Genomic DNA, 72,089 nt, shown 5'->3' on the forward strand with positions numbered 1-72,089 from the left:
TAGAGCTGCTGCAGTTTTACAGGTGAGGCAATGTTAGCGGGAAATGACAAGCAGGCTAGAGTTATTATAATACCTAGGGCAAAGCAGCAAGCATGCACGGTGATAGACAAATCTAAATTAATGATAGCAAGGGTGGCGTGGCATTTTAATGTAAACTTACTCTACTGTAGGGAAACTTGTAACAATATTGTAAAATAGGTGAAATGCCAATCATCGTATGTGACTAACAATGTTTTGTATAGAAAATACAAATGCAAACTGGAATACTGCAGCTGCCTATTATTAAGGGAAGTAACTTTTCCTTTTTATTTTAGCAACACCTTAAAAGCCTAATGATTGCTTTTGGCAAACACAGGACTGCGATAATTTTAAATCTGTTGGACAAACACCTTGAGAAACCAAAGCCCTCATTTTATCTTGCATTTTAATGTTCTCCTGTTCAGACAGAAGGGGACTGGTTAGCTAGTCTTCATTAAGTCCTTATGAGTGAAAACTGTTTGTTTCCCTGTTGGATTCAGCATGTTTTCTCAATCTGTAACCACCACCTACAATTAAAGTGTCGTCCTAACAACATCAAGGTGCAGAGAGTAAAAGAGTCAGTTCACCTCTGGAACTGCACGCTTTATGGAGCTGCACAACCCCTCAGAAATGGAAGCTCGGAGAAACTGTCTCTGTGATCTTTAATGGATTTTTAAAGATGACAAGAAAGGAAATGGGAAACTAAAGGCATGGAAGACATAAATTCCCTAAAGGTGCATTTTGAAGTAAATCAGAGCAACTGAAAAAGTGAACTCTTTGAGCCCTGGGATATCTCCCAGGTTTTTCAGCTGGACACTTACGGCTTGTCGGGTCCCTGAACACCTCTGCTCTGGGCATGCTTTGACACAGCGAGTCACAGAAAGATGAACAACATCACCTGAAGTGCTGTTTGAGGGGCAGAAAATTGCTCCCATTGCACACTGTGCTGCCTTTACTCTAAATCACATGACTTATTACAACCTTCCCTTTATAAAAGAAGTGCCATTTAGGTATGTTAACTTCTCCCGCTGTAATAGGCGCGTTTCTCTCCTTATTTCCACAACAGCTAAATCCAGTCAAACAAAGATGTGAAGACCAGATTTTGTAAAATTAAACTCGGATTGTTCTCAGGGCTATGGCTGCGCGAAAGCTAAATAACAATAGGCAAGAACGAGAAGCTTAAAAAAGCTCTGTGCCGCCCAATATGTGTTAGTTAGATATGGATGTTTCTATAAACTGGTAGGGGGAAAAGAAAAACAGTTTCGCTTCCAAAGACTCCTGGCTACAGTTGCGCTTTGTAGTTCTCAGTAAATAATACAGGCTGAGGCTGAACACAGTCAAACTCTCTGGAAGAAAAAAAAGACTTTATTTTTAAGTGGTTTCATTTATTTATTCAGTTTATGAAATCATGTAATGTGTATTCCTCTAGTCCAATAGAATTTAGATATTGCATTTGCAGGCAAAATTATGATGTTAGTCTTGTGTCTTCAGAATGAAAATATTTTAGCATATGCACAAACACATGAACCATATGTATTTGAGTGGAAGGGGTTTTGTGCAGACTTGCTTCAATCTCTTTTTCATATGTGGTGGTCCAACAGCAGATGTGCCGCCTCCCTTCTTTCGAATGCATTGGTACCATTGCTACTGTCCCTCGCTGCTTCTCTTCGTGCGGCAGCACCTGATCATTCGTTCCTGCCGCACGGAGGACCCAGCCCTGCTCCCGAGGCTTCACTGGGCACAAAGGACCCAACACACTGGGTTATGTTGGGGGACAAACAAGACCCGAATCTGACAGAGCAGCCACTGTGTCTGCGCGGCTGAGAACAGCCTCCTCACATCCTACCAGAGCTCTAGGCTGAAACATTGGAGGAATTACCGCATTATAGTACTTAATTACCTTGGGCTCTTCTGGATGTTCATCCTCACTAAAAAAAAAAATAAAAAATCCGTTTTTAAAATTGACCTTTTAACCCATATTTGTCTGCAATCTATTGGTAATCAATCTGATTAACTGTGATTCTTGAGTTCCAAGCTAGCTTTGGAGAAAATTTAATTCCCGCCTTTTATATTTTCTATGTGCAATATATACAGCACACTTATCTATCCTCCAGGAAGAAAAAAATCCTTACATAGAGTGAAAAGAGGAACACTGCTAAGGACGGTGGCAAGAATTGCAGAGGGTCATATTCTGATTATCTCACACGTACAGCAGAGGGGTACGTTTAGACCACTCTCTTTGGGAAGTGTTATTCTGGCCTTCTTCTCTGGTGTGGATGAGTCCATGGAAAATGCTGCACTTTCCCGGTCCGTGACAATTTTACCCAACAACCATAAATAACATCAGTCAGATATGAGAAAAAGAAACATTTTCTCTATTCTCCAGCATTGTGAATCATGGATTCTGCTTTCAAGTGTGAGCTAAAGCATGCAAGGAAGATGACTTGCTCAAAACTATTAGTATTATAATCCTAATATTGTGACCTGGAAATCAGTTGCAAGGTTCATGTACCCTCATTATTCCCTCTATTTGCATTTCAGCAACATTTATTTTGGGGGGCCACAAGATAGGTTTTTTTAAAAACAGGACTTCATTGCCAGCGTGGAGCGCAGCAGTGTAAGAGGTCGGAGGAAGTCACCAGAGGAGAGGAACTCAGAGATTGCTTGGACTGAAGACAGGATACGTAACTGCAGCTAAATCCTTTGGCAACAGGCAACTGCAGCTTCCTCCCCCGACAGGTAAAACACGAATGCAAACTTTGGGCCTAGTGCAACGCAATCGATCACTTCATAGGAGCAGGAGGAGTGCTCTGCTAGAACATCTCCCAATATAAGCTTTGCTTGAGCAAGGGGCACAAGATCAGCCCCTTAATCTGAGCACTACTCTGTTACAGTAGGTTTTGGGTTTATTAGCTCTCTGGCATTACAGCCCTATCGATTAATGAGAGTATCTGGAGACCTGTATAGGAGGAAGAATTGAGAGGGATATGATCACGTACTACCTGACGCTGCACACGGGGAATGGCAATAACCATAGTGAGAATTCAGGGTAAATGTCCTAAGAACCTGTCTTAAATCACTCACAGCTCTCTTGCTCTTTTTCCGCCTTTTACCTTTGTACTTCCAGCCACTTTTCCATGCAGCTCTCTGCCCCTTTGCTTTCTGATGCCATTATCTCTAGGAAAAAAATCCCCACACCAACCTTTATTTCTGGCCATCTCTGTTGGCACCTTTGTGTTTAAAGCACCCTGTTGTAATTAATTAATTCCCCCCACCCATACACCGTGTAATCACTTTTAAACAGAATTAAAAAAAAATAAATTGTCTCGTCATGTCAGGCTGCTTTCCCATATGTTGTCATTTTCAGACTCCAGTGTACTTTTTTCCTGGTGAAGTGTTCTTCATATCTCTATCAGACTGATTTATTGGGTTGTTGCTTTTGTTTTTCTTTGGGGGGATTATGCCGGTCATTTTTAGCAATGCCTTTGCCTCCAATCAGGAATACATTTTTACAGCTTCAAAACACGGCAGGATTCACAACTTGTAAATGTCTCCAATTCTTGATTTTCTTTTAAGTGCCTGCTACGTTGGAGAAAAGGTAATAGCAATTCCAGAACTGAAGGAAAGAGAAATCTTGCCGTGTATCAGCCGGCTGCTGCCTTTTCTACTGATAGTACTTAATTGCATTTACAATTTCCTCAGATTTCCAACTATTTCTGTCAGATTTGCTTTTAACTCACTACAGATTGTGTGCATTGACTGTGCAACAACCTCACTCAGAGCTGAAATATTTAATCACTACCCATGGATAAATGTTTTCATACTTTATGCTATGTTGTTTAGAAGTGAGGCATATATAAGGAACAAAAAATCTGTCAGTATGCATTTTCTATTGGAACGTTGCATAGGTTTTTAATTGGAAAATAGGCTTTTAAAGGTAATCATCGCTGAAGACTAGAGTTAGGAAGTGAAGCATATTTTTGCGTGATTTTTCTTCTTAACATAATGAACCTTTTTGTGTCTGTCATGGAAAACATGGAAATTTCATTCTCTTCTCTGTAACTATCTTCACTTAAATGTTTTAGGTTCAGTTGCTTTGAATGGTTTGCAAGTAACCTAAAGGGCTGTGTTAATATTAGCCTGCAGTGAGTGCATACTGGCACTTTGTTGCTGTTTGGAGAAATGACCAGTTTACTTGGTTATATTGACAGCTCTACTGTAAAATTTGCTGGCATTAAAGGTCAAAAAGACCCAGTTTTTCCTCCAGTTGCTTCTATCCAAAAGAGAATAAATCTCAGAGCAGAATCACTTCTCTGACAATAATTTATGAATTATGCACTGACTGTGTTTGAATTGAGAAAGGCTTTCATATCCTTTCCATTAGCTCAGATTAAGTTTTCATATAGATGCTGGGAAGCATGCTAGCAATATCCTTAGCTCATTTTTATGAAAATTTTATCAGTGCTTTTTTCTGTACTACACTCCAATTGGGATGTCTCAGAATCTAAAGCTCAGCTTTGGACATGAACTTCTCTCAACCTGGCTGGCTGCTGCTCTAAAGGTTTCAATATTTTATGGGCTCTGGCTAACTCAGCCGTGAGATTCAAGCTGCAGAGATTTAACTCTAATGTAAAATCATGAACGGATGAAAACTGGGATGTCATAAGTAATACATCTACAAGAGCAGGATGCAGTTACCATTTTTAAAAGGTTTTTAAAAAGAAAACAGCATTCTCTACTCCCTCTTTGTATCCTAAAATGAAAAGCCTCTGAGCTATTGTACTAATACATAGCCATCTTTTCTTGCCTGCCTTTCTTCAATTGCTGCTTAATTGTTGTGGGTTTTTTCCTTCAGGTCCACCATCAACAAGAAAGCCCCTAATGTCAGCTTCCTAGAGAAATGGGCATCACATCGCTTAATGTTTATAGGCCAAATCCATTCCTTAGCATCTTCCCTTTTTGTCTCAAAACTGATTTAAAACATTTGGAAAATCTGTCTATTCAGCTGGAGTGTTCTGGTGCATTCTTTCCTAGAAACAGTGGGGTCAGATGCGATCTGTCTGATGGACTTTTTTGCTGCAATCTATAGCCGTTTCCCTTGAGTCCTGCCGAGTCTGGCAAAGCAGCGCAGCCCTATAATGGCCCCAATGACAATATGTTCTTTGTGTGAAAGAATCCAGGGGGAAGTGCTGGAAGGTGCTCTGGTCAGTAAAAAAATAGTTTTAGTGCTTGCTTATTTTTATCATTATGTACGTTGCCTCCACTGGAAATATTTTCTTGACAGTAAATAAGCGTCGCCATAAAACATTTAACAAGCATGAAGAGAACAAATACAGAGTCCTTTTCATCTTAAAAGGCTTCAGTTGTTAATGTCTGTTATTAGCACGTTTCATTTGAGAGGGCATAAAAGAGGGACTGTATCTTGCGTATTTTTGGACTCACAGTCAAGAGTTTAATCTGTTCACAAATGTAACTCCCTTATATGTGATGACAGGAAAATTCCTCTCCCGCTTTAAAATTGTGACCTAGTCCAAAACTCCGTTAGGACAATACGATGACCGAGAGCCGCAGTTGCATTTTGGCTGGGCTATTCAGGCATAAAGCGTAGGTAGAATTAGGGAAGCCCCTCTGTAGAAACGACTTCAGCTGCTCCCGTAATTGGTGCCCATCTCTGCCTTCCCTAGCGTGTTGGTCCAGTGTGCAGGTCCTGCTTTTGTTTTTCCCGGGTGCCAGCAATACCTGCTCACCCTGCTAACTGCAAGTCACGCTCTGCTCTTCCAGCTTTGCGCACTATTCCTTAACAGCTATAAATATTCAGAATTGGAAACATCTCAGCCCTGTATCGATGGTGCGTGAGGCAAAACACAGCTCTGCTGTATTGGGTCACAGTACCCCTTAGCATTAAGTCCTCCATCACCTAAACACTCACAATCAACTTCACAAATAATTTGCGATATGTAGGAGTTGGACACTTACAGGTAAATAAGGACCTCTTTCTTTTTTTTTTTTAATTTCCAGTCATTTGCCTGATCATAACCACACTGTAAAGCTGTCATGAAAATGTGGCTTCCACAGTGAGGGGGCACCAGCCTGCTGTGGCAGAAGGGAAGGATGGAGACATTTAAAAAGGTCAGTAATAGACCAGGTTTTACACTTTAACTTCAATTACCCACACAGAGGTGAGGCAGAACATTTATCTGGCTCGGCATCACCTCGCTGTGCTTCCCCTTGGCAGTGCCATCATCTGGGTGAGCCCTTACCAAGCCCACGCAAGAGTGTGGCCAAGCCTTGCCGGCAGCAGCCATGCTGAGCACACACTCGGACGGACGGACGGACACGGAGCTTTTCCCCAGCAGTCCCCAGTACTGCTCGGCACAGGGCATCCCCCCACAGACAGCGCCAGTGTTAAACCTTGCCTGCTAATTTAGAGCCAAGTCCCCCGACTGATTCGGAAGCAGTAGCCCCACAGGGGTGAGCAGATTTACCGGCTGTCCAGCTTCTCTCGCGATTGATCTCTGAATGTTTGGTGTTTGATTTGCTTTTGCTCCCTTTGAGCTGTAAGGCCATTTGCATTTGTGCTGTCCTCTGCCCTTACTCTTCTCCCTTGGCAATGGGCTGGGTCTTCTCTTTGCCGCCCACCAGCCTTTTCTGGTTTGCAGATCTGCAGTAATCCCTGCTCCCACCTTGTTACCATTTAAACTGGCAGTGGGGAGGCTCTGGGACTACACTAAGAATCAGACTGAAAATGGCCTAAAAGGAAGAGTTTTGCAGTTTGATTACTTTTAGTAGAAAGAATATTCTTTTTTCCATATTACAGTCACCTAAGGCTTTTGTTTGATGCTAGGCGTTGCGTGAAATCCTTTACTCAGGTCATCTGGTATTGCTCTTGTGGCTTTGCTGTGGCACGTTAATGCATATCTGCTGAGGGTCTGGCACGTCTGGTCCCACCGTAGACGTGTTGGGAGCAGCCCCAGTGAGGTCTGCTTAGGTCAAAATCTACCTGTGTCTTACAAGTGACTGCAATTAAAGTATCTTTATTAGCTGCTCATTGGAGATAAGATGGGTACAGCTCGATTAGATGTGGGGGGAATGGTTTCCCTATGCTACATAACTCAGTGGGATTTGCAAAATCTTGTTCTGCGCAATAGGAACATGGATCTCCTCTGGGAAAAGCGGGCAGGAGAGAGAAGGGCAGTATAGAGGAACATTTGCCAGCTGATCTGATTCCAGCACAGGAAAGGCCAGGGCCTGGTGTCCTACACCCCAGGCAGCGTGCCCTAGGTAGATGATAGCCTCACTCATAATCTCGCTCAGGTTTGCCTGGCTAGCTCTCTTTTGGAGTTCAGTGAGGTATTGCTGTTAATATTGGTGTGCCTTTTTTTAGAGAAGTAAATTTTACTCCTAGAGCTGATACCAAAGGATTTGGTACCTGGGGAGTCAACACCACTTTTCAGACCCACCACCAGCTGAATTACCTGGATAACATTTTTCTCCATCATGGTGAGGCATGACAGCAGGGTATGGCAGGATGAGCTTTGGGTGGGAGAGGATGAAGACGCTGGGTCTTTGGCCTAGTCTGGGGCTTGGTTATCCCTGGCTGTTCACCAGGATGAAGCCATTCACTAAAGACACACCGTTATCTTAAATATAGCCGCCAAAGGAACAGAAAGACATCTTTGAGAGATCATCTAAGTATACTAGATCTTGCCTTAGTGCAGAAATTTAGGTAAGATGATCTACTTTTCCTTACATTTTTATGACTCAGTGGCATTCTCTGTCAGGCTGTATCTGAGTGAGGAAGGGGGCTGCCATATTGATGATTAGCTTTTCTGCTAATCAGCTGATTACGTTTTCTGCTAGCTGCTGGGGTAGCCAGGTGTTCTCATTAGTGGCAACATCAGTATGATGGCAGTATCTTGATTGCACTAGCCCCAGGAAAACAGACCAGGGAAACGCCCTGTAGCGTAAGTGTAGAGTCCAGGAATGGAAAAATGGAATTGCTCCCTGGCAATCATCGTGGTCTCTGGTATCACTGAACACCTCCCTCAAATGGGCTATCTAGTCTTCCAAATCATGTTGACTTAAGGCCTGGAGGGGATAAAGGGAACAAATAACTGTAAGATCCATCAGAAATACTGCAAATAGTGTTATAGTCTAAGAGTTTGCATAGATCCACAAAGGCACTTTGGTTTTGGATGCTTCCACCCTTCATGGTGACAGGGCTGCTCTGCTCCAGTAATGGCTCCAGCAGACATGCAGTGGTGGGCTGGGTGGCAGCTCCAGCAGTGGCAACCATAGAAACAACAGCAAGCAGCGGGGCTGCTGCCTGGTGTGTATGCACAGCTTCTCAGAACAGGCTCCATTTGGCTGTCTGTAGACTAGGAGACACCTTCCTCTATCTCAAAGAAAGGCAGTGCCACACAGTTTTCCATGAAAAAGGGTTGCTGCACATGGGTGTTTGTGTTTCATAGCAGCAGTATGAGACACCTGGATTCCTGAAGCATGCCTGCAGACACAGAAGTAATCCAAAATACAGGGCTGTTTCTAAAACCACGTAAACCACCATGCACAGACTTGATGGCTTTCCGTCTCCAGATGGACATTGCTTACATGGCCAATCATTAAAGGTAAACCATATGGCCATATCTCTTTTTTGTTGTGTATTTCTCTCATATGTCAATGTCTGAAATATATTTGGAGTACTTCACTGGAAAAGGGGCAGGAGTTGGTCCTTTCCACCTTACAAGCATTTCACCAGCCAGCAAGCTCTAGCAGGCTGCGGGAAGGCAGATTTTGTACATTTCCTTGTGCTGGGTCTCTTTGTAATTCCGCTATATGCTCTCCAGACAGTGCCATTAGAGCATGTAAAATTTAATTTCCATCTCATCAGTGTCAGAATCTGATCAAAGATTGCCCACAAAAAAATTATTGTGCTACTGGCTGCATCCAGAACATATGGGCATAGCATTAGTCACCATGGCCTCCACAGCTCCTCCAGCGATTACCATCAAGGAGAACAGGCATGTCATATACTTTAAAGGAAGACGTGCATTTCCCAATATGTCTCCTAACAGCAAACACTTCAAATTCTAGTACAGCAGGAGAAGTCAGACATTGAGCCTTATTTAAATCCGTAATGTAAAGAGTCGACCTCGTTGTCACCTAAACCGCAGTGCCCGGGGCATGTGTGTTATAACGCTTGCGCGCACTTTGTTTGGGGGCAGCCCTCCAGTGCGAGCAGACACGGCTCCTGCCTAGGGCAGCGAGGCTGATAGGGTGGCAAGAAACAGCAGGGCTGGGATTTTTTCCTCTTCTAATACCAGCTTCTTATTTCTGCCTTAACATACTGAGGAATGACACATTCCTTACACTCCTCACACCAAGGGGTATTTTCTGTTGGCTAAACAACATAAAGTATGTCATTTTACTTAACCATCTTTGTAATCTCAGATAATGAAGCCACCAGGCACATATTAAAATTAGCGTCGCTGCCCCGAGTAGACGTTTGGGTCCTGGGTAGACTTCTCCCCTGGCTTTGTTCTGCAACGGGAAAAATGCTGATTAAAGTGCAGAAATGCAGTTTACAAAAAAAGGCTGGAGCCTTTACAACACACTCAAATCACACTGTTTTCTGGGGAAAGCGCCTGCTGCTCTTCTCCTCAGGGCCCTGGGGGGATCTTGACCACGGGTATCGGTTCTTAGCTGTTCTCTCATCTTGGCTATGACAAGGGATGAACCGCAGTGAGGGGATGTCGGTGGCCGCCCTGCGTGGGCACAGGCTGGGCAAGACCACTGGACCCCTGGAAACGTGGTGAGCCACCAGCTGGGGTGGAAGGAGGAGGCCTGAGGGCCTGTGCTCAGTGTGAAACCTGTTAGCGGCGGAGGTTTGTTTTGTGCCACTTCATCTTCTTCTGGGGCAGCCTACCTTGGCATAAGGATGTCCCAAAGCAAAGTCCAAGTCGCTCTTTGGAGCCCCCGAGGATTTATAGGGCACAGGGGCATCACCTCAAAGGAGTAACTGATCACCAAAAATAACATGCAGCGGAATTTGCTTATCTCATCGACTCTGAGGGCTGCAGAGATAAGAACAAAAAAGCTTGCTGATAGATACGCTGCTTGTTTAAAAAACATTAGTGAGTACAGCACACAGAGGCACGCAGCCTTTCATACCTCCGTGTTTGTTTTCATGTAGACATGTATCAAAAACGGTGCCTCCTCCTGCCGTATCTGGGGTACTGACTTTCCTCAAGAAATTCACCTGGACTGGATTTCTTTCTCTATGGACTCCCACAAATCCCATAGTCTATCATTTTGTTACTGTTTATTATTAATAACCATATGTATGGTAGATAAATATATGGTTGTTTCTTGCCTCCCATGAGTGCAAAAAGGAGCAAATATATCACTTCCAGTCTGACTCTGACTCTGTTTACATGATGATGAAGTTGAAAGTTTCCATCCTTATGTTTTATACCCTCTGTGATACGGACTTGCTTTGAATTATGCTCGCTCTTTCTTTCTTCCTTCAGATGATCTTTTATTAGCTACCGTGGTCCCCTATCTGCCTGTCCACACAACAGAAGAAACCGATACAGAAACCTTCTCCTTCGACATTTCCATCAGGAATAAACTTCCCTGTGTGTCTGCCCTTTGCTGACTCCCCATTTGTATTTGGGTTTGCTCCAAAGAGTAAATAAGGAGCCATTCCCAGAAGCACCATCTCTCTTTGCGAAAAGCCACTCTACAAGGTAAAGGTAGTTTTCAGTCACATCAGATCGTAGTTTTTTTCATATAAAAATGAACTTTTTAAAAATTATTGCTATATTAAGTTAAAAATGAGGTACTTGTCTGGGAAGTGCTTAGGCAAAATATGTCTTTAGGAAACATATCTGCTAATCTCCTTTATGAAGAAAGATTCTGTGTTAGAGAATTAATTGAATCATCTTTCTTTCTGTAGGTTTTTTTTTCAGTAGTGATTTTCAGGTTTCCTAGGTCCTGCGTGTCATTGTAACAGATTATATTGGTCACAAATTATATGTGCAGATCCAGTCTTCAGCCTTGTAAATATATTTTCTTCTACAGGATTATAACAGAAATAGGAGTGTTAGAATAAAAAATTTCCTTCCATGCCTTTTTCAGGAAACTGTTTGTGATTTAGCAAAGTTAGACCAAAAGCAGAGGATGTTACACACCGGGCATCTTGCGCTTGAAAACCAAATATGCCTCCTGCAAAGGAGAGGTTGCCTTATTTCTGTGCGACAGAGCATCTAAAGCCAGTAGGACAAAGTGAATCAGGTCACGAACGTACAGTTTGGAGCTTATCTTGTTTGAAGCCGTAATTGCACGGCCCAACACTTGCTAAGAAGCTGCTGTTTGCAAGGCAAATATTTTGTATGAAGTCATTACTGGGTTTGTTACAAGCTGTGGACACATAATAAAAAATGACTACAGTAATATCTTGATGATAGTGCCTACACTGATCAACTGCAAATGATCTGATTAACAGTCAGCTGCTGATTCCCAGTTTAATTAATCCTGATGGGCTATTGATGCGCTGCAACTGTTTGTCCTAATAATGAGTTTTGAAATTAGACGGCGACAAGCCACTTAGACAGCTGCCAAGGAAAATAATCATTTAGGAAGGCGAGCAATGGAGACGGCAGAGGAGGAATGGCTGCTATTTGACAGAAAATTCACATGGCTGTGTCACATGCGTTTTATTTTTACATTTGGAGCACATTAACTGTACCAGCAGTAAGTGGTGACTGCAAGACACATAACTAGCTTTACAATTAAGAATGCTACTTCTCATCAGTATGCAAAAGCTAAACATGAAACATGAAGTGTGTTAATAGCAGAATATATGTAGCTACAGACCATTGAACAATTTAGGTCAGTCCTTTGCAATGTTTAATTAGACTAATATATCTGTTTGCAATTAATAACAGATGTGACAAGCTAATGTGTCCATGTACTGACAAATTAACCTTTGCCCATCAGCTGCTCGGATCTGTGAGAAAAGGGCCATGTTTTGCCTCAGTTCAACTGAACCTAAATAAAACTGCAGGATAATTATAAACATAAATGTTAATAGAATGTGCTTTCCATGGGAAGCAGAAACCAAAGGCAAGTATTTCTCAGCCAGGTCATCATACTGTACTTTGCCACGTGACAAAACCTGCAAATTATATTTTTCCATTTGTCTCAGTGCAATTAGTGTTCGGTTTGACAGATGCTAGTTCGATAGTCCTTGTCGCCGATGGACCTGGGACATACAAGAGACCCTAAATTAATAGCCAGGGTAAGAATCCATAGCCATTCGGTCTTTGGCTTTATTTGCTGTCTGCGAGCAAATGTGCCCTCAATTTGTGACAAGCCTTGCCACTGAAGTGACGTGGCAGACATGTCTGTCAGGACTTGGGCTGAGGCCATCAGCATATTCCAGATGAGTAATGGGAGCATCTCTCACCCCCTGGGCTGGTGGTCTGTTTGCATTTCCAATGTAACCTCTCTCTCACACACTTTCTTTCAGTGTCCCCCCGCCTTTTTTATACATATATAAAATATATATATTTTTAAAAAAAATTATACACACCTTGTATACACTACATACATATTATAGTCATGTTTCCCTGCTCTGCATTAGGCTCTTTTAATAAACCACTGTTATTGATGGGATTTATTGACATTGTATATATATATACACATATAGACACATAAATGTGTGTACACATACGTATACACATGTGTATATACCTATACACACACGTACATCTATTATTTATAGTAAAGGTACTTGCACATAATATTATAATATAAAATTTCAAATTCCATGAAATGGTTATTTTCCTCTAGATTTGACCTCAACTGCATCCTTTTTATATTTAAGATTTCGAAAATGAGTGGCATGTTTGGATGCTCTGTGTCTGCATGCTTACCACTTCCGCAAAATCAGCCTTTTTGGCACATTGACGTTGGCATGTTGGCTTCCTCTAAGTGCTCCCTGTTAATGGCTGTCAAAGACCAGATACTGACCCAGGCGGGCCCAGTACCGCCAGGCTTGAAAGTCTTGCTCTGCATTTTTGCTTTTGTTTATGTCGACTAGGAATATATTAATAGGTGACGTCCCTGGAGGCTGGCTTCATGCTGAGGTGGCGTGAAACCTGTTGTGTGATTCAACATGGCACATTCTGAGGAGCAACCAAGCCTGGGACTCCTCCTGCCACCAAGAGACGAGGGTCTCCGGTGCTGGTCAGTTCGGAGAAACTTTGAGCACATACTCTTGACAGAGGTTTTTCACTAATACCTAAAGTTTTGGTCCCAGGATCACCCCATCTTTGGATTATATTTACAGCATCACATCTGAGATTGGCTAATATCAAATCATCAGTGGCCCAGAACTAGCATCGGGATTTGAGGAAAACCTCATAAAAATAGGGCAACGTTAAAAGACACAGGAACTATCAATTAAGCGTGCTACTGCTGCCTTGGACACCTGCTTTCAGCTGCTCAAATATACACATTAGGACTTGATGTATATCGACATCCCTTATCCAAATAAGTGTCAAGAGGTAAAGTATCGTTATCTTTCAGCCATAAAACCACAGTGTCCACCTGTTTTCCCTCCAAAAGGTCAGGCACTCGCAACCTGCATGTACTGCCCCCAAAATGAATGCCACATTGTCATCAGCATTCAGCACCACAGCTGCAGAATAAAGGGAGCCCAGCCAGACACATGAGAAAGAGGAGATAAAAAGAAAGCAGAAAGCAAAAATATAATGCCTTAAGCCTGTGCCGCAGACTTTTGCCCTCCCTCGCTAATCGATCGTCCTCCTGGTGTTCGTTCTCTCCGCCAAGTGGCTGGCGAGCGGCACGGGCTGCGGATAGACCAGCAACCGGCCAAATACACGGCACAACCCTGGCCCACGCCGGCGAGAGCAGCAGCGGGAGGTCACGCGGCCCTTCCACCCGAAGAGCGAGGAAGCGCTGCTCCTACAGCACCGGCGGCTCGTCCCCCTTAGCTCCGACAAACCTTAAGAGAGACCCTTGCCCCCCTTTCACTCTGGAAATTACGCTTCACAGCGAAAGGCTTCTCTGCAAAAGCTCTCCTTTCCAAGGGGAGTGGAGATGGAGAGCAGCAGGAGCCACGGGGATGCTCCACACCTGGTGGCATCTCTCCCTGCTCTGCACTAGGCTCTGTTAATAAACCCATGTTATTGATGGGATTAATTGAGAGTGGACCTTGGCCATCCATCATGCTCATGGGTGTTAACAGCAACAAGTCACAGGACGATCCTACCTCTTAAAGCCAAATATTCTGTCCCGTAGCCCACATTTTAAAGCAAATCTTTTTGAAGTGAAATTACCACCTCACTTGAAACTCTGAATGGGCATTTTTCAATTCTACCTTGGAATCATAGAATCATAGAATCTTTATGGTTGGAAAGGACCTTTGAGATCATCGAGTCCAACCATACACACACCAAAAAAAAAAAACAACCCACAAACAAACAACCTACAATCTCTGCCACTAGAGCATGCCCTGAAGTGCCACATCTAGACATTTCTTAAACACCTCTAGGGATGGTGACTCAACCACCTCCCTGGGCAGGCTGTTCCAGTGCCTGACCACTCTTTCAGTAAAGTAATTCTTCCTAATATCTAATCTAAACCTCCCCTGCCGCAGCTTCAGACCATTTCCTCTGGTCCTGTCATTATTCACTTGGGAGAAGAGGCCAACACCCACCTCTCTACAACCTCCTTTCAGGTAGTTGTAGAGGGCAATGAGGTCTCCCCTCAGCCTCCTCTTCTCCAAGCTAAACATGCCCGGCTCCCTCAGCCTCTCCTCATATGACTTGGGAATATGAATGATTAGTTTGACTTCTTTTTTCTGATCTGATAGGCATGTTCATCCTTCAAATTAAAAATAAATTAGAAAGGTATGTAATCTGAATCAACCAACAGCTGGGAAGAGTGCAGCCTATTTTGACATATAAACGGCCCTGGAAGATGTGAGCAATCCCAACCCTTCCCTCGAAGCCCTGACGTGAGGACAGTAGAAGTGAGGGTAGGAGGAAGGGACGCCCTGTACTGAGAACCCCGGCGTTGCAGCTGTTTGCCCCAGGAAGGAACAAGCCCTACAACAGAAAACGCCGCCCAAACCAGTTAAGGTGCAGCCTATACACGTGCTTACAAAAGAGGCATGCCTCTGCCTAAGCACCAGACGGAGTTTCAGGCTCTTCTCTCTCTTTTAGGCAAGAATTTTGAACTTTGCCGTGTGTGTGGTGAGGGGACGGTGCGGGGCACATCGGGCACGTCTTTCTCTTTACAGAGTGGTGGAGGGGAAGAGTTTCACCATGCTCAGGGACTGCCAGTGCCCAGGGCTTGAGCTGCAGCAGCCCTGTGCCAGCTACACTACGGACCGGTCTTTTCAGAAGGTTTGTTTTTAATAGTTGTACAACCGCTCGTGTGTTTGAAGGAGGGAATAGGTTTTGAGATGACTCCTGGCCCCTTTTTGCCCTGTGTATTCCTGGGAGCGTGGCAGAAAGGTAGCTACTGGTGCTCAGGGGAAAAAGGAAGTGTAATGGATCGGAAAAGCGTATGCTTTACTTTGAAAAGTTCATCCACACGGTTCTGAGTAGTTTTCCAAAAAAAAAAAAGAAATTTATAAACGCTGCATAATTCTTTCATGAATATGGCCTTTAGCCAGGCTGAACTCCCAAAAATGGGTTTGAACTACTACAATACTGTATCCTGACGGCTCCCGGTGTAAGAAAGCCCATGTTTGTGTGCTTCCAGGAAACCACTGTGACAGCTGTAGATGAACTTAAGTTGCAGGAGATATAGAACCAATAATTTGTAAATGGTGTGTGAGACTTTGGAGCGGATTTATCCCTCTCGTCCCAGTTGTGCGTGTGGCTGCTGAGCTGAGGGATGTACCTGCCCCTGTTTCTGCAGGAAGCCCAGGGAGAGCTTTGGAAAGTTGAACAGTTTAAAACTGAAGGCAGTTCCTGGCCTTTAGCGTGTTCCTGCCACGGCAAATCTCACGGCAGAGGTGCCGGAGGTGGATGTTGTGTGCAGGATCCCAGCGCAATGCCCAGTGCACATGCTAAATACCCAATACACTCTGCCGAATAGGCTTTTGTTGTGGTAGCAAAGAAGAAATGAATGAAAATCTGATACTCCACATACAGGCAGGAATAACTGAAAGGGTGGAATTAACTCTTTGACCGTCATTCTTGCTATTTTACTTAAACGTGTGAGGCTTTGTAGTGTTTCTTGCACACTGCAAGTTTTGCGTCTCACATTGCAAGACTTATTTCATTTCTTTATAGAGCTACAATCAAAGGATACGTGTACGAGGGGCCTAATAATTTTCAGAGATTTTTGTTTCAAGCCATTAAAGCTGAAATACATTACTCCCTTTCCAAAGCTTTCAGAAAATAAGCAGATGAAAGCTCTGGGCTTTTTGTTGTTCATGGTCTTCCACTTGTACAAATAACATATAATAACACCTGCATTCGAAAACTGGGGGGTTTTGCCCTTCGTATCCCAAAACAGTATAAATTGATGTGGTTTAGATCAGCTATTAAAAACTCCTCTCTACCTTCGCCTCAATTTACAGCAAAGCAATATGGCTCTGGCAGACTGGTATTATGGATACATGGTATTACTACACAACCTACCACCACATGAAATTAGATTCTTTATCAAAAACAAAAGTTTTAGCAGGATGAAATTATGATTCTGTGAGCAGGTCTCCTGCTCTGGCATCAACATTGATGCAAAATTGATGAAACTTCCAAGTGAAATTGCATTGTTTGATCTTCACAGTCCTGGAATAACATAGCCTAAAGCTACAGTTTCTGTAAACTTACTTTGCACAAACGACTTAGCCGGTACTGATGTATTGACATAGTGTGCCCATGAATGACATTAGGGCTACTTAGAAAAGAGACAAAATAACAGCAAAAGAATGCAGCAATTGGTTCTGAAATTACCTTTTTCCAGTGAACCTCTCTGAAAAATTACCTTTTTCTGCTGAGTCTCACTCAAAAATTACCTTTTCCAACTGAAGCTCTCTCAAAGTGCCTTGATGTTAAGCAATATAGTTTTTAGTTGAAAATGTCACAAGGCCATGAAAAGAAATTGATAGAAAATTTCAGGGTTCCTTGTTGATATTTGAAGCAGCCTGTGGATTTTTGTTCTTTAACACAGATCTTCTCTGCTGTGCTACCACTTTGATTTCTGTATTGCCAAAAACAGCATGTTTCTAGGCTTAATGGCTTCACCGAGAGGAATGTGAAGGTGATTTAGTTATTGCTGTGGAGGTGATGCTACCAGTAGGAAATTGGTAAACAGATGTCTTCTGAGCCCTTTCCAATCACATGGAAGGAGGTGGTTTGTGTTTAATCATGAAATAGAATAAATAATCTAAATGTCTTCCTTTTTAAAGGTATATATAAATACAACAGTACTCTGATTATCTGAACGACTTGGGTGAAGGCGTTCAGATATTTGTCTACATATGTGGCTGAGAGGGAATAGTGATCCAGAGCTCGTGGAAATCAATGGAAGGGCTCCCACAGCCTCAGCAGGCTTTAGCTCAGACCCGTAACTGGAAGTTAAGAGACCAGGTGACTGCCAGCAGGAATTTAGAGTGGAGGATTGCACAGACAGGGATCAGGTTTTTCTACACTTGATAAGACCGGAGCCTCAGGCTGTTCGTGCAGGTGGATCTAACACCTGTACACAGCCTCAGTGAACGGGGGCAGGCAAAAGAGGCAGCGTATTAGCAAAACTGGGAGCCGGGAGACACCGAGATTAAAGGTATGGGCACCTGAATAAGATACCATGGGACACCTAGGGGGTAATTTTGCAGTGCTTTGGCAGTAAGTGCATGTGTGCGAGTTCTTACTGCGGTAAATGCAAGGTTACCTTTCTCCAAGGAGTAAGGTACTTTGCATTTACAGGGAGCAAGAGCGTGGGTGCAGGCAGCTACTGCAGAGGAACTGACTCTCCACAAGCTCTCACCCGTGTAACAAGTTCGTGTGCTCATGACACCCGGGAGAATTCATCTTACTTGCAACCGGGTACTTGGGCTGAACTAGCAACTGAGGTTCCCTCAACAGCCAATGGAGAACAGAGAGGCCCCTCCAGGTTCCTCCCACCTGTCCTGGCGGGACATTCACCCCTTCTGATCACAGGTCTTTAGGAAGTCCTGGGCACTCCAGCTGCCCTCACGCAGTTGGGATAACACGCTACATCACACGCACAGCGCCTTCACAGGGGTGGCACTTGTGACGCACGTCCCTTGGTGCAATAAACCAGGCTTGTGGTAGGCCTGCAGCATTGAACACCCTGTGCACTGCTGTCGGTGTCCTCTTCCCAACAGACCCATGGCCAGTTCCTGGAGGAACTGCCTTGAGGCATCTGTCTCTTCCTGTTGACAATGGAGGGACACGAAAGACAACTGTGACTGACTGGGGCAGTTCCTTCTCGTAGATGCGGGAACGAGGGCTGGCGACTGATTGCAGGGATGCTTTTGGCTGATATGAATGAGCTGTTGATATGAGATTAGCTTTAGCTCTGAAATGCGGTGCAGGATCAACAGCTTACGGGGACAGTGAACACGGAGCTGCCCGGTAAGAAGGGAGAAATGCAGTCTTGGAGTTTGTAACTCCCAAAAGGACAGTGGCTCCAGCCGGGTTTCATGGGAGAGAAAGGTGTATGATTTCAATCCGGAATTGTTTGAAACAGATAAATGATAAATAGATAAACGGATGAAACACAAATTTATTAAAGATAATATTAAGAAGATGAATTACAAATCCCTTTCGGTTGTGTGTTCTGGTACGCAGGAAACAGAACAATGCATTTAATAGAGGATACTTGGGCATCAGCTGCTATCGGTCGATGAACACCGCAAGATCAGCTTTGAGGTTTATATTTAATTAATATATTGAGCAGATTTAGCCAGATAAAAGCCTACAGGAGGAACAAAACACTTCTCATAGAAACATGCGTGCTCTTATGTAAGTTTTTGAGGCACTGTAAAATATGTTTATTAGAAATCATGGCATTTTGAACTGATGCCCCTGAGTTCCTGAGTTGAGGGCAAGCACAGGATTAACCAGAACCCTTCAAATTGTGAATTTTTTGCTTCCCTGAGAAAAATCTATGCAATACCTTCATTGATGTCGTGTATATTGACTTCAATCGTTGGTCGATACTCTCTGCCTGTGGCTCTGACATTGTTACCGGGATTGTAACTACAGCTGGCTGGAAACAGACGGTTGCGCGTTGTGAGAGAGGTTTCAGAATTTGTTTTCAGTATCTATTAGTGCAAAAAAAAAGGAACCCTCCGTATTACTGCATTAACTGAAGTTGAATGAAACTGATGGAGTGCCCGTAACACATTTTGGGGTATACGTATGTGCCTTTGTAGCTGTGGAGGGGTTGGGTGCTGCAGTCCAGCCTGGGTCCGAGTGCGGAGCACGCCGGCTCCAAGTACCGCCCGGGCAGCAATGGGAAGGTCACCTGGATCCGACATGGAAATATAGGTTTTCCATAGATTTTAAACTGCTGATTGCCTTTGCCAGTTCTCCCTCTGCTCAGGGAAGGCTCAGGGGGCTTTTCCAGCAGGGGTGGGAAGAAGGATTGGAATGTGTGTGTTGCTATTTACAGTACAACAGGAACATACAGTTACGCACATGCAGCAACCGCATTTGAGGCATGGCGAATCTTTTTGGTAGTGGATGCCAATTATGGGTTTTTTTAAATCCTATTTTCTGATGCGAGTCCAAATCTTCCCGAATGCAAACAGTCCCCCCCCGTCACTGACAGGGGGAAAAGAGATGCACGTTTCCACGTGTGGCTCAGGCAAGGATCGCCATGAAGCCCTTTAGCCCGCGGCCAGCGGCAAGGGGCCTCGAGGGTGATGCGAGCACAGGAGGCGCAGGCACCCGTGCAGAGGTCGGGGCTCTGTATGGCAGGGTGCAGTGACAGCCAAGGAGATAACAGCAGAAGGTTCCTGAGCAAATCCTGCAGATGACAGCCTCCGTGCAGGATTAGTGCCTTTAATGTAGATCTGTTGCTGAGAAGCCACGTTGTGTCTTTTTCAAGCCCTCCCTCTTCCTCCTAGGACGGGGAGTTTCCCTGTCTGACACACCATCAGGTGATTTCTTCACTAGTTCCCTCCATGAGGATGTGGCACGATACCACACAGAGGTGTGACTCTTAAGAGGCCAAAATGATGATTTCTGTGATTCTATGAAAATCACAAAATAAAATCATGCCGCTACACATTTACCAGGCAAGGCAGTAAATGTCCTACAGCGTCCCTGAAGGAAAGAGTGCTCTGAATCTTTTCATTTAAAAGATATGGGATGGGTCTCTTCCCAAATCAGCATCCCTTCCAGAGGACTCAGCTCTGGGAGCCCACAGCCCAGTGGGGTCTGCCTGCGGGTCTGCCTGCGCTCAGCTCGGCCCTGGGCAGCTTTGGGGGCCAGCACGCAGCCGTGCGCCCCGACACCTCCCAGAGGAAGGCTGCTCTGTTGAAGGAATCGTCTGTTTGTTAATGAGGAGACACAGGCCAGCTGTTTTAGCAATAATTAACATGGTGCACTCAGGTATCCTTGCATGGAGAGATCACATTTTAACACTCAGCTTCATCCCATGCTGAAACAAATCTATTATAACCTTTGGCATTTTACTCATTACTACCTCATTAACCTGCTAACGGACACGTCGCAGAACTCATGTCTGTAATTATACAAAAATTTGATTTGAGAAGTACGATTCTGTAGATTTCTGAAATCCATTCCAATAAGCAGGAGCTTTTAGGGAACTACATTTGGAGGAAAGCTGAATGCTGCTGGGTGAGTTTGCTGTTATTTTATAAGGACAGGCTGGGACTGCATGCCGTGCACATCTGGACCTCAGAGGACTAGGAATTTGGGGTACACAAGAAGTGTAGGGGAGAGCAGTGGCGGTCCCCCCGCGGAATACACGAGGTAAATACACTGCTGTTTGAGATTTCTACGAGGTTACATGAGTAGGAAAGCTATGGTATCTCCTGCCCACATTAGAATTTTACAGTCCTTAAAAATAAATATATGATGTACAGAATACAAGCAGGGGACCGGGGTCATTAATAGGCCAGATAGGATACCATCAAAGTGTCTGTGGCTTCCCACATACATTAGTGGTGGAACATGCTTTCCATAAAGAGCCTGGTAAAATAACTGCACTCCAAACAAATCCTCCTAAAGAAAATGCTCAGGTTAAAGTCCAAATCCCCTCATTACCTTGTGTTTTTTTACATCACGTATATATATTTAATGTTCTTCCAAATGTTCCTGACATTATTTTCCACCTAACAAGGTCCCCGACAACACGCCGCCTGCCTTCACTCCCAGTAATTTCAGAGGCTGTATCAGTGCCTGGGCAGCCGAGACACCTATTTGCAATTTTTTGGTGGCTCGCCGTGAGATCCGAGCTAGAGCTCCCGCTGGAGCGTGAGGAGGAGGAGAGCGATGCCGGCGGGGCCCAGCCGGGCACCGACCGCCCTGCCCGGGGCACCCGGCCCGACCCCCGGCCCCAGCCCGGGGACCCCCGTCCCCCGGTGCTATTTGGGACCCCACCGCTAGATGTCCCATGGATTAAACCGGAGGGAAGGACGGCAACGTTTGCCTTAACAGCCTGGGGATGGGGGCCTGCGGGCGTAACGGTGCGGGGCCGCGCTCCTGAACGGCGGGTGGGAGCAGCCGCCCCCCCGGTGTCACCCGCGGCAGGCTGTGTGCGCGCCGTGACATTCCTTCTGCAAAGAAACACTTGCAAGGATACCGCACGGGCTCATCTAAAGCCCGAATTTTAAGGAATGCTGCACTGCGCGGCCCTACGCCGAGCGCTCCTGCTGTGGGACAAGGCTTTGGGTAGGTTTTCCCACCTCTGGAGCCGCACGGAGCCGCCTGTCCCGGGATCAAGCTTTTCTTTCTTAGGACATATATTTTTAATAGAAGCAGGTGTCACATTTTTCTTTTAAAAGAGGGACACAGGGCCCTCTGTATTAATTCATAGGAGAATGAAGACAAATTGCAGCTAGTTTTTAATTTCTGTCGTAGTCTGCGGATGTCCTGGGTGACAAAATGGGGCGGCCCGACAGTTCAGAAACATGAATTCGGCACGAGCTTCTGCAGACCTCTGCCGGGGCCTGAGGGGCCCAGAAATCCTTTTTCATGGCCATGCCCTTTAACATCAACACACACGTGTGTTTTTAAAAATGCTGCGGTCAGGGGAAGCAGAGGAAGCATTTATCAATATTTTTAAAAATACATTTAAAATATGGAAATAAAGTCTAAAATGCGCCACTTCTTTCCAGTGCCTCTGAAAGACAGTCCCCGAGAGGCAGGTGTAGCCATCGTAAAGATTGCTTCCCAGAAATACAGGACTGGAAATGGGGAGACAAGCAAGTTTATATTACACAAACACACACACACGCGCACATTAGGGGTGGAAAAAATAAGAGAATATAGTCACCTGGAGCCAATTGCCATGGACTTGTTTTATGTGCTGGAAAACCTCTGACAATACATAGCTGGCTGGAAAAAAAAATCAGATGTGATTGATAGTAAAAAATATGCAGCTAGTATTTATGTCCTGCCCTTTAAACGAAAAAAGAAGTATGAGTTATTGTATGATCGTTTATATATTACAGGGAATATGAGACTCACTTGATTAAAAACTAGCTGAAAGAATAAACCTGTTTCAAACCCCCAGCAGATTAGCTTGTATAAGGCCAGGGATTAAGGATATCTCCAATGTCATTTGCCTTTTTTTGGTGTGCTGCATTATGGCACCCTTGAATATTTCTGTACTAGCCATAGGCACTGACATCCAGTAGTGAGGGCAAAAATGAGCAACTATGAGCTTTTCTTCCAACTTCTAAACTTACCCAATAAGTAGCTCAAAACACGGTTCTCCTGCGTGACAGCCCTCGGGCTGCTGAGCACTTGTGGGCAAACTGCCACCCAGCCCTTCACCCGGCGAAGCAGGAAGAAGCAGCGGCAGAGGAAGAATTAAAGGATTGTTTATTGGGTTGTGTCTTTTTAAGGGGATCTTACTGGGTTTATTGCAGTTGATTTGATTTACCAATATCCCAAAAGAGACAAAAATGCGGTTTAAAATCACGGACCCTCAATACAGCAGCAGAGCCCAAACCCCTGCAAACGGAGCCGAGCCCTGGGCGGCTGCAAAGCTGCGTAGGGTGGGAAGGCAAAAAACGGTCGAGTCCTTTATGGTAAGAAGGGTCTGGCAGTGACATTGGCCCTTGTGCTTAACTACTGTGTGATAAACTTTCTTCACTTAACAAATTCGTGTTCCCATCATTGCTAAACAGAAATGCAAACCGCGTGTCCCAGGGCTGGGCCCTTGGCTCTGCCAGGGCCGTCAGGCTGGCGGCTACGGTGGTACCCGGGATGTCTGCGAGCGTGAAATCGGGATGGAACAGGACAAACACTTCTGGAAAGCAGAACCTCAAGGTAGACCTGGAGGTGGTCGCTGCTTTCTGCTGCTCTGCTGGCTTTCCTGGAGGAGGAGAATGTTGGATTTGAAAATGTCTCTGGGCAAAAGGGAGTAGCAGGAGGAGGGAGCCTAAGGAGCAACCGGGGTTACAGCTGCTCGGGAGGTATAACGGCGCCACAAAGTCCACCGTAAAGCGCAGGGTGAATTAGCGTGTTGGTATGGATATATTGATGGCTGATGTCCTTTGAGTTAAATAACTGAATAAACATGGATTTGTAATCTTAAACCCCCTCCTGCCGTGTTTAATGAATTTTTAGTTCAGGATGTACATAAATAATCAGGCAAGTCAAACAACAGGAATTACATTTTACAGTGAAAAATAATTAAACCTAAAATATAGACTAAGTCCCTGTTATACAAGGAAATGTAAATAACCTCTGCCAAAATGTGCAGGAGTACACTTGCTCAACTTTAAAAGTCACATACAACAACAGACAGGAGGCTTATACAAATATTGCCTTTTATTATAATGTAGAAAACATAAAGCTGTACGAGGAGTAAGAATAATTTCTGAGAGCTATATTAACAAAATAAAATTGAGATTTGCATTCAGGAATTAATTTTTTAACATAAATAATAATTCCAATGAAATTCATTAGATAAAATTACAAATGGTTTATTAGAAAAACACCATTTAAACATGCAACGCAGAGCAGAATTTTCTTCTAACTGGGACATGCAGTAATAGTGAAATAACACTGAGTCACACTTGATATTGCTCTTCTGAAAACTTAATAGGGAAAATTTCCTGTGTTTGAGGCTTGATACTTTATAATATGGCTTGGGTTTTTCTTTGGTTTGGTTGGGTTTTTTTGGTGAGCATACCGTTATTTCATATGCTTTTTTTCCATTCCTCTGTTTAGAAAGAAAAAAGTGAACAAGCGAAGCACAACCTCTGGTAGACTGATCTGTGACACCCCATAATCTTTTGATACTGCCTTGATTTCTAATTGTGTTTTTCACATTTTTAGCAAAAGAAATATGAAAAAATCAGAAATGTAACCTATATTATTATACTTTAATGCGATGTTCTACTTTTCTGTTTGTAGTTCTTGAAGTTTTTGTCTTACTTCATTAAACATTTAATAAATCACTGCCAGTTTTGTGACAGATTTTAACCATAACACAAACAGCAGGAGGTGTAAACTCAGTTCAGTTCGTATAGGCATATAATATCCGTGTCGACATCATCATCCCCTCAAGGCATATTGGCAAAACGGCCAATGGAAGCTAAGCTTTTTCCGACAAAGCTTCGAAAATAAAGTTTTCTTCTTTTATCTTACTACAAATCAATTGGAGCCCTTACAGCAAAATCCTATAAAATAACTTCAAACACCGCTTCTTAGTCTAAAAATTTGTATTATGGCTAAAACTCTTTGAAGTTTTATGACTGAAGTTTGGAGAAAAATGATTTAAGTGCTATCTGCTAGACATCAGAGTGTCAAAATTTCTCTCAGTTTTCTTGACACATAAACTGCTACCTACTGTATGTTTTTTAGGGTGTTTTTTTTTCTTTCTTTTAACCACCTAACCCGGCTTGCTTGATAAAAGTTTCTTAACTGCAGTTTATCCCATTGAATTAATACCCTTTCAAGCTTTGGCTTAAAATAACTGATTACTTTATTTTTGATTTTTAGCTCCTCTGACAACGCAGGTGGTAAGGGGGAGGGGAAAAGAGCTGCTTTGCAAGTGTTGCAGCGATTTATTTTTTTTATTATTGGAAAAGGAAGCAAGTGCAGTGCCCAAAACAATGCATTTGCAGAACACGCAGGCGAGTCCTCAGTTTGGGGCCAATGTTGGAAGGAGAGGTGCTGTTGTGGTGAGCCGCTTCGCAAGGGGGAGAAGAACTCCTCCTGCAGGAAAACTCATAGGACGCCCAGAAATGTTGGCAGTAATTCAGGTTTCGTGCTGCTCCTTTTTAAACACGTCTGTGAAAGAGACCCATCCGCATCCCCTCGCATGCCGCAGCACGGCACCGGCGAGCGGGCGATGGTTAAGCACTTTGTGTTGACGTTGAGGTGCCTGAATTCCCGGGAAGGCCAGGAGCAGGATGCATCCTGCCCAGCTGCCATCAGCCCTTTCTGTCGGGTGGAGGTTGGTCCTTTTAAACCAGGCACTTGTCAGTGCCCTGTGCTGGGCTGCGTACAAACACCACCATCAAATGCTGGTCGGAACTGCTGTATTTGGTTAAAATGCCCACTGAGCGCAAAAACATGAGGGAGGACCTTGAAATTGGGGGCACAAAAAGAAAAGCTCAATCTAAGCCATGCCTTTTCTATTTACTTTTTTGATTTAGTTTAAGAAATAATCAGAAAAGAACGTCAAAAGTGTTCTCTGTAGAAGAAAATTGGTGTTGTATTGTCAGAGTTGCATCAAAGTGACACGTGTCAGAATTCGGTAAGTCAGTTTGCATACAAAAATTAAGCAAGGAGCGTGAAATCTTCTTGCAGAGAGCAATAGCAAAAACGTAAAAAACAAAAAACCAAACTGTGTCATCCCGCATACTGCAGCCTTGCAAAATTTTATTCACCCAGGATGAGTGATTTGTTTTGATGGGCAAGCAAAATATAATCATTTGAGGGAAGAAGGAGGGAAAAGGGAGGGGATCCATTATCATCATCTTGGAAAAGGGTGGGTGAACAGATTTTGTGCCTGAGCTGGTAAATTTGTAGCACAGCTTTGCATGGCTGGAATAATATAATAAACTGACTTAAATATAAATGCCATTTAGGAGCTATTCCATAGTGAACAGTTAAAATGATGGCATTCAACAGAACTGCCACAACAGAGCCTGCTGTTGCTGCTAATTTGCTGAAGTAGATCCGCTGTCTTTACTTCTTCCGCTGCTCCTGCTGCACCTCGAGGCATGCTGAGGGCTCATCCATCATCTGCTGGCTCATAACAAGGCAAGAAGAGGGAGCTCGATTGTAGCATACAAGAAACTGAAGTGTAGGTCCAAAAGGTCACAGGAAACCATCAACTGTTTGGAACGGGCAAGCTGGAAAAAGATCTTGCGGAGGAAAACATCGCATGAAGACTGTTGGTATGTTCCTCCAGAGCAGCAGCCATGGAAGTCGCTGTGTACGCGGAGCTGCGTTCAGACAGGGCGATCCAGAGCACGTTAAGGCCAAACCCCGGAAGGCCACATCGAGCCTGATAAGCTTTTAATGCAGAACAATTGCAAATTGCCATTAATGCTCCAATGGAGAACTGAGATACGCAAGATTTTTCCCTTCTGTCGTGTGGCATTAGGTCAAAAGAGTGGATAATAACAGCGATACATTAGTCCTGCCAGAGAGCTGCACTGACACATGCTACATGGGCACGTGGGCACGTTTTCGGCACCTATGCATGCATTGCCATCACCTAACGTTCAAACAGTCACTCTCACGCCACACAGCGAGCGGCACTGAGCAGGCCCTGGGCTCTAGCAGGCAGCTCCAGAAATGTGCCTTGTCTTTTCAAGATCTTTTCACCTGGCCTTTTATGAGATGGTAGGCAAAGGAAGCCACGTCGGTCCATGCTATCAGACAATGGCTGGTGGGTACCAAACTGCCCAGCAAAGAGTTTAACACATTCCTCCTAAACCGATTCTCCACAATAAACCACCAGGCTGCAATGCAGATGATAAAGCTCCGTCTGACAACGCGATCCAGACTTCACACTACCAGTCACGTCGATCAACATCTGAACTAATGTCAGAGTCTTCTCTTACTAATGAGCTGCTGCGCTGAGACGCAGCCTTGCTATCAGTCAGGTACCTGTAATGAGGTAGAATGAATGGCAAGACCCCTCTTCAGAGTCTTCCACTCATCTAGTCACAGAGGGGTTTCGTTGTTCACTTATTTCAGTACAGACCAAGAGTTTCTTCCTGAAGGTCTCTACCAGCGTCACACACAGTACTTCTAGTGCTTCATTTACATGTTAACTGCAGCTGTTTGGAGAATTTCTACCAGGAATTAATTTTTTCTTTTTTTTCCCTTCTAATCTTTTGCAATCCTGGTGCTTGCATGTAAGGGTATTTTCATATAAGAACATCTTAATGTACACTTTAAATTCAAGTGAAAGTACCTTGCCATGTCCCAAGTTGGACACCACCATGTAACACTCTGCTTTCCTTAAATTATCTGGCTACAGGGCATGTTTGTCCAGCTGCTCATGCTTTCATTTTAAGCAGCAGCTACCACACAGGGGTGTATGCTATTTACACACCCCTTAATATCACTGGAGGAACCAGAAGGATGTACTCCAAATCCATAGCTTTCCATCAATGTAACAAAGCCACAGTAATGATTTCTTTATTTTTCTTTGCCTGTCACATTACTGCTGAATGACCTGAACTGAGCAGTTACAGCCAGGCCCAGAGGTTCTGCCCAAACCAGATCTAGGGCAGTTTGCTAAGCAGGTAATTTATAGCTGCAGTGATTGAAGAAGCGCCCATAAACTGCAGGAGAGGATAAGTCGATGAGCAATAAGGAAAGCTCCAGCATTTGATACAATCTCCCACTCAACCTCTCTACGGTATTCTTTTTTAGTTACTAAATTAAGGGCAGGGTGGTTTTGTTTCTGTACTGGGGTTAACTCTCAGCACAGACAGGTTGGCTATTATTTGTTACTTCTATCACAATAGTCATTACAGAAAAGCTGGGCTTGGGTTTGTGTTGCAAACTGAGGTTGTGACTTGTATCTTTCTCATCTTCCCAAATATTTCAGTCAGGTTTTGTTTTTCTTTATCTTAAACCAACATCTTACGTCTCGCAGTGGCAGATCTCAGCATGCAATTATTTATTCACTTCTCATTTCATGCCACATAAAAAGGGTTATCAAGTTTGTATCTTTAAGACTAATGAGCTGTTGGTTAACACTTTTGAGGCAATTAACCAGCAGTATCACTTTTTATCAACTGACAGGGACATCGTTGCATTTGAATGTCTCCATGGGGCAACTCGTACGTTCAGAGTTCAGCCCCTGCTTGTTTGCTCTGACAGACAAGGCTGCAGGTAACGAGCAGTGGGAAGCCATAAAGGACCTGTCCACTGGAGCCTTGGAACCACCAGCCCGCTGGTTCACGTGGTCTCTGGCGTGTTGGGCAGACGGGTGAGTGGCGCTCAGCACAAGCGTTTGCATTTGTTACTCCGTACGTGCATCCCCTGCCAGGCCGGTTAGCAGAGCACAGCAGCTTTTCACACTGCCGTGCACGGCTCCTGCGGCCTGCGTGGGGACCCCGGCCAGGACACCTCAGCGCCCTGTCAGTGCCTGGAGGCTGCAGCGGTCCCTCAGGGCTAGTGGCATCTGGCTCAGGCTAAAGCTGCCCTTCAGGCTCCTCTGACTGCTGCCGAGGGACCAATAAGGCAGACTCAAGATCAGGGCAGAGCAAATCGACTTTAACGATGACTGTACCATTATCCTTGACCAAGACACGCAGAGGGAAACCTGGTGAGGGTGTGATGAAGTCTCCCAAGGTGTGTCCTCTGTGAGGACCCAGAGTCTTTAATTTTTGTGCTAAAGTGCCTACAGGGAAGTAACCTGGAAGGTGCAGAATTTTCCTCGGCCTTTAAAAGACATACTTTTACTTCCTGGACAGCTGAGATTTCTTGCTGTGAAATAATTTTTTTTTGTGAAAACAGTAATCCTCCCACACACATCTCATTGAAAATGTTTTTTTCTGTTTCCAGGATGAGTATTTCATTTGAAGTTTACTTTTTATTAAGAAAAAGGGAGAGTCTCCTTTTCTTTTCAAGTTTGTCCTTGTCAAAAGGCCATTTTTTTGTCACAATGCACTTTGCAGGATTCTTGCCGGCCCCCTTGGCTGTGGAAGGAAAGAGTCAAGGCTCCCAGGAGCAGCAACCCCGCTCCTGCCAGTCCAGCACACACGTGTGACCCGCAAGCCCCTGCGCTGGGCACCCACCAGCAGCTCCCGCAGGAGAGCGATGCTGGGGGCACCACGTGAGGTACAGGAGAGAGTCGGCCCTTCTCTGAGGAGCCAAAGCCGCAGCTTCTTCTCCTTGACGCACATCTGCTCCCAGGGCTCTGCTCACAGGTTTCTGGCTGGCAGAAGTTTGCATGATCCTGGGCTGCACCTGAGAGAGGGATTCTGCTACCTGAGCCGCGGCTGCCATTCCCTAACGGTACAGAAAAGCACTGCTGGGAAAGTATGGCAATTCTAAAGGTATTGTAAATAAAATAAATCCATGAGGCTACCTCCCTCCACGAGGGAGGTAATGTTCCACCTGAGATTTATATGCAAACTCTGAAATATTAAAAGCACCCTAGTGAAGGCATTGCTAATTAAAAGGATAAAACGTTCGTGTGTAGAGAACAGATTATTTAAAACATAAATTATTTCTTATTAGGATAATAGTGTCTAATTAAATGTTGAAAGAGCTGGATAGCAGTTTACACTGTAAAATGATCTGTTAAACATGTTCCCGTGAACATCAATACAGCTATTGACCAGCAGATCCAATTTTGTTTTACTTTGAGGGAGCAGACAATAGCAAGTTTTACTACTGCTATCTTATTTTACAAGCATTAATGAACAATTAACCAACACTAGCACTCTTTCCATCTGTAATCCTGTAGTAGGATCACTAATCTCCACCACTAGCAGCTAATGATGAAGGTCTCTTAAGCTTTACTTCTTATCTCAGCCAGTTCTTAATACTTGCATAAGTATGCTTTCTGAGCAGGGCGGCCCCCCATTGCTCTGCGACTCGAATACAAAAGAATGGTGAAATTTTTGAAGGGTTTTCTGTTCAATAACACTTCTATACTTATGTTTGCCTTCCTACAACAACAAACACAAGTGATCAGCAGAGGACTAGCAAGGTCACTAAGGGCTCTGTGTTTCCATACTTGTTCTAATACTTATAAGAATGTATTCATGCCCTATTATATATATTCCCTGGCTGCTCAGGCAGAAGCTCTAAACTAAACTAAACTGAAATGAAATAAAGGGGAAAAAAAGGAGAAGACTAACACAGTATTTACTTCAGGAACAAGTTTGCTGTTTGTATCGAACAAAAGAGAGTTGGAATGTGGCTGCCATTAAAAATACATGCAAGATAAACTGAAATTTTTATAGTACACAATACACATGACATTTTCTAACTGCTCTTTCAAAGTGCTCCTGTGTATACCGTACACACGAGATCTGTGCGCTGGGATGGCAGGGAAGTCGCCATTCTGTTAAGCTTTTCTGGAATCGCTAAGCCACGCCAAGGCAGCAGGGTCTTCCCAGCTGGGAAGCTGTGAGGTCAGTGGGTTCTGTTCCGACCCCCACCAGGAGAAGGTCCGCCACAGCCAGGGCAGTCACACCAGTACTAAAACGGGCTGCAATTAAAACTCAGCCATACAGGCCTTCAAGGGTGTCTTTTGCTTTTAAGAGAAGTGGCTGTACCACATCAAGACACATTTTCCCTGGTCCATTTTATTTATAACATGCATAATGCTTGAGAATGACATCCCCGACCCAAACAGAACCCAGAGCAGCTCATGGGTAGTTCCCTAAATGAAAGCCTTGACACAACTACTCCAACTGGGTCCAAACATCCACTGCAGCTGCTGAGATTGCCAGAGATGGTGAACAACAGGTGAGTAGCAAAAGGCTAGTTCCAGTCAGGGAGGTGAAACAGGCCCATTAAAAGCTCACCCTGACGCTGCTTGCATTAAGCTGTGGAGCTGATGGATGAGCATCGAGTTGCCTCATTGTGCTTGGAGATGGAGGTACATTCTCAGATTGCAACAGGTTACCAGGAGCTGAGAACAAACATATCTACAAGCTGTATCCCCGGAGACGTTTTAGCAATAGCTAGCGGTATGAGGTGCTGCTGAGGAAAAGTGCTGTATAAGCAGCTAGAAATTCAGAATTAATGTTTCTAATGCAATCAAAAGCTGCCTCCTTGTATGTTCTGTTCCAAGATGTCTTCTAGTCTAAGGTATACGAAGGAGCTGAATTGACCTGGCACCCATGGCTGAGAGATGTTTTGGAAAAAACTCCTACTGAGTGTCGCAGACACTAATTGGCCCCTACGCAGATACAGGCTGGTTTTTTGTTGTGTTTGTACAATGCATATCACAATGCTGACCTTTTCCTTCACCAGAGCTCCTCAGCACAGATAATAAATAGCATTAATTAGAGAAAAAAACCCACACTTGTTCTGTACCTCTGCAGGAATCGTGACTAAGACTCACTTTTATCACATTGCCTCCTTTTTCTGTGACTGACTGCCCAGCATGGCCCAGGTGGCTGCGGCCCTTGGCAGGCGTGTGGAAGGAGAGGAGTGACTGCTCAGGTCAGCCCATCCCTGCGGATGCTTAGAGGGGCAGCTCTCTGGCTGGGGCAAGGGGCCAGGTTGGCCAGCCTTACCTGAAAATTACCACTGAGATCCTAAAGTAGGCTGTGTGTGTGTGGTGGAAGGAGTGGAGGCAAAGGAACGAGAGATTCTGGGATTACCTGCAGTCTTTATTATTCAAGTAAAACTTCTATTTAACTCAAGAAAAATCTTGCCAAAGTGAGGCCAACTAAGACGTCAGAAGCAGGCCTTATCAAATCTAGAGAATGAAATGATTGCTTATGGACAAATCACCAACCGTTAGTGAGAAAAGAAGGAAGATTTTTATCTGTTTCACCCTGGTTTTCCATTTTTGAGCCTTTGCTGTTTGGCTTCATATCTGATGTATGGAGATTTCCTTGATGTGACAGTCACCCGCAGTGACTGGATAGCTCATTCCCACTCCCCTCTGCAGGCTTCAAATCTCAGCAATGACTCCAGGTGATGATGGCAGGATCAGAGGATGGGGAAGAGGAGGTGGATGGAGCTAATTTCAGCTTGACACATTGTAGGGACTTATATTACATAGGATGCACTTTGGCGGATTTATTTAGATTGCCTGTAGATTTGACCATTAGATTCATCTGTTATCCTGACTGCATTGCAATACTTGAGCCATCTTCAACCGAGCTCAGTTGTACCAGCGCCAGGGAGAAGCAATTTAACTGTATTAACACACTCCATCTATACTACCTTCCTATATTAAAAGGGCAAATTGTCTAGGGCAGAGGTCTGGAGTAACACAGCTAAACCCATTCTGATTCTTGACATAGCCCCTAGGTCCACATTTTCCTGCATATTCCTGCACAACATACCATCAACATAGCTCAGGGAAGATGTTTGGAGGGGAGAAAGTTCAGTCCTGGAACATCTCTCTCTAACAAATTCTCTTTCGCAAATACCTGTGGGGAATCCAGGAATACATTCCTGGAAAAGTGACACAAATGCCACAGCTTGCAAGATCGTTTGATAGCAGAAGGATTAACAAGAAAACAAAAATCCGATGCTGTGAAGTATATTCTGGAAGTGGACAGAGGGTGCTCTATTTGTCATTATTCTACGCTTCCTGCTCATTTGCACAGCTGTCAACCCCAGGGCTGTTGGGAATCCCTGGAATGGCAGTATAGTGATGGGTTGCTGCAGTAGATGAGCATAAGAACAGCCTGGTCAAATGGTTCCTTGGATCAAGCAAAGAAACTAGTAACTATTTTTCTTCAACTGCTCTCAAAATGCTCATTTACTTCCATTTAATTTTTGTGTTTTCCCAAAGGGATGGCGTTTTTACTCGTACCTGCTGTACAAAGAAAATGTCAGTATTTAGTGCACTGTTTCCATTTTTATGATATGATAAAGGGGAAAATAGAAGCTAATTAACAATATTGTTTCCAAGATAGCAAAAGAGCTTGTCAGTGATGATAGTGCTTTGAATTAACCAGGATGAAGCCAAAACCTTGGTTCAACATTTCCACTTTGTAGATATTGGATATACTTCTCCACCCCCACCCAGCTCACATATTCATTACCCAAATTGCCTATCCTCAAAGTGATAATATAGTGTGGTACAACATGCCCCGACAGGACACAAATTGACTCTGTGCCTAGATACTACACAGACAGTGTAAAGCAAATATCTCACTCTATTATCTGTTGTCTCTATGAATCAACAGATTACATGGTTCACTGGGTAGCTGAATAACTTTTACACAGTTTGCTCATATCCATTTACACATATTCTACAAAAAAATGCATTAACACCAAAGAACAAATGTAAAAAAAGTATACCTGCAGAATCCAGACAAATTACACATGTGAAAAAAACAGAATAAACAGTGGTGCTTAAATTTCCTATGCAGTATCTGCAGATAAAACAGGAGTCTTCTCTAGCAACAGAAGCCCGAGACCAAAGGCCCTAAAGGAAGGCCTTTTAGGGCCCCTGTGGAAGGCCCTAAAAACCTTAAGAGGAACCTTATAATTTGTGACAAGTTATGTTTGTAGCTGAGGTTATGCACCACATTTTAAAGAGACCTTAATGTTCCACAGAGTAGAGCTGTAATCACAGAGGGTGCTTCACTGATGATCTCCACATAGATGCACCTCCATCTGTCTCTAAGCTATGGCTATTCAGAGCCCTACATCTCCTGCATTTGCATTTACTGTTTGTCCTAGACATCGTTTTGTACAACATGCCAGTTTTTTGGAAGAGAAAGCAGCAGGCCATGCCTTCCCTTTTCATACCTTGTGTGACAACATAGTGAGCAGCGCAGTTTGCCCCATGTCACCCTAGAAGGGCACAGAGCTGCAGCCAGCTGGCTAAGGCAGGATTTTACACATAGCTCAAACTGCATGTGGATACCATGACGTCTGGATCATTTGTCCTGGTTTGTCAGGTCCTTCCAATCAACACTCAAGAAGCAGAGTTGAAGATTGTGCAAGAGAAGGACAGAAGATGCCTATGCTTTGCAGTGATGCAACTTACAAAACCCAGAATGTTCAAATTCCCCCCCACGCACACATATATGCATGCTTTATATATATATATGTATACACACATATATACACACACAGAGTGGCCTCCCCAAGCAAGTTTCCCTATCCAGTATCTTCAGCAATTCACATTCTTCTCCACCCAGCTCCGTAACACACCAGTGCATTAGAAGCTGTTTCCTGTTTTCTCCTTCTCTGTTGCCCACAGCCAACCCTTTTCCCTCCCAGATGTCATTTAAACCTATTCCCTGATTAGGTCAGACCTCCACCTTTACCCTGTCTCACTCTAGAGGGTAAGTCTCCAGGCAGTCACTGGCTTGTCCTCAAAGAGTGGCACTAGAAGCTATTGCATTCAGGTCTTGCCCTATTGCATGTCTCCTGTGTCCCTGACACACCTTCTTCCAGCAGTGTAAGCAGCTCTCTTCAGCAGAGATACAGGCACCAAGAACTTTGGCTTACTTAGTCATCGAGTGCTTCTTTCCCTTTCTTAAAAGGTAAGTTTGTCTCAAATTTCTGGGCCAGTTATTTCAAACCTAATACTATAATGAAGCAAAATAGTTTAAGAAATGTATTATATCATGTGGAAATTAAATGGTAGTATCACAAAAACTATTCATCTGATTATATTAAACAGAATGGCAACAGTAATTTATTTTAAGATTAAAACTAAAGAGAGAGATGCATTTAACTAAATTTAGTAGCGTGCAGTACCTGTTTACAGGTATGAAATAAATAGTTGTGAAAGAAAGGCTTTTTAATCCTAATTAAGTGTAAGATGAACAGTCAAAAATTGCTGCATATTGGATTTTTAAAAGAGCGTGAAGAGTGGGATTTCTGGTACTCTGAGTTGGTTAATAATATTTAATTTGAAAGAGAAGATTTGTTACTACTGGTAGATTTTCCTCTGCAAAGTATGCCTGCTACTCTGGGCAACAAATCCTACATGCTTTTGGTAATGGAAGATGCTGTTGTAACAGCCTTTTGTGCATCCTGATTGAAAATTCAGCTACATAACCCTCACTGAACTGTTTATCTTATGTACTTATTTAACTAACATTCAAACTGACAAGCCGCCTATTTCTGGGCTTTCTTTTTATACTTTAATGTATGCCTTATCAGTTGAAGCTCAGATACTACCAAACTTTGCATGTTTTTGATTTTGCACATAAACTGAAGGGCAGAATTCCAGTCTATGTCCTCAGTCATTCAATTTTTCAAGATCTTTGAACAAGACTTCAAACCCTGCAAAAATACAACCCAAATACAGACTTGCTTCTCTGTCTGTACAAATACGTGAAAGAAACTGGTATGTCAAGTTTCAATGTAGGCAAGCCTAATTGAAGCTTTAACTACATTCGAAACAAGAGGCAGGCAGCACTACCAAACTGCTTTTATTCAAGGGCAGAAAGACATTCAGGAATAGAGCTGCTCGAATTATTCATTACAAATAAATTATCCAATTAATTTAGGCAATTTTTCTGATCATTAATAATTCACAAGCTGCTCCTGATGGTGGTGGATGCGTGCATCAGCCCTGATCCTGACAACACTTAGACACATGTTTAGCTTTTCATGTTCCCCATAATCCCATTGAACTCCATCACTTTTCTCTGTGTGCTGTAGGTGAGCCTATGGAGAGTTTGTGAACAGCTTGTTTCCCTGGGTAGTTTTTTGAGGAGTAATCATTTGCTTGAGTCATGCAATATTGTGTCTGCACCTAATTGGATGAATGACAGTTCTCCAAGAGGAGAAGACCGAATGCTGAGTAGCAAAAGATTAATATGCTGTTCAAGTCCTTTTCTTTTTTCACACAAAGAGGTTTTATTTGAATAAAGCAGCAGTTTCACAAACATTTGTGTGAACAAAACCAAATACTGATGCGAATATTAAAAATTATGAATAAAACAGGACATACCCTACATGAATACAGACCACAGGAGTGAAAGGTTCTGAATGCTCTTTGGCCATAGGTACCTTATGAAGCATAATGTTCCCAGGAGAGGGTGGAAGCACAAACGCCATGTGGTGGAAAGCACTGTGAACTGCATTTTTAAAAATGGAAGGCATTCCAAGAAGCCTATTGTGTAATTTGGCTTCCTGGCCTATATATTAGATGTTGTCATCCTAAATGCTTAACAGGTTCTTGTGCTACCTCTGCACAGAAGCCCTTGCACTTCCAAGGTTCTTTAACTGAAAAAAAATCTTACCTGGCTTGTTCTGTAGCACTCAGGAAAGCTGTGAGCTGTCTTTTTCCTGCCATGCCTGTGTTCTCTACGCAAATCTTCACTCCTGTTGCAATGTACTTTTGGGAGGCTTGAATGGTTATCATTTCTAGTGCTTTAAGGATATCTTATTATGAAGGACTTCTGAAATAAGAAAATAATTATTAGTTAGCCAATTTATAATGAGCTTTTTCATGTGCTGGTTCCTGTTTCTCCACAGGTCCACGTTTTTTGTACCTCAGTTAACACTCTCTCAGATATAATCAAATATTGCAGCAAGTCCCTGTAAATAAGATGTAATTAAATGTAACAATTCTCATTGACGGTTTAAACGATTATGCAAATCCATAGCTGTGCTGACAGCTAGGTATAATGCCTTGCAAACTTTCAGTTACCTGCTGTCCACCAACTGCTGTCTCACTCAAATCAGCATAAATTGCAGATCACTTTGGTTCTTTTCAGAGAGACCCAGTCATAGTGTGATCTCAGAGTCTGACATAACAAAACATGATAGCTAAAGCACAAAGGGAAGCAGGCTTATTTTTGTATCTGATATCTGACAACAACTTGGATATAGTGAGTATTTGATTCAATTTTGGGTGTCAGATGGCAGTGGAGCAGACAATAAGGTGTCCACAGTATTTATGAACAGCCAAACACCACAGTTCACTGACGAGGCAAAATAATTTTAGGTAGCACTGAACCTGTCTGCTTACATTAGATTGGGGCAGATTTCTAGGTTGGATAGAAAAGCTGCAATTTATTTTTTTTTCCTTTAACAAAAGGCTGATAACCACTCTCACTGCTAGAACAGAACTCAGGACAACTCTGACCACTAAGTCTTTTTGTCACCTGCCCATCTAACTGTTCTTTGAACAGGGCCACTTTCACTTGCACTCAGCACAATGCAGGTATCCGCCAGGCTGGATTTCAATCATATTGATGCATTGTCCACATAGGATAGGAAAAAAATGTTACCCCTAAGGTCCCAAGGAGGAATAACCTACTGGATTCTCAAATCAAGCAGCTCTGGACTGTGACAGGAAGGTTCTAACCCATGCTCCATGGCAAGTATACTCAGATACCAGCACGTCCAGTGTTTCTCTTGAACAAAGCATGAGTTTTTCTGTCATTGCTCCACTGGGCGTCAGTTAGGAAGAATATTAACACAACTTCTACCGTATTATTAGGAAAAGTCTTTCCACTAGAATTTCCTTCAGCCTGCCAGAAGGAGCTACCACAGCCCATGCTGTAACAGCCACACTGCTGATACTCCACTATTTCAGTGCATGCATTTGTGGACAGACCTGGATGCTCCCGTCAGTTGCACAAAGATAAGTATTTCCAGGACGTCCAAAAGCAGCAGAGATTTACACATCAAGACCTGTGGCAGGTGTGATACTCTAACCAATTCAGTGCTCTTACATCAATGCAAAATCCAAATATAAGTGGGTGACACTACACTGACAGATTATGCCCTTGACTGACAGCAGTAAGTCTAGAGGTGTATTGAAATTCCTAATTCAAGGGGTTAGACATTATTGGTCTTCTAGTGCAAAACTCTCTATATTATTCACGTTATTCTGGGGAATGAAGAACTTGGGAAACCAAACGTCACTGTTGACTCTGCAGCCATTAATATGGTGACACAAGTACATGCACATACAAAGCCTTTGGGTTGGTGGGCACAGGTTAGTCTGCCTCAGCCTCTCTGCAGCCCTTGCCATGGGAGGAGCTGCATTGCTCAATGATTTGCAAAGATGAGTTCACCAAGGAAATTTTGGCCCCAAGGAGGTAAAGGCGCCTTGTCTTCCATTGTCCCAGGCTGCCCAGGGCAAGCGGGGCAGGGCAAAGACACTGTCCCTCTGTTAAAGAGGAGGAGGCGTGGGGAGTCCCTGGCACCAGGCCTGGCTGCAGCTGCTCCTGGCAGGGCAGAGGGGCCCTTCACCGCCCTGAAACCTGCTCCTGCCCTCAGACTGCAGCCAATGCCTGCTGCCCCGACGGTGCCTTTCCTAGGGGATCCTTTGATAGGTAGCCTGCCTCCTGCTAGAGTGATATTTCAATCAGACAGAGGCTTTTCTTGGGAGCTGGGGCAGGGAAGGAAGAAAGAAAAAAAAAATCAACTATTCCCTCTCAGAAAGTTTCACAGTGATCCTGTGAATTATTATTTGAATCTGACCATATTCAGAGACATATTTTCCCTCAGAATTGCCAGCTGGCCCCAAATTCTCTGCCCTGACTGCACTCAGAAGTCTTCATCCTAATCCCAAACTATTCATCCCAACACTTCTGCTGCCATCAATAGATTTAAGATGTTTTTAATGCCTTCCTTGAACTTGCCTTGTCTCCTGTCAGCCAGCCAGAAGTGGTTTTTATCAGGAATAAGACTCAAAGAGCCTGCCCTGCAGCAATCCCATCGTGCACTTCTTTGTCAGAATCCTAATGACGATTTATATATACTTAAGAGACTATCTCCAGCTGTAAAACTGAAAAGCTTCTGGGGGTCTATACAGTTCCCTGACCTCAGACCTATTTTTATATTTTGATCTTGGGGATAGTGCCTCCCAACACTCCGAATCCTCCAGTTATCCCTGCAGTAACAAAGCGCTAGCTTAACCAGTAGTAGCAAGACTTAAAACAGAGCACTCAGGATCAAAGTGGCTAACAAACTTGAGTATTAGCCACTGCGTCAGCCCTAGAGATAGTCACGTTAAACTGTAGCGTGAATATGGCTAAGCCTCCATGCTAAAACTAAACATGGTGCTCCAGAGGACGTGCATCTAAAGAGCTGTTTTTGCCAAGGTACATATGAAAGCATGCTCAATTTACCATGCTAAACAGGCTTCCACCGCAGATGCTCTCCTCCCAAGCAGAGAGGAATTATACAATTATGTTGCTTTTAGGCTCCATGGAGCTATTTTTAGGATTTTTCCTGCGTTATTTGCTTTTACTTTCATCTCAAACAATTACAGAAGAGATTTTGCCCTATTGATTCAGAAGAAATGAGGAAATACAGAGAGTGCGAGAGCACTGATGAGTCTGGATTAAGGAAAAACATCGCCAGGATAAGGTTCTGTCAATGAACTGACACTTCATTTTCCTTCCATTGTCTGATTACCAGAAGAGCAGTACACTAGCAACAAGGATGATCACATGAAGGCGGGAAAACACAACTGTCAGGCTTCAAGGACAAAGCCTATTCTTACATCGCCATTCCTTAAATCCAGACATTAGAGCAAAAGGAATGAGAAAAAAGCAGCTCACTCATGGATAGCTTACTGAGGATACTGCAAAAGATTATGCTAATCTTCCCTTCATTGTCCTCTGCAAAATGTTTTCATACCATGCCTTTTATCTGTGGAAGGGATGCACAACCTCTCAACTCTGTGACAGCGAGCACTTTCTGTGTGGTTTCTGCGTAATTAACACCAGCACTAGACCTTTTCATTTTTGCTACTCAAGCTTATGGCCTTTTAAGGGTACCCACAGGGGAGCATCCCTCACCCCTTTGCTTGTGGCCTAAGTGATAGTCCCAGCTTATCCTTAGCTACATATACCATCTGTTAATAGCAGAAGGATCAAAAACTTCTGGCTAGCCTGCATTTTTCAAAGAATGGGGGCAGGCAGCATAAACAACACATTAGACAAGATTTCTAAGAGTTTTAATTCTGAGTTGGGGTCTAAAGACTTTTGGTTTTATTTAAACTGCCATTGCATTATTGTCTAGATAATGTTCACATGCATAGTTATCTTAGGAGGTGGCTTAAATTAAATAAAAGTCAGCACTTAAAATGAAATCCATTCTAACATAGTCCAATTTTATCAAGGAAGTGTGATATGTTGGATACCCGTATTTTTTGGCAATCTGCACACAATAAACAATGAAGCTGCAATTTTGCCCTGAAGTGATCATCTCGCTTTTTGAGAGTAAAATCAGATGCTTGAGAGTGTATTTGATACTAGGGTTAGCAGGAATTGCACCCCAATAGTGACACAGGAATTGCCTCTGAGCAACACAGACCAAATCTGACACTCGCAATTAGACAATTCTCTAATTTATCTCCAGAAACTGTGTAATGCTTAAAAAGTGAAAACAACAAATTATTGTGGTATTTCAGCATTCATACTTATTTTCACCAGCTTTTCTACATGCAGATTTTATCTAATTAAGTGTGAGGGTTTTAGTTCTTTCCTGCCCAGGTACATTATTTCCCTGGTCCGTTTTCTCACCAGGCCTTGTCATGCTGGTGCTCTGGCCTCCAGGCACATACACGGCACGTTTCTTTTGAAGGTAGGAAACACACAAGCCTATTTCACAAGAACAGCACGTGTTTTCGAGGCTCACCACCTGCTTTGTCCCCTGCCCTGGAGCAGGGGTAGGGCAGGAGCAGCCTGCTTAACAGCGCAGCAGGCACATCTAGCAGCAGGGCAATGACCTTCGGAGGCTTTGGCCTGTCCATGCAATTCCCAGACCCACTGAGGCTCCAGTAGCTCAGCTTTGTCTTCTGCCACTTTAGAGTTTGTGGGAAGGCTACCAGTGACTCAATGAATCAAACAACAGTGATATTTTGGTGGTGTTCATGAGATTACCACTGAAGTTGCCTTGGCACTGGACCACACTGTAGAGAGTGACTAGACCTCTGCGTTGCCTTCTGAAACTCCATTATGGTTTTTTCAGAAGCACCAGATGTGGTTATGTGGTAGGGAAATGGGCTAAAAGCACAGCTTTTCTTTCCATTTCCATATGCATTGACATACTCTTCCCTCCTCAAGAAAGACAAATGTACCTTGACATAGTTTGGCAACATGACTGGTGGTAACTACCACTGTGGCTTATTACGTTGCTGCCAATGTCTCAGATGTGCATTAAACTCACACACTGACAGGAAGTCTCAAGGAAATGTTGTTCTACATTTTTCTGCACAGGCATAATCCCTTTTCAAACAAAAAAACACAAAGACATGAAGATTTAAAGCCCTCTCTGTCAGGATGTCCAGCACCGAAGGGTAAATACTATAGAGAAACGCTGTGTTCCTGGTCTGAAGTAACACCATGCTCTTAAATCCGAAACCAGCTTGTTCATCACTGCACATAATGAACCCAAAAGCCCCACTACTCCAGCCAGTTCTCCTCCAAACAACCTCAAGTTTCTATCTACCATACAAAGAAACAGGCTGCAAAATAAGTGCTTGAAAGAGAGAGTTTTTTAAAACTTACAGGTGGGAGTAAACACTTATTTAAATTCATACCGCTTCAGTGTTCTGAACTAATGAATACACCTCATTATTTTTTTTTTAAATATCATCCTGTGATCTGTTAAGACCTTATGTGTTCTCAAGTCGCATCAAAACCAATGCAAATTCTGTATCTGTGGAGAGTACAGGCAGGTCATAGGAGGTTTGTGCTCACTTTTCATCTTTGGAAACCTGAGCTGAAATCCTGCATTAGGTGGCAAATGAACATAAAAGTGCTGATTGCTAGCAATCCCTGTCCACGCCTGAAAAATCAAGCCATAGTTTGCCATTATACCTTCTTTTTGCTTAGAGAGGTTGCCAAGAAAGGATCTTTAGAAAACTGGGCTTAGGCTGCAAGGATAAAACAAAGTGAAGACGTTTCCCAGCATCCAGCCACACTTTGTTGGGCGCAAGCTTAGTCCTGCGAGCCTTCATTTTCATAGGCACTGCCAATAACATCTCATTTTACAAAGAAATTTAGGAAAAAGGAACCACACAAAGAACTGTTACTACAGACTCAACTGCCATGAAGCTGTCACTGAAAAAAGTGGGAAAACAAACACCTTTTTTACATTTTGAAGTATAAGAAATGGCTCGTGATCTGGAAAATAGAACTGGAAGCTGCTTTTGCGTTCTCTGTAAACACAAATCACTAAGGTTGCTATCATTATAAAAATAGTCATAGTGTCCTAAAGAGATAATTCCAGCAAAGATTTTGGCTGGGGAATTCAAGCAGAATTCACATGAACTGTGATGAAAATTGAAAAACAGACTGTCCATACAATGTCCAAACTATAAAACATATTGGAGCAACCATACAAAATCAAAGGGGTGGAAAAGTCACATGATAAATTTTCACTCTTTCTTCTAAAAGGGAAATTTCTCACAGTGATTTCTCAGCGCATGCAAAAAAAAGCCGACCCATCAGATAGGATCTTCTTTTCTTGTTCGCATTCAGCTCCACTGACATACATGGAGTTACTTCTAGTCTGCACCAGTTTAAGTGAAAAGAGAAGAACACACGTGTTTACGTCTGAACTCTGAAGGCCACATCTTCAGTTCATGTAAACAGGAACAATTTAAGATTGCACCTGTGTCATGTGGATAATTTTAAACAATCTTAATAGGACCATTTATGTGCAAAAATAAAAATATAACATAAATATAAAATTTCCTTGTGGCCAACATTCACAGCAGGCTTACAATGCTCACAGAATAATAATTCCTGTAAACTGTCTGCAACTTCGAAAGAAGGCAATTTCCTCTCCTACCTTCAGCCAGGATCCTGGTACGGTGGCACTCGAAACAGAACTAAATAGACCTGTGTTCATAGGAGGAAAGCCTTCATTAGACTCAAACCAATAAGGTCAAAACCTTTGGCTCACTGCCTGTAACTCTATTGTCTTTCAGAAGTTTCCAAATTTTTCCCATGATTTGGAAAAAATGAGGTAAATTTGCTAGCATCTCTTTAAATGAGCTTTTAAAAAGTTATCCAAAATGCCGCTCTCAGTAGCTGGTCTGTTAAATCTCCTATTAACTACAGACAAAAAGCCTCACTATCAACTCTGGTTTTCTGTAATAAATGCACAAATAATCTAGGTTGAGTTTCATAAGATTGGTAGTCCACCTAATAGTCACAGTCCCTGCAAGTGCTAAGAATCCCTAGTTTCTGTCTTCGCTGATGCAATTTTGTGGAATTCTATTACACTACATGTCATACACCTCTGCAAAACAGCATTGCTGTGAAAACACCACTTACTGGCTACCTAGAGTTTTACTTGCTATAAGCTGTTTAGACCACATGAAACCTGCAATACACTGTTAGATCTTTACAAATTTCTTGAAATCTTTTTCGGATATCCAAAAAATCCTGAACTGCTTGAATCTTTTGTCTCCCAGCACTGGGGACTGACCCATAATCTCTTTCCCAGCCAGTATACCAAATCTGTAGCCAACCTTGTCACTGACTCCAACAGCTGCTTAAATTCACCAGAGGGGATAGCAGCAATCCTACTTCTAAAAGAACACCACAAGGCTTACGTTCATGATGCCTTGAGGAGACACTGAAAGGAAGGTCAAAGGTGAAGAAAAGATAAAGTGCAGTACAAGAAGATCAGTAAAGTTGAATCTTCTTGATGAAAAACTCATGTCTGTTTCTTCATGATGCAAACAACATAACTTCATTTCAAAAAGCCTCTGGTTTTTGTTGATTTTTTTCCCTTCTCTTTTGGTTTGGAGTATTTTGAAGTTTATTGAAGGATTTTTTTCTTTTTTTTAGGTCAGAGCTCTGTGCATCTAAAAGCCTTATTCAGTTGTTCTTGTCACGAGTACTTTGTCTTACACAGGCTGCATTACTCTTGTAAACAGAGGCAGCATCAAAGTGAAAGCAGATAGAGTCACATCAGTGGATTAAGGCCTTCTGCATGATAAAGTAGCTACCTAGGGTGGGATAAACTTAATATGTGAAAGAATGTTATTGAGGAGGAATAAAGTGCCAAAACTCTGTCATTCTCTTCGTAATGTCCTAATCTAATGCCTGACACCAAGGCCTTAGGCCAGTGTTAGTGTTAATCAATGAAATACCCATCTGTGTTCCCTGTCCTTATCGCTATTTAAAACTAGCCTAAACTCAATTATTTTCCCTTAGAGACCAAGATGGGATATTAAGTTGAGTGAAAGGGATTGTGTCCCACAAAGAAATCCCAGTGTTAAAATGCAGAGGTGTCAACATTGCTAACTAAATTTCAGTTAAACAGAGATTAAATGCTAGCTCTTTGGACATGAAACACTGCATAGATTAAATCTGGTTAAAAATCCTTATTTAGAGAGTGCCTAAAAACTGTTAAGCAGTTTAATCAACTTATAATGTAAATTTTGTTCCCTCGTATGCATTATTTATCCCCTGCAATAAGCATTGTACAATAAATGTTTGAAGAGCACACTCGGCTAAAGCAATAGGAAAGCACAGCCTCTCGCTGTTACCCAAAGCTGCGAATGATACAGGCACTGCCAGATACATAATGGTTATCTGAGGAGCATGTAATTTATCCCACGAGTGAACTGCAAATCTCATAATTCAAGACTGCCTTAGTCACGAATGAGTTATGGAGGTGTTTTTCACAAGTGGGATTAATCTCGCATCCCATCGATGCTCATTATTGCATTTTTGGTTTATATCACCAAGATATAAAATATTATCTATTTTATTAAATTTTCCAACTTGTTTGGCTTGTCTTTGTATGCCTTTTTTTTTTTTTTTAATTAGAACTTTGTGAAGACTGGAGGTCTCTGCAGAAGTACACAGCTGTTAAGAGCACTTCCAAGTGGATATACAGAAAAGAGATAAGTAAACCGCCGAATTAACAAGGAATAAATACTTTCATCTCCTTTGTAATGAGCACTTTCTGGGGTTAATTTCTGAATAGTCTCTGTGCTGAACTCACCATATGCATTTCTTTAGAATTTTCTGTTTCCTTTTTTAATTGTAAATTAATTGGGAATGCTTCACTACCACAAGCACTTTTTTTTTTTTTCAAAATCTTTTAAGGTTGGCAGTCAAAAATGGTACATAAATTAATAGCAAAAATATTTTCTTCCAACCATAGAGATGTGCACTCTTTTAGATATATATGAATAAAAAAGATTCTGAAGTGACTAAAATCAGACAAGTATTTCCAATAAGACCTTCATGGCAGCACCAGAGAGAAAACACATCCCTCTGGTTCACTTTTTCTGCCAGTAATTCGTCAAGTGCAACCATCCTCGTGGTATTGGTCTTACTCTTAGACATCCCACTTATCTGGTTTTGGTTCAGTACACCTTTTTGTTTCTCTTTGAGCTACCACTATAATTTTCTCAATTGCCGCTTTGGATCTCTGCTTAGCATCTCAAGCAAATGGGCTGAAGAGAGGGCAATAACGTTTTTCTTAACGCCAGCAAGCACAGGATGCTGAAAGGGGTTTTGGTGTTGTGAATGGGTTTTTTTCTTCTCAGACAGAAGGATGGGCATAAATGCAGTGGAGCTTTCTGACTGTGGGGGTCCCTGCTCTTTCTCTCTCCTGTGCAGCAGAAGTTACACATAGCATGTACTTTCTCCTTGGTAAGCAAAATGTACGTTTTCTCATTTGCAGAGTAGCCTCTACTTTTTTAGACTTTAAGACTTTTTCATTTAACAGATTTCTGTCTTGGTTACTTGGGACCTCAGGCATTGGAGCTAGTTTTATGTGATACACAGTCAAGAGGAAAAAGCAAACATGACTGTATGAGGGATTTGGGTTGGATTTTTGGTTTGTTTTTGGTTTTGTTTTGTTTTTTTCCAAGAGGGAGGGATACAATATTTCAAATTATAGGCAGTTGTGAAATTTCGGTTTACACAGTGCAGAAAATGTAAGTAGTTCTTGGGTCATTTAGATATTTCTCAAGGTGACAGTTGGAAAAGTTCATAAAAAAGCATTGTTTGAAGCCTGAAAAAGTAATTTTGTCAAGATTTATGGGCAGTATTAAAGACTTGAGGAACTAAGGGATTCAAAAATCTGCTTCTAACACAGCTGAGTGAGCTTTGGCTTGTACTTTAGAAAGCACTGTATCTTCTTGGGTTAGCAGAAATTGTTAATGATAATATAGAATAGAAGGTTGGTGCGAGGGCTTCTCTTAAAAAAAATTATGCTTTTTAGATCCATTCTCCTCTCCAAGGTCTCAATATTACTTTGACTGAATAAAATTGTTCCTAGAGGGTTGCATTACAAAGGCTGAGTCTACCCTATTTTGATGATTCCCAAACTTAAAGAGAGGCACATACCACAATAAATAAAAAGGCGCTGCTAGTAGTAGGCATTTAGAAGTCCCATACTGGTGAAAATTTGAAGCCAGCCGTATACTGTTCTCATCACAAATCAACCTTTCATGTTCACAGTGACAAACACTAAAAGAATGTGCTGATTTAAAATTCTTAGTACTTTACTTTTTCTTCTTTTTTTTTTTTTTCCAAATTTAGGGGTACATAAGTGGCTTTAGGTGGGTTTAGGGTTACATTGTTGGCTAGGGAAGGGTGTCTGAAGAGGTCATGAAAACCTTGCACTTATGAACTAGGGCAAAGTTTTGCTACTTGCTTCACTCTCCAGCCTGGCATTAGAGGGCATTGTGTTATTACAGCTCCCATCTCATGAGACAGACATAAAACCAGAGATTCATTCACATGTATATAAATAAAAGTCCAGACTCCCTGCCACAAGTTGCATTAGTTGTATTAATACTGCAGATCTAATTCATTCTTCCTACTCGAATCCTCCTGCAGTTGCTACAAGCAGTTTACTTTCTGCCTGTAGATGCTGGATACTCTTTCTCTGCATGACAAATACATGAGACACTGCAGAAGTGGCTGCATTTCAGTGACAGTTAAATGCTTCCCTGTTCAAGCAGTATGCAAAAAGTATGGCAGACCACTTGAAATCCTTGTCGGAAACATTGTGAGCTTTGAGATGCTGGTGGTGGGAGGGCCTCAGGCTAAGCAGCAAATGCTCACAAAAAGCACTTGATAGAGCATGGTGTTTTCTTTTAAATTTTTAGAGGTAAGAGGTCACAGAAAAAATGAGGCAGTGGCACAAATTGCCTTGGAGCTCATCACACACAAGAAGAATCTGAATCCGAATCGGCAATACACCTGCAGGCAATTAGCTTCCCTTTTATTGATGGAGAACTAAGGCAGGGGACGTACCTCAGGCAGACAGGCAGAGCAAAGAAAAGGCTTCCCATCCCCTGTGCACCGCTGCACTGTTTCAGCCATGGGCCACTCTCCCAAAGCCATGCTGGGTGCAGAATGGCTCTGCCCCACCTCCATCACAGGGCTGGAGCTATAAGCTACAAGACAACCAATCTCATGCAAAGGACACAACCTAATGCAATTCCAATATAAATTATGTATGAACATTGTAGTACAAGACGGTCAGAATGCATGTTGTGTAATTCAGCAATTCAGTCACGTTTGTTGTTAGTGTACATTACTGTACATTATAGGTGGAGAGCAGAACTGTCTAAGAGTCAAGTGGATCAAAACCAGTCTATGAGAGTCAACTAAAAAAGGCTATTGTACTTAGTTGACTGAAGTGGAGAATGAAGTGCTCTCCCTCAATTAAGGAAAGTGTGGTGGAGCTGATTAACCTGCTTGTTACCTTGGTAACCTGAGATTTAGATTGTGAATGAATACATAAGGCTGCGGGTACCTTTTATCAGACAGGAGTCTGACGAACAGTTTGAGAGAACTACAGGGCTGAACTACTAGCACTACTGGCACTTAATCTGTTTAGGAGACAACACTCTTAATTGATGAGGTAGTCAGTGCTACTATATATGTAAGTCACCAATAAATAGATGACAGACATATGCTATGCTGCGGCTGCCCTGCAGGTTGTGCACAGAGACCTAAACACTCAAAACCCTTCAGTGGTGCACCTCCCCTGAGCCACCACAAAAGCTACCTGCCTTTGGGTTGGGCTGAGCTCTCACAGCATCCGCGGAAATCACCAGAGTTCCCGTATGCAAAGTGCTGCACATTGTGCACCTCATCTCTCTGCTCACTTCATTCTTTGTCTTTTGTGCATCTCAGGCTAATGGATAAGACTTCATATTTATTAACATTAAGCATCTTTCACTAGCTCTCCACCCCTTTCTAGAAAAGGCCTGAGGCTACATTCTCCCCTCAGTTACACCTGTCCAATCCCATTGACTTCAGTGAGATTGAACAGGTGTAAGCAAGGAGAAAATTTGGCCCCCTGTTGTCTATGAATTGCATTATCTGTGTTCACCACTGCCTTGACTTTATGTTACTGGCAAGTATAATTAATTTATAGTTTGTCTTACTCTCTTAGTTGTTTAATAAATAGATGAAAACAGAAGACTCCTGAGGGACTTACTCCAGTTACCTGTAATAGAAACTCCCCTACTGATACAGCTTCTTCAGGAATATCCGACATACTTTATCTTCTTTTTATCAATTCTTTATGAATTTTCGTTATCTTCTCTGGATTTTGCAGTTCTGCAAAATCACATTTCTTGTGTGTCATGATGTGATCTGTTAGGAAAAAACAGAGATCATCTTAAACTGAAAATATCTTCCATTTGACTTTTGCCAAGATCAACATCTGCACTTAGCATGAAGAACACGATCAAATAGCAGTTAGTTAAAGTAGATCACATTGCTATAAAGACTATTGCCTGAATTAAATCAAAGACAAAAATCAAGGAGTCCTCAGGGAAGACGCTTGACTCTTGAGGAGTTTTAACTAGTTTTGTGAGCCAGAATTGAAGCTTTCTGAATAGCAGTTACTGTTCTATATGCTTATCTGTCTTAGAAAGATGGGGCTATCTGACCACCTTCCAACTGTCCCAGCACTAAATCTATTCTTTATTAAACTAGGAATGTATAAAACTGTTGCTTGATACCAGCATAAGCTAAGCAGTCAAGTGTAGCTAAACAGTCATCTAAAACAGAAAAGAGAAAGCTTCACCCCGATGATAAGGAAATCCCTCCAATGGATCATCATTGCTATTACTGCTAAAATTAGCAAACTCAAGATTAGTATAATCTAAGCATAAAGAAGGAAAGTAGCGATCCTTATGTGTGTTCTATATGGCACCTTTTAGCTTTCCGACCACTTCACAAGAGGCACTATCATCATCCCTGTCTTGTAGGTGTGTTACAAAGAGGCACACTTGAGCCGAAGATCATCCAGCAGGTCAAAGGGAGAGCAACAACTAGAACACAGGTTTCTCAAGGTCCAGTCTGGCATGCTGTTGTCTAGACCAAACCTACTGTGCACCGCAGCAAGTCAGCCAAGTTGAATCCCATTCCAACACACTCTCTTCACAGGCGCTGAAAACCCTGTACGTTCCTGTGCAAAAAGATCTGACTTGCCTTGTACGGTATTTTTTCTTTTCGCGTTTTTTAAATACTGTCCCTGGTTTCCTCTGAAATTCCAGTCAAACCTAAGCAGCATTAAAAAGTTTACAAAGGCAGGATGTTGAATGATTGACAGTGCCTTTTGCTGTATTAGTGATGCATTTAGAGTAATTATTGAATGGCCGTTAAGTCAAGAGCAGACCCCCCGCTCCACACGTGGCACTCTTCTCACCTTCTACTAAATTAATGCCTCTCCTTCTAGACATATGGATTTCCTGTCACAGAAACAATCTTCTTCCAGTAGAGATACAACAGACTATTTTGCCAGCATTGTGCAACTTTCAGCTGATAACTAGAGCTCAATGTATTATGCATGTTCTACTGCTCTAATAAATACAGGATTGACTTGTTTACTACCACCAGTGTTGCCTCGATTAGCACTGTGTTTCTCTAGGCCGTTATTCATTGGTGAGAGGAAGTTAAGACCCACTTGGTTCTCCATTAATCCAACTGTGTGAAACAAACTGGTTAATTTTTCAGCTTGTGTTGTTTGTTACTTAATGAGGAGAAATCGATTATTTCATTGCTATCATTAACACCCTATTTATGAAGTGCCACATCGTTCATTTTTCAACTTTGTGCAACAAATTAGTACCTCTTGTTTCTCCATGGAAATTCATCTTGAAAGTTTCCTTATCGGGCCAAAATGTACATCCAGAGTCCATAGCACAGTGCACTGGAATAGGCTTCAATACAAGCCCTTTAGCTATGATCAGAGTCAGGACTGATTTTTCCGTCTCATTGCCACCAGTTAGAGTTGATACAAGTCTGGCATCTAATGTCAAGGGCTCGTTCACTCTGGTTGTTCCTCTCTCTCCAAAGACTGTAAACAAGTAAGTAACCCTGAATCTACCCAAACTTTGAAATCCCACCCATATTTCTACATCTTTATGTAGCATCTTGCAAGTAATTCCCCAGCAGGACTAGAAGGACTCTTCAGGCTACAAATGAAGACAAAATGGACTCTTGGATTTTATTTAGTGCAGGCAATAAACAGTTGCTAGACAAGGTCAGCTGCCCTGTCTAGGGATGAGGCTGACCACTCAAGTACATGATGTACCAAGGCCAACCAGACCCCTGGCTATTGTCAGGGTAAGGTGGGAAAGGAGAATTACAATGAGTGAAATAAAAGCCCTGCAAAATAACATCAGGAACAAGAGAGAGAATGGACTGAGAAATAAAGGAAAGCAGAAATGGGTCCACAGAGGAAGAAAACCCAAGTATAAAGCTGTAGATTAAAAGATTAGACATAATATATGTAAAGCGTAGGAGTTAAGACAGCCACAGCTGCTCCAGGAACAGGCCGTTCAGAAGCTAGGTGGGTAGAATAGCCCAGGTTCTCAAACACAGGGGCCCCGTGTCTGCCTATTAGATCTGTAATCAGCCAGTCTGGTTATCAAAAGTGCCAAACACCCAGCATGCTCCACTTAGCCCTACACAGATTTTAAGCTGCTCTTTCTGGAAACTTAGCCCAGCACAGCATCCATTGCTGTGTGGCACTTGCAGCATATATTGAATTACCTGTAACAAGTTATGGTCATTAAAAGTCCAAGACATTTTTCACAGTGCTGCCAATACCATTATTTGCCCACAGACATCTGACACCATCTTAAAAAGCTATATTCCAGGCAGAAAGGCATCCAAAGATCTAATCCTGCCCTTTCAAATTCCTTCTGGGCATCTCTAGAATCACTGTAGTGATTCACTTTAACGTTTCAGCAGTTCAGTTTTCTGCCATGGTATTACCTGGAACGATCAAGCTGCTGAGAGATGAGGAGGAGCACTCCACATCTTTAGACTTGTTTCTCAAGCTGCCACAATTCTGCTTCTTTTCTTCTGCTGCTCATCTGTCAAGTATAACAGTGTAGGGTCAACTTCTCATCAACATTTGCATTAGATGGCCATCTCGACTGGGGCTACTCTCCAGTTGTTTATTGATCTGTTTTGAGGGGACATAGACCATACTGGAAGGACAGAAAACCCCACAACAGTATCATTCATGTAGTAGAAAAGAATTTTAACCCTGCAGTTCTTAGTAGTCAAAAAATATACATCTTGTATATCTCACCTTAATTTTGTGGGCAGCAGCTGGAAGAACAACATCTATAAAACTAGACACACTTCAAAAGAAGGATGGGAACTAAAAGAAAAAAAGTCAACCAAAAAAACAGCTGCTGTTCCTTCAGATCTGAGAGTCCATTGAGAGCACCCTTTTACAGTGCTCTAAAATGCAGCAAGAAAGAGTGTTCTTGTAGCATTTCAAAGAGAAGCCAAACATGCAGAGATCGTGGTTTCGCATGATACTTTGGAGAGAAGAGAGACTGTGGTGTCTGTGAGATTCCCAGCCAGCAACAGAAGGATTTTTTGAAGGACTGACATACAGTATTGTCCACAGGATACCGCTGACTCAGTTCACTGGCTCCCTATAAATCTAAACCTGGCGTTGCTGGTATTATGTGAGGTGAACGCTATTGAACAGGATGATTTTACTATAACTAAGAGCTCTTCCTTGCAGTCCTCAAAAACACTTGCAAAGAGAACCACAGTAAACACAAAAGTCACAAGTTCCTATGTGGAGACGGCGCCTTTTGCAGAACACGTGGTATCCAGGAATCTCTGATGTAAAGCTATTTTTGCCTGTCTTTAGCCTGTCCTATAAGTCGTCAATGAAATAAAATCATGATTTTGTTAGAACCTGCTTCGCGCCTTGTTCAGTTTGTATAGGCCCAATGCTAAACTACATCTCCCATGTGATGTAACCAAAATGTAAAGGCCAAAAAAAAACACTCTACCAACAATGAATTGGTAGACACAGGAGACAAAACCAAAACAGGGATTTAATTTTAAAGGTCACAAGCAAAGAGGTAAGGGAGTGAAGGGTTCGGACTATTTTATTGCCAATTTAACTAAAACCTAGTGGAATTGTCTCGATAAGCTATTTAATCTCTGTGCCTCATGCACATCCCTTCCTCTGAAGCAATGGCACTGAAGCCAATCCATCTAGGGGACTAAGCGAAGCTTTAGAATTCATCACGGCTCATGGTCTGGCAAGAAGCTGCTTCATTTCTTACATGATGATTAAGCCCAAAGGAGGGAAGGCCTCAGTCATGACTGTGTTGAGAACATTGGTCCACAACACAGTCACGAAACGACATGAGAAAATGTGGAGAACATTTTCTCTTTAAGCTATCTCCAGATCTTGGCTATCTATCCCACCATTAAGTGTTCCTGAAAGAGTAATCTGTTACAGGTTTTTTGCAGCATGTTCATATGAAACAACATTTACTGTGTTGTGCCAGTATGAAAAGTGCCATTATGAAAGCAGCAACAAAAGGCTCCATGTTCAGAGAGGCTTACTACATTCCTCATTAAATGTGGTTGTAAAACACCTCCAAAGATGCTAAATATCTAACTTTTGTCCTGAAGACCCAAGTTGGCATCTGATCATCAACCAGGCTCTCCATTTACTTCACACCACTGCCAGTAACGATGCGTCTGCAGCACTGTGTACTAACACCTGCATAACCACCCAGCTTCACTGGGGGCTTTACAACAGTGGAAGATCTGTCCCGAGCATCCCCTCAGCAGTGTTCCCCTAAGCAAGTGCCTCATCGGGATCTGTAACATCCTCTGAAGTGCCAGGGCTCAACCACTGCACGAAGCAGGAGCTGAGCATTTTGAGGAACTATATTCTGGTACAAGATGCAGCAAAAGCCAGGTTAAGGTGCAACCGAGACCTCCTCTAGTGACCTAGCTGAAATGGCTTGAGGGTTACCAACCCAGCTGCTTGCTTCAGCTTCAGCTGCTGCTGCTGTGCTGCAAGTACCTGTATGTGAACTAAACCATTTTAATGTGATTTAAATTTACCTGGCTGGCTTTGCCCTGAAACAGGCCAGGAGCACTCACAGGATTTGTTTGGCATCTGATCTGCAGGCTGTAGTAACCTCCAGCCGAGGGGCAGTAGTGAACCAGGAGGAGTAGGTTCTTATGCTACTAGGTCATATCTGCACCTGTAAGTACCCTGCTCTGCCCTTTTCATAGGAGTAAACTGGCTTTTTCTCTAGATAACTGAAAGGTAGAGCTCCTGTTTGAAATAGTTAACTTACTGTAGGTCATACTATGCGACAGAACAGCCAGAGTTTCACCTATGCAGTTACTTGTTATTAGTTAAAATAAATTTTATATAGCAAAATCCTGATTCAAATATCAAAGCAGACAGACACAGCTACTGGTCCACACTGAACTGATGTGCTATTTCAGAACATAATCACATCCTGAACAAACAAAAATACTTTGTAAAGGCTATAGCAAATTGCTTTTTTCTAATTAGTGCATATTTGTATTGTATCTCAAATAATTATTTTTTTCCCTCCATTCCTCCTCCACTTCTACTTGAATCAACCACGTAAATTGTAACCAAAGTGCATCAAGTTCCCAGAAATATATTACTGTTTTTACTGTGGAAATGCAGCAACTGGTTGGACAGGAACAGCTGCCTTCTCCCATTAGTTATTATGCTCATCCTGCCCATAGTATACTGGAAATCAGATTCTCATCTAACCTGAGGAGAATGAGGGGACTATTTGCTTTACTCATTTCTCCAACAAACTGCAAACACCCCAATAATATAATCTGACTAAAAGAAATAAAAAGGTTCTTGTAGCTATAGTTTGGGTTTGTCCATGCTGCTGAAAGAGGCCAACTCTGTTAATGGCATGTGAGACATATGTATACAAAAGTGCACACTGCTGGGCAAACACTCGCTTTTAACGTGTAGAGAAATCAGCAGAGACTCATATGTATGTTTTATTAATTCTTCCTCTATCTTGGTCTGTGCAGGCCTGGTGTGTGCAGTTATATAGCAATTTACATACCATTGGTTCTAAGGTTTGAGACCAGATAAGAAATTTGATGAACTACCAGACAAATAAATTCGGTGATATCTTTCAAGAGCCAAGGCCTGTATGTAGTCGTGCTGCTGTTATGCTGGAAAACTGTGAAGCAGGATGCCAGCACCTATTAAACCAGTAAGGTGAGCTACAGCTCACAGTCACCTTATTTTAGCACTGAACAGAAGAATCACGCCCGATTCCCCATTCTAGCCCAATGTTTTTTTTGCCCTGTGAATGTTAAAAACAGAGGAAAACAAGGTTCAACATTTCCAGGTGCACTGTATAAAGACACATACAAAATTTTACTGCCCTTACAAATAAGAGTCCACTTTTAGTTGTCTGCAATAAAAACCTGCAGCTTTTCCTGTGCTGTTTGGCAAAGGTAGAACATGCTGTTCTATGGGTAACTGTTTTCTGTCTTGCTGTCCAGCTCACAAGCCTAAGATGGGAAACAAGGACAAATTCTCCAGGTTTTCTAAGGGAAGCTGGAAGAGCGTGTTTGCTGCAGCAGATGTATGAAGGAAGTTCTCAGAATGCAAGGCAGGTGACCAAAACCTGGACTACAATAACAAGCAGCGCAGAAAAAAAGCCAGAGAACATGGCAATTGCTTCTGAAGAAATAACTGCAGTGTCTGTAGGGCAATATTCATATTTCAGCTGTTAAAGTCACTCAAAGCAGTAAGCATGATCACCAGCTGCTCTGTAAGGTTCATATAACTGAGAGGTATTTGAATAAGATATATGGGACTGTCCTTCACAACCCAAGTTACATTATGTTCAGGTTAGTTTCCCCACTTCCACACAGAAAATCACAGGCAGAGTGCTAAATGTGTTTTTACCCTTTACATATTAAATAGACCCAGCGTACAGGCAACAACAGCTGCTTATGAGCCTTATTCTAGGGCATGGAAGAGCTCAAGAGTTTGCTACCTCATTCACGGAGACAGTAAGTGTATCAGCATCTGTGAATAGCCTATACCATCAGGAGAGTCATTGTCAAGGATAAACTAAATAAAACCTCCACAGAGTGTGAAAGATCAGTCTGATTTCTTATTCTGACAGAATCACTAATAGTGGCTTAAATTTAGAATCACAGCTGTAACTCTATTCCAAGAAACCTCTCCAAAGCCAAGATGGCTTCTTGGTCAAGCGGATATGACAACTGCATAGAAGCAACAAAGAAGGTTTTGCAATATCTAGTCTTACAAAAATGTAAAGGGCTATGTTTGGTTGCATAGCTACATCCATGGTACAGATACGCAAGGGTGAGGCTTGAGGAAAAGAGAGATTTGTTGCACATACCTGGTTCTGAAACGGGTCAAGAGCAGATCCACATCCAATGGGAAGTCAGTCTCATATGCAGAAGATGAAGTAAGCTGCATCCCCATGAACACCTCTCTTTTTGACATGCCCCTGCAAGGCTGGAATCAACTTGGGAAGCAGGCGAAGAATGGTGAGCATCTGTTCCTCTGTCCCTACAGATGTTATGCAGTGAAGTTCTTGGCGGAATGAGATCCTGGCCAGAGGAGGCCTGCAGTAACCTGTGACAATTTACCTCCAGAGAAGATAGACCACTAGGAAGTGATAAAAAAAGACACCTGGTTGCATGGGTATTGAACAGGCACAAGTTTGTATTTCCCACAGAAATGTCTAGATCTGTCCACAGAGGCGTTCACTATCGCTAAGGAACCTGATAACACTGCATAGGGGAAAATTTGACAGTTTTTTCCATCACTTAGCCCTCTCCCATTCCATCTCATGGATCTGTCTGGGACCAAATGATAGCTTCATTGCCTTTTGGTTATTCCACATTTGTGGCAACAGGAACCAACATCCTATAAGGCCACACTAGTCCACACCATGGCTGAATGGGTGTCTCTAGAAGGATGTAAAACCTTGGCACAGCAACATATATATCTCAAGTGAGTCAAATTCTGCTGTCAGATGGAAGGAAATAGACTCAGAGTGATTACGTATGGACTCACATCAATACCAGTTCCTGAAAGCAGAATCTGACTGAGCGTATATGCCCTAACTGATTTTACTAACAACTGGTTTTACTATTGTGTGCCACATTCAAACCTCACATCAGCACAGAAAGAACTCTGTATAAGTTGGTATGAAATAGGAGCTTTTCTGCTCAGGTTAGCAGCATTCCTGCTGGACAGGGCTGAGCTGAAGTTCACTGGAATCCTAGGCAAAGGCAAGTATCGCTATGGATTCTAACACCCAAGCAATTCAACACTGATTAAACCACTTACCTCTAAGAAGGTTAGGCCAATGGTGCTTAAAGTGGGGTGAGGCTCAATGTTTTGCTGACTGCTGTTGAAATTGGTAACAGACTTTGCATATTATATCACCAGGTTTTTTTGGTTGTATTTCACATGCAGTGTTTTTCTGCTTTTGACTTTGAGGTGTGAGGGGGAAGGCTCTAATCATATGGCCTTGTGCAGATGCTCCATTTGCATTTCTATTAATCCAGGCCCTCCTGGAGACGTTTGAGCATAGGCACAGCATGCTCTGCGTTTGAACTTGTGAGAACCCATACCACTGCTTAATAACTTAATACATATGTATAGCCTCCTTCAGACAGCCCACTAGGAGGCAGAAGCAGGGGGAGGTGCTATTAGTGCATAGGCTGCAGGGCTCTATGTAAATGCGTTTTTACAAGGAGGATACCTTGCTGAATAAAGAACCCCGCTCCTTAGTGCTGGGCTGGTGCTGATTTAGGTCAGAAAACTTGTTTTACCAGAATTTGTACAAATGAGGGCTCACATGGATCTGCTAGAGAATGTTTAAGGTGCCTAGCAACTTTGCTCGCAGCACTTGAGTGGAGTAATGATACCTTCCACACAAACTGTCCTACAGGAACCAAAATTAAGGCTGGGTCTTTTTTCCCCTCTACTTTTACCTTCCCTGAACACATCCTCAGAGGGATACTCAACCCTGTCTCAGCACAGTGCCACAATAACCATAAGGAATGGTAGTTTTCCCATGTTTGAAGTGCTTAATAGCTAATGGCTTAGAGCAGCAACCTCTGGATAGAACTGGGCTGAGATATCTTACTTAAAAAACACCTTCCATTGGAAAATAGAGTCAAAAGGGAAAGTTTTTTATAGAAGACACACTCTGGAGCCCATTTCTGCAGAACACCTGCAAGAGGAGAGATAAAAGACCCACAGATGGGTGTAGGCAGGGCCCCAGGGCCACTACGTTAGCATGTCCACGTGGGCTGTGACTGGCTTGCATCCTGCAAAACCCCTCCAACCCCAACACACCCTTGTCCATACAGACCCACCCCAAAAAAATCTGCCAGCCGCCTTGCTGATGCTGCTCCTCTGTGGGACACTCTGTCCCAAGACTTGCTCTGAAAGACACCAGGAAGGGATTCGAACCAGGCTTGGCTACATCCAGAGAGAGTACCAACAGCAACAGGAGGGAGAGAGATGGGAAGAAGGACTAGTTCTGGATGTCTCTTTCTTTCCCCTCAAAAAATTGTACTGTTCATTTTGACACAAAACAAAAATTAACCAACTTCCCAAATTGCTTCCTTCCCACCCCCAACATAATTCCTGCTTTCCAGCCAGCTCCAGCAAATATTGTTAGACATTAATGAGAAACACCCTGAGAGGACACCACCATTTTATAATTTTCCTACACTCCAAAAAAAAAAAAAAAAGTGCCCTTTTTTCTCTCCCTCCCCAATGCCCCTCTGAAGTCCCCAATAAAGTCTTCTCTACACAGGCCTAGCTCCCTGTGAAATTGGTTTATGCCAAATTCCAGGAAAAGGCTCTTAGCTCTTCTGTAATAAAATGAATTGGGGCAGGGGGGATGCTAACCTCCAGGACTGACAGTTGGCTACAGACGAAATAGCCACACAGAGCTGTAAGCAACGCGGGACGTAGCCTTTAAAGTGGCAGCTGCAGGCAAATAAGAAAATGACATGCTGGAAGCAACGCTAAGAGAGAAGGAAGAGAGCTCAGGTCTGAGAGTCAATCTTAGTCCATCAGGTAAATAGAACAGATACGCGTGGGGATAATTGGTGATGAGACACTTGAAATTAGGTGCATGATAGGTCCACCACTGCCTGGCCACATTCATTTTTGTTACGCTCAATGAGCACTGATGGGTGGGGGGGAGCCAAGAATATTTCTTAAACCTTTGCATCCCCCTGTCACATTTCTATGACTCTGTATCTCCCTCATAGACACACAGACAATTGTCCTACCGAGCCTGTCACCCAGGCAGCTCCGCCATGGACGTGTGGCTGCAGGCAGAGCCCGCGACACGGGCCCTGCTCTTCTTCCCACCAATCTTGGCAGAAGGCACCAAAGCACAGCCTGCCTGTGGCCGTGCCCTCACCCGCCAGCACCACCCACCGCAGCAAGTGGGACAGGGGCCCAAGACAGGGCAGGGTGGCGTCCCTAGTTTCCAGCGGGCAGGGGGAGAAGGGCAAGGGTAGCCCCAGCCTGCCATCACCCACACCTGTGAGAGGACACGGTGGATTAAATCCTAGCCTGGCAAGCAATAGGAGAGGGCTGCTCCCCTCCACTGCCACCATTTTCAAAATTACACCTTCTGACTTCTCTCAAAGCCCACAGACACAGCAGGAGTGGGTGGGGAGGGAAGGGTAGCAGGGCACAGGCCAGGCAAGGTATGCCATGCTGAGTGGAGCACCTCCAGGTGTTCTGGAGCCGCAGAGCCAACATGGCTGCCACTCCCACAGGCCTGGTTTCCCAGGCCAGTGGGCCAGCACACACACTGTGCTCCCCGGCTCCTGAGGCGATGGGCACTGGGCTCTGCTTGCCTCACACAAGCAGGGAGACATGAGCAAGCCGGCCCTGGGACAGCACAGGCTCTGCAGGGCCAGCCTCCTCTCACCCAGAGCCGGTGCCGGGGTCCCACAGGTGCAGGAAACAGCCAGCAAAGCAAACGCTAGGCCCCTTTTTCCCCCCTCCCAATTATCAATCGCTTGTGTGAAGTTGTCCCTCAAACCATTAGTGCTGTAGTTGAAAAAAGCAATGCCCAACCTTCCGTCCCACATGAGGAGCAGCCGCTTCCTCCGACAGCCACTGGCACTTCCTCAACAAGGCCAGCAATGCTCTCTGTTTCCCCTTTTCCTTATGAGCTTCTGCCAAATGGCATGAACCTGCACTTATTAATTTACATTAAGTTCATTTAACACCAATGAAAGAGACCAGAAGTGTCTTAATGAGCAAAATGTAACGAGCTACAAGCTGCTGCTAATCATGTTCAGTTTATGCATTCTTGCTTCATTCTTATAGAGTATTATTGTAGAATAAATGCTTTCCTCTTATCTTACAAGAGAAAAAAAAAAATCTCTAGGTATTGTACTAGTGAATAACAAAGGAATGAACAAGCTTAATAATCTCCAATCTGGTTTTCTACCGCATATAATGATAGAGATGCTGTGAATTCTGTGGACAAAGTACATGAAGAAGCACCCACAAGTACTGAAAATTTAATTAAAAGTCAGAAAGCCATTGCAATGAAGACTCAGCAGAAAGACATTTATTTTTAAAATCTAATATATTCTTCATGACTAAAGGCTAAAGCACACGCTGACTTACACATTTAGCTGTAACTGATTTAAGCTACTTGATGATTTTTTTGCGCACAGGGTGGCGCTCAATTTGCAATGGAGTAAATTGGCAGAATTTAATTTGGTGGATTTTTTTAACTCTGCAAAAAGAATCCTCATTAAAACCTCACGATAGGCTGTATACTTTTTTCATCATTAACTGGCCTAACTGCAGGTAAAAGAGATACAATTATGGATTTATATAAATCCTATTGTCAATTTGCGGCTCAAAGACTGGTGAGTTACCTCATTTTAAATAGGTTATTTTTTCCCCTTAACCTTTCTTTGTTTTAATGAGGATTCAGTTTGTCATTGTCGGGGCACCTGTTTGCGGGAAAGTTTCTCATCGTGTGAAGGAGATGTAAGGAATAAGGATAGGAGATCATCTGCTGAATTTCAAACCCCATCACAAACTGTGGCCTTGACATTCAGCCTTTAAATATTCACCTTACCACAAGGGCAGAGGGACCCCAGCTTCCACTTCTTTATCCTCTCAGCCCCACAACTCCTCTATTTCTCATTATGTGGCGCTTTTCACTCCACTTATGCCCCGTTTTCCCTTCCTTGCTGTGTCTTGCCTAATCCCATCTCCTGCCAAAGCACCACCAAATACTTTGTTCTGCCCCATTCAGCACCGCAGGCGATTCCAGGTTCAGTCCACATGAGCTGTATAGAAAGTGGGTGGGAAGATGTGACTCAAATCCAGGAACTCTCAAAAGAAGACAGCCGGTGCTGTTGCTGAGAGATCCTTCTGCTCAACAGGAGGTCCCACCATAGTCAGTGAGGCAGATTCTCAGGTGACATGAATTGTTATGCCTCTCAGTACAAGTTACAGCAGCTGAGCACCTGCCCCACTAAGTGTTTTTTCCATTAACTTCAAAGATTAACTGAACTTCTAGATTTAATTGCTAGTCTCCAGGTAGGTTGACATGTTATGCAAGAGGAGGACTGTCATACAGCATATTACTTCATAACAGCAACGACTCCTCTTGTCTGACTGAAACACTGCCTCCCCTTTCCTCTACCGAGCTCCTCCAGCAGCTACTGAATGACCCTGGGGACTGAAGAATGACACAGGGAGGGAGCAAGTGGGTCGTGTCATCTTCCACCAGACTGTTACCCACCCCCTTGGTTTGAATGCTTTCAGAAATTTGCTTACAAATTCATCGCTCATCTTCATTTTAAATACTGCCCTGCAACATATGAGAATGGATACCGCAAGCCAAGGGTGAAGGAATTGTTCCCATAAGCAGACTGAAGAAAGAAATGAGAAACACAAAGAAAAGGGATTTGTAAGAGGGGCTGGATTTTAACCTTCCTTGGGGTGAGGGAATCAGTACGGCTACTACTCTAAGCACTTAGATGTTGAAAGCTGTTGTTTTTTCCTCTTTGAACTTTTTACCAGATGTAGCAATTAAATGATAAAGTTGTCTTTAGCTCATTAGCTGATGAGTTAATTATATGCCAAAATTAACCTTTGTTAAGCTCTTAATAGAACCTCTTTTATCTGAGTAGCCACAGACTGTGTTAAAATTCTTAATGATCTGGGCTAAAAATCAATAATTTGTATGACTTCCATGTATGAACTGGGAATTAAATGTATCTTTAAAATGTACTGTAATGATAACCTCAAGCTGAAATTGAAATAAAGATATTCCTTGGTGATTTCAAGGACAACACTTTCACCAGTGCAGAGGCCATGTAAGCCACTAAAGAATGTTGCCACTGGGGACAGCTCTCCTGCCTGCAGTACAAAGATAAATCAAGCTGAAACTAAGACCAAGATTTTGGGTTTTCAAATATTTTGGTGCTGCAGCCCTGTATTTTACATTTATGATCTTCCTATACATACCAGGAGTGACTGTTCTCTTCTTTAAAAGCTGGAGGAGTGGATTAATTTCGAGAGCTAATATACCCCTATCAACGATCAAAAGAAACTAATCGTTCCCCCATGCAGAGAGCTGATAGATGATGTGCCGTGCTTTTCCCCATATAATCAATTGCTAGCAGATTTGACAAGAACTCAGCAACCATTCTGTAGTTCAGTTTGCATTAAGGGTTTTACATTTAAGGGAGAAAAAGTCCTATTGTTTGACACTTAAATTCTTACATATTCAACAGAACAGAAGACAAATGAATAGCTCTTACTGGGTGTTACTTTGTATGACTTCCATGTATGAATTGTGAAGATGTATCATAAAACTTATGCAAGCCTCTGTCTGAAGTGTTAGTGATCAACAGCTTAATGCTTTTTCTTTTGTTTGGGTTCTCATTTCAGCCACCCACAGAAGCCAAACTTCATACACCTTCTGGTAACCACTCTGAGACAAGTCATCTTTAAAACTGAAGAATAACTTTACTAATGAAACCTAAAGGCCATTGAAATCCTCGTGATTTCAGCAAGGTCTGGGCCAGACTTATCAAGAATTATTCTCCATAACCTCGACTTATGCTGTGAGAAGCCAGACTGTCATCTTCAGGGTCATTTTCTTCCCCTAATGCCAGCGAGCAGCTCCTCCTTGAGAGACGGGCAAACACGGCTCCCTGGTAATGTTAACGTGTGGCTTGCCACGGTGCCCTGCAGCCTGCACCACACCTCAGTTAGCCTGTGCAGTAGCCCAGACAGAATTGAGCTAATTTGCAAGCCTCTCCATCCACGTGTTAATTGTTATTAATTGGGGGGAAGAAAAAACAATAAGAATAATGTCATTTCATAGCTAGTTTTTGGTCTGATAACAAGTTTTACTCTAAGTATTTGTGAGGGGGTGAAACAGGAAGAAAATAAAGAAAGATTTCAGTTTCACAGTTAATAAAACCATTGCCGTAAAAGGTTTCAAGCATCTTCCAGCTAAAGGAATTATTTGCATATGTTTAACAGTATGGCTCCGTTTACGATATTTACACTGCAACAAATTTATACAGGGTCGATAAGTCTAAGGCCTCCCAGACATGCCAGGATGCTGGAGAATAGTCTAAATGGACTGACCGCTGACAACTGGGCCTCGTAGTAGAAGTTGCCTCCTTGGGTGCTGTAGCTGGGATGAGTCAATTTGAACAGATAGGGTAAGGCAGGCTGGAAGATGGGAATTATCAGTCAAGATTGCTCTGCCAACAGGCACAGTTCATTGTACGATAGCAGGCTGAAGGTTGTACTATTCCCTGGAGCCAGTTTGATAAATAAGGTTATGGGTATGTGACTGTTCAAGCATGAAGAAATTTTTGTTGATATATTCTCAGAAACTAATTTTTTTTTCCTTTAATAACCTGCAGGGCTACTCTTCAGCAAGATTACCAGTCAACTCTGATAGCCTAGGCTACAATAAGCCAAACCACACTCCAGCCCTTTAAAAATCTGTTTTTGTTACTGGCTAGCTTTGGCTGTGCATACAAAAGTGCAATATAAGCAAAGTAAAACTGAGTCTTTTCAGCTAACTAGAAGAGAGCAGAAGTTATCGGAGAAAGGTTACACCTCTTTAAAGATGCAAATTGATAATGGAGCTGTATATCAAAACAACAAGAGTACTGTTCATTTTTAAAAAGGTGCAAATTGCTAATCTTACTTCAGGCTTTTTTTTAAATACCTTATTAAGAGTTTCTATCAGTGAAATTTTACACAACATTAAACACTTAAAAAATACGAAATATGGTACGCTGAGAATACATAGCATTCTTCACTCTCGCTTCTGAAATGCAGTGATCTCAGCTACCAGCTCCTGCCACTGCAGAAGAGTCAAAATAAAAAATTACCCTTCCTACACCTACAGACTAAAGGATTGCATTTTGCCTCTCACTTCTCAATACGCACAAACAGGGAGCACAGCACCACAAAGGGACTTAGGGGGCAGGACCTGTCCATGCCAAGCGTTGGGCCAGGAAGCCTACCCTGGGGCTGGGTTACCCTCAGAGAGAGGCAGCCCACAGAGTCGGGGCATTTCTACGTACTTGTATGCAAAGTCCCGTTTTCTTTTAAAGCATTTAAGAGTCTGGTAAGGATACCAGAACACAGGAGAGCATTATAGTTGGCCCAGAAAATTAAAGCCCTGAATGACAGCCCAGTTTCTGATATACCTCCCACTTCAGTCAGGTGAACTTGGTTTAATTTGAGAAGTACTAATTAGAAATGACCTGTCTGCCCACCAGTAATCAGCTGAAAGAGAAGCCTCCGCAGACTTCTCTTTCTTGCATCTTACTGTGAGACATCAGACAAGGCATTAGCTTTCCTGCAGTGCTGAGCCGTCTGCCTCCTTCCTTCTCTCTGAAAAATCAGGTTCTGCAATTTGCCATTGAAATGATGAGCTGCCTTAGGAAATTTCAGCTCCCCAAAACTCCATCTCACCCAGAGCTTGAATCTGTCGCTCTCTCTATTTTTTATTTTTTTAACTACAAGCTCTCCAGCCCCTTGTGCAGTTCCTTTCGTTTTTGTTTCTCACCTGCCTGACAAGAGGCAGAAGTAGGAATTAGCATTGCTTTCACATCCTCCCCCTCTCCTCACATCTCAGGACAGTGATGTTTCTCTCTCCATCAGGCAACCCAGAACCTGACCTGGAGCTGGCTGGACAAGGCTATCGTTCTGCTCTCCAAGAGCCTAATAGCTCATCCAAAAGCATCCTGAAACTGCCCACAGACTTCAGTGGCCTTTAATCAACCTTGTGGCCACAGCGCGTGGGGCAAGCAGCCAGAATGACTGCGACAGAGTGCACCAAGACCCTGCTCTGGGTACCAGGTACTCGAGAAGTCTGTTGGCTGCTTAATTTGACCTAAATGCCCAAAACCGTCACACTTTTCTAAAACTGGTGCTGGAGACATTCATTTTGCTCTGTGTGCTAGGCAGGGCAAGGCAGGATGGAACACTAAAGCAAGCCACAAAACATTTATTACCCACAAAAACAAGCCATTTAAAGGACAAAAGTTTTTCAATTACAGTCTTTAGGCAGATGGTGAAACTTGGAGGCATGTGAGAGAAAGGCAGCCTTATGTATACTTTGTATGGTCTCAGAAACACAGTGCTGAAGTCTCTAAGCATGTGTTAGGGTAAAAGACCAGAAGGGTTGCTTAGACGCTGATTTAATTGTGCCTCTTTCAGGGGCTCTAAAACCATCTTCCCTCTTCTCATCATAAAACACGTATCTGGCAAAACACAGACCCACCTCAGTTCTACACTGAGGCTGGAGGAGGAGGTACCTGAACCTCAGAGGAGTGGGTCTGTTCACTTGCTCCTCCACCAATTATTCAGCCCACTTAGCTAGACTTCAGAAGTTGTCCCTGTTGCTCAGTCAGTTCTCTTCCTGCCCCTTTGACTAGTCTCCTTGCTAGGCTGAGTAATATCATTCTGCAAATTAACTTTATAACAGGATCAGTCACACAAAAATCTAAATTTAACCTTTGACCCTATGCAATTGCCTCCACAGGGATATGAGTGGCTCCTGGTTTCATGAAGCAAAAACTCAGCTTGCATGGGCAAAAATACTTTCTTTCATGACAGAAATTTGCAGTCATGCACTGACCAAAAAAAAAAAAGAGAAAGAAATGTTTTTCACTGGGTTGTAAAACTGGTGGGAATGCAAAATTTTCTAGCTTTGTGTACAGATGAGATGTCAAGATGATTTGAAATACTTCTTAGAGGTAAGAGGGGGAAAGGATGAATAAATAACATACAACATATGTGGAATGTAAAGAAACACTGTAATTTGCCTCATTTTTTCACAGAACAGAAATACATAAACATGAACATGCCAGGGATAAGACATGATGCTAAGCTACTGCAGTGATATGTGCTTTAGGTATATGGGTAGGTGGAATGGATGGATCCAGAATAAATGCATTACACCTTATTTATTACACGTCTCCATCCATATGTCTTTTCCCACTGTCCTTAGCAAATCCTTTTGTGTGCACAGAGTTCAAGCAAAATTCTGAATGTTACGAATGCATAAACCAGAGTGAGATTCAGCTAATGGAAAAAGACCAGGCTACCACCCCAAAGTTGCCTCATTCTTTGCTTGCTCTTTTCTCCTCAAAAACACAAGCTCCTTTTTGCTTTAGTGGACCAAGGAAACCACATCACCTCATGACTCTTTACTCAATTTTCAAGTCTCTTCAATTTTGTCTTCTAGAGGCCAAGTGGACTAGAGCAGGACAATTATTGTCCTGCTTGTTTGTGGTGGATTGACCCTGGCTAGACACCAGGTCCCCACCAAAGCCACGCTATCACTCCCCTCCTCAACTGGACAGGGGAGAGAAAATATAACGAAAGGCTCATGGGTCAAGGACAGGGAGATCACTCACCAGCTACCATCATGGGCAAAACAGACAAAACCTAGAGAAATTAGTTTAATTTATTACAAATCAAATCAGAGTAGGATAATGAGAAATAGAACCAGATCTTAAAAACTCCTTCCCCCCACCCCTCCCTGCTTCCCGAGCTTAATTTTTCTCCCAATTTCTCTACCTCCTCACCCACAGCAGTGCAGGGGGATGGGGAATGGGGGTTGTGGTCAGTTCATCACATGTTGTTTCCGCTGCTCCCTCCTCCTCGGTGGGAGGACTACTCACATTCTTACCCTGCTCCAGCATGCAGTTCTTCCCATGGGGAGAATCCTTCAGGGACAGACTGCTCCAGTGTGGAGTCCCCACAGGGTCACAAGTCCTGCCAGCAAGCCTGCTCCAGTGTGGGCTCCTCTCTCGATGGGGTCACAGGTCCTGCCAGGAGCCTGCTCCAGCACAGGCTTCCCATGGGGTCACAGCCTCCGTCAGCACATCCATCTGCTCTGGCATGGGGTCCTTCGTGGGCTGCAGGTGGATATCTGCTCCACTGTTAACCTCCATGGGCTGCAGGGGAAAAGCCTGCCTCACCATGGTCTTCACCACGGGTCGCAGGGGAACCTCTGCCCTGGCACCTGGAGCACCTCCTCCCTCTCCTTCTTCACTGACCTTGGTGTTTGCAGAGTTGTTTCTCTCGCATATTCCCACTACTTTCTCTGGCTGCAGTTGCCTGTGTGCAGTTTTTCCCCCCTTCTTAAATATGTTACCCCAGAGGTGCTGCTGTCATCACTGATGGGTTTGGCAGGTCCATCTTAGAGCTGGCTGGCATTGGCTCTATCAGACATAGGGGAAGCTTCTAGCATCTTCTCACAGACACCACCCTTGTATCACAGAATCACAAAATCACAGAATGGTAGGGGTTGGAAGGGACCTCTGGAGATCATCTAGTCCAACCCCCTGCCAGAGCAGGGTCACCTAGAGCAGGTTGCACAGGAACGTGTCCAGGCGGGTATTGAATGTCTTCAGAGATGGAGACTACTCCACCACCTCTCTGGGCAGCCTGTTCCGGTGCTCTGCCACCCTCAAAGTAAAGAAGTTCCTCCTCATGTTTAGGTGGAACTTCCTATGTTCAAGTTTGTGCCCATTACCTCTTTTCCTGTCGATGGGCACCACTGAAAAGAGCCTGACACCCACCCTTTAAGTATTTATAAGTGTTGATAAGAACCCCCCTCAGCTGTCTTTTTTCCAGACTGAAGAGACCCAAATCCTTCAGCCTTTCTTCATAAGAGAGGTGTTCCAATCCCCTCATCATCAGCCCCTCTACTACCAAAACCTTGCCACACAAACCCAATGCATTGCTATAGCCTGTGGAGAATTCTGTATATTTGTTCATATATATGTGTGTATGTTTGTACCTGTACCTTGACCTGATTTTTTTAGGTGTCAATTTTATGACAGTCAGTATGAGTGTAAGCACATGCTTTGCCTACGGGCTGCAATTAAGTGATCACCATGTAGGGAACTGGACAGATAAAAAAACCAACACAGCCTTTCTCTATCAAACAGTAATCAACACAGTTGATTGAAGTTACACACATACACAGAAAAACTAGCCTTGTCAGTCACCACTATGAAACTGTCACCAGTAACCAGTGTAGCTCATCCTAGCTACACATCAGACCTCCTGGAGGTAACTGCACTATTCCAAACAGATAAAACCCACATGCGTATTTGTGTGACGTTTCTGTTGTAACATCAGTCTGCAGGTTCTCCTGAGACAGCTTCTGTCCAGTGACCCTTACTGAGCGAGGCATGACCACAAAATCTTCTACTACAGAGCAAATATCAAGTCCTGAGATTCTCGTTGCAGCTCTGAGACGAAAACTACTCCAGGCACATCTACATGTATGGCAATTGTTTCTCACCTGTGCAGTGCAGATAAGGACATAAATCCAACTTTTTCTACATTGCTGAGTCACAGGTGCTATGTCTGCACAGTCAAAAGACAATCCAACCTTTGCCTTCTTATAAATAGTGGCCCAGCCATTTGGACAACTAACATATTCTGCTGCTCCACAGGATGTTACTTACCTTGGGATCCAGTCTGCCTGTAACTCAGTGTCCTTGACAATATCAGTTGGTCCACCTGGGATATGGACAGCTGAAAGTGTGCGAAGACTCATCTTTCTGGAGAGTACAAGCAGTCTTGGAGCAATCATGAATGTGCAGTTGAAGACACAGCTCACCACCTGAAGGTGCTTTGGTTGAATAGATGGTGAATGAAGTATTAGTTGCTTATTTATAATCCTTACAATTATGGAGGTCCTGTCTTCATCTTGTGCAATGTGATTCAAATTAGCAAGTGTGACCAAATGAACCCAATCAGATGCAGAAAAAAAACTTTTTAAATTACTATAATCAGTTTTAGCTAAAGTCTTTTCAATTAGGTAGAACAATTTCTTTGCCAATAAGTCACAAAGCCAACAGGCAGTTGGAAAATTTTGTTTTGTTTATGTGGTTGTCAGATTTTTAATAATTATATGCCAGATTAAATTAGCTGACTCTGCTGTTTTGTCCAGGGTTCAGAAAATGCTTTTGACTATGTCTGAACTGTTTTCTCTTCATGAGAGGAAGAAGGATTCAGACAAAAGAAAACTAAGACATAGATGCTTTAAAGGTAGCTAAGGCTACCTACTTGTGCCACCGCGTCAGTACCCCTGTGCTTTGTAGTGAGTTGTTTTGTGTTGCTCACCCTGCTTGCCTAGGCCAGTGAAAGCCTTTGCTCTGTCTGTCAAGAGTAATCCTAATATTAGGAGACTCCAGGCAAAGGATTGAACATGGCCTGGCACTCCCTGTGGCTGTTTGTTTGATGCTGATTTCACAGCCATTGAATGAGCCCTTAACCTCGTCACTCGCAGCTCCTTTTTGGCAGAATGTCAGGTAACAAAATTGGCCTTGAGAAATGCCAGACTTTGCCAGTTCCTCTTCAACAGAAGATCCAGTTGTTTTGTCAGCAGTTATTCAGCCCTTGGTATTCCCAGGTCATTTGCACTAAGCTCAGCAGAAGTGGAAACATTGTCCCACGCTGTATTTCACTTGTGCTAAATTACTCTCAAATTGCTAGGGTAAGAGCCTACCTCAGTTGTAGGATTTTAAATATAATCCCACTAATTCTCAAAACATGTATTTTGTACCATAGAGGAATCAATGTAAATAAATAATTTACTTGCTAGCTCGGACTACGGTGATACCAATAGGTGGAGTTGGTTACAGTCAGGCAAGGAAAGGAACAGTGACTAGTTCTAACCCGTAAAAATTGGGAAAAAGATATTTCTAGGCAGATCCACAATGGAGATGAAAAGGGTGAACTTTGTTACTTGAAAAGCACTTACACCTATTTTTGTATTAATGATGTCATCTTTATCAATAATCAAACTGATATTAATATACCTGTTAATTGGCTGACTAAATGCCCAAGTCTTTCCGTACCAGACCCTTAATGGACTCGGTACCTGTCAGCCACAGGTCAACATTTCTGACCTAGCAGGCTCCAAGACAGCTCCAAACTTTTAGCCCTCAGTAACTCACAGTAAATTAGGATGGATTTTCTCTCCTTGTTGTTTAATTTCTAGGAGGAAGCAATATGTTTGAAGTACCTGCTGATGAGCTGGTATTGCAGAGCTAATGCCATGAATATGGATTGTCTCTCACAGTTCACGTGTTTATTCGATATGATCTCCATTTCTTTCACATTTAGTTTAGTATATGTATCTATGTATGTGTATAAATATATTTCTTATCCGGGGGACGGGGAGGAAACCGTATCCGGCTTCCCTTGAAACACTGCAGGGTGCTGTTTCAAATCGAAAGTCCTTAATTATCACTAAGCTTCCTTCATGCGAATGTTATGCTGACAATCCATCTTCACATTGATAGTTGTACTGAGACCAATGAATCCATGTGCATTAGCCTTCAGGGTGTTTGTTGTGTTATTCAGTAACATGTAACAAGAGTAGCAATGGTGAAAGTCACTGTTTTGGGGGTTTTACGAACCTGTCTCTGAGGCCATCCCAAAAAGGAAGAGGATGCTGGTTTCAGACAGGAATGAGTTGCTGTGACCAGGTTTCTGAGCACACACTGGTGTCCAGTAGGCTCTGCAAACCAAGATGGTTCTGATGGATTTATCTCCTGCCTCTGACACAGGGGCCCTCTACTTCCAGTGCTGCAAATCATCAAACATAATGTGGTAAGATGAAAAGCCTGACCTTTGGCACTCTTCAATAAGCATACTGGAAGAGTGTGTGCCTTTGGCAATGGTATGTCACAGGGGTGTATGCTGGCTCCTCCATTTCTTCAACATCCACAGGGGTGATGCCTTCATTCATGGACAGTTACAGCTCAAGAACAAGGTTTCTCCATCATTAGCGACATTCTCTTTGATGATGTTTGGCTAACAAGCAGCCCTGGAGGTGGAACAGACAGAAGCAAGGATGAGAAAACTCCAAAACTGGAATCAGCATGCAGGTGCAGACTTCTACTCACCCTGAGCAGTGCTAAAATTGCACAAGGGCAGGCCAAGAACCCCATACAACCCATCTGTGGACAGACACTTTGGTCGTGTGACTGAACACTGAAACCAGCCTGCCTCCAGTGAATGCTCACGCCTCCTGGAGGGCTCCAGAGCTGCGTCCTGCTTGCACATGACCCAGGGAAGAGACAGAGGTGGATCTCCACTTTCACTACTGAACCTTCGAGCAGTGCAAATGGTAGAAGGATGATGAACACTTAGATATCTGAGGCCTCCCCTCCAGCCCTCCAACCCACTAGGAGTAAACACGCGGTGTTTTAGAATGTGCAGCTCTTGATTCACAAGCTGGATGTGGGGTCAGGGCTAGGGGGACTCAGCGGGGCTATCGCAACATGACATAACGTACAGCAGCATGTAAAGGTCACTGTCATTCAATAGTGAAATCAATACACATCTTCAAAAACCTATTAGGCAAAATATAGACTACGACAGGAAGTTTAGAAGACTACAATAGAGCACCCACCGCTGTGCCTTAGATCTGAAGCACAGCTATGCAAGTGGGAGAGCTCTTTGCAGAGAGCAGTCTCCATTTACACTACAAGCACAATTTTTCTCTCACTGACGGGAAGCTCAAGAATTAGCTAGAGCATCTCCAGGGTGCTTCCAAATCATTCTGAAATCAAAAGTGAGAATAAACTTGGGCAACTCAAAGAAAAGGGAAAATACAGGAGGCAAAAGGACATGGAAAGCTTTTCGAGTCAGCTCAGGCAGCCGAAGCAGCATTACAGCTTGCCAAAGCAATGCATCTTCCAAGTACGTTCACGTGTGCAAGATTCTTCTCATTTATGTTACTTTGTCACAACAACTTTCGCTGAGGAGTCCTTTTCAGCCCTGCAGCCCCTTCAGACATATTTGCCAAAGACAATAAGATAGCAAAATGTGAATGAGTTAGCCCTGTAGCTGTACATCATTACACAG

The sequence above is a fragment of the Chroicocephalus ridibundus genome, chromosome 8 (assembly GCF_963924245.1).
Source record: "Chroicocephalus ridibundus chromosome 8, bChrRid1.1, whole genome shotgun sequence".
NCBI lineage: Eukaryota > Metazoa > Chordata > Aves > Charadriiformes > Laridae > Chroicocephalus > Chroicocephalus ridibundus.